We start from the raw sequence: 70,942 nt of genomic DNA, 5'->3' as shown, positions 1-70,942 counted from the left end.
TACTGCTCAAACTACTTTATTATGAAGTACATCTAAAACTGAGACCAGAAATATCAGTGATAATACCTCATTGCACAGGAAAAACTGTGTGCACACATCTACAAGTAGGACAAGCATTATTTTTCTGGTGTCTCTTATTAGAGGTTGCTGCGTTCCCTCATCTCAGCATCTCTAAGCTGGTGAGACAAATGTTATTACTGAACAATGTCCAAAACTATGAAAACAAGTTGTACAAATTGGCATTAACCTTTAGGTTTTCATCAATGCATGCTGCATTTTTATCCATTTTAACAAAATGCAATAGATTACTTGTTTAAATGTGGCTTTGGTACAATAACTCAGCAAATTTAGAACTGGAGATCAGTCTAAAACCACTGAATCTGGAATTAATGCACTCATGTTCAGGCTCTGGTTTTTTTTTTATATGCACGACTATCTCTTTTTTTAAATATATGATCGCAATGGGTCCATTTACTTTTGGGTTTATATTTTTGGGCATGTGAAGTCTTACATTATGTTCTTAATGTTCTCTCCTTTTCCTTCCCTTTTTTCTCTTCCCTCCCTCTTCCTTCTCTGCAGTGCATCCACCGGCATTAGGCCTCTTCCCTCCTGCTTCCCCAGCTCTCCATGCTTTTGCAGAAATAACTGTTACTACTGAAGCCTGTGCTAACATTCTCTTTATTTCCTCCTCCCTCATTCCTCCCCTCCATGTGTGTCTGCAGTGTGGTGGCATTTCTATTTGTGTGATTCCTTTAAAAAGTCACACTTTGTTGCTGCAACATTTGTATCCCAGGGAGTAAACAATTTTTTAGCTGTTGCACAGTTCTGCCCCTATTTTCTTTTATATATTTGTATAATTGAGGCCATGGACAATGTGCAGTCTCTGTGAATCTCAACCAAACGTTTAATGATTTCAGTTCATCTGAGTTGTGTTTCCTGTCCTCTCCCTCCTCCCACCTTGTGATTCGAAACAAACGCATCCCCAGAGGTCAAAGTTGAGAATAGCACAAGATCTTTGGTTGAGGGCGATGCTGAGACCTCAGTGGAAACTGCAAGGTGCAGTGTGAGAAAGAAACATTTGAAGTTACAGGTGTGTTACTCCCGGCCGACGAGAAGTACGTGTCATGATGATGATGATGGCATATATAGACTCACGCTTCTATATATGAATTTAGCTCAGTCACCAAATGACAGAATGTAAGAAACTAGTACCGCACACTGCAACCTCTTTATTTCCCCTCCGTTTCACAGATAAAAAACACCTAAAATGTAAATACTACAAAACTAAAAACCAAATAATCATATTCAAAATAATCTAAGTACTGAAATGAGTGGAAATAAAAAAATGCAAGAAAAAAGCCATGCCCAACACAAAAGAAGAAAAAAACATGCATGCAATGATCAGTGGGAGCAAGCACGCAAAATCAAAAAGTTGCAGTAGCTAACATTACTTAGTATTGTTTTGACAGTGCTTGCAAGTACTGAGATACTGGAAAACACCAGAGCTCTGCTCGTGTATCAACCTATCTAGTCACGGGTACATGAAAAAGAGGATGATGGCCTCCCACGGCTCTTACCTCTGAACCCTGTGACCTGCAAATAGACAAAGAGCAATAAAGTGATACAGGAGGTTTCTAACTCTGGGCTTTTTCATTATTTTCACTCTGTAGCGTCTCTGTGCTATGGAGCCTGCGTGGAGGTGGACTCAGACACAGAGGCCGTGGCCAACGAAGGCTTCAAACTTGGCTGCATTTCCTGCAAGATGAGAAGCGAGGTGCCCGCCGCGGCCTCAGTCGACTGGCAATTCAAGGGTTCAAATGAGACCAACTTCAGCCACGTGAGTAATAATAAAATATATGACAAGGCAAGCTCTGAAAAAAACAGCCCTCAGTTGCAACCTAAAAGAATATGTCATCATTTTAGAAAATACACCCTTCTTGCAGAGAATAAGATGAGACGATCAATACCACTCTCAAGTTTGTTTGGTAAATACAGCAGCCAGATAGCAGCTTAGCTTAGCACAAGGACTGGAAACAGGGGGAAACAGCTAGCCTAGTTAGGGCCTACAAGCACCTCTAAACCTCGCCCATTAGCATTTTATATTTCATTCCATTCAGACAAAAAAACAAAGTATAAATATGACAACCTTTTTTTTTTTTTTTTTTAAACAGGTCGTTATTTGGCAGAATATTTCTTCTCGACATCATGAGGTTGCTAGACAACCATTGTAGTCTCCCCCCCTGTAAAACCACAAATTGTTTTTAGGCAGATTTTGTTACAATTGAACAGAGCCAGGCTAAAAGTATATCCCTGTGTCCAATCGTTATGCTAAGCTAAGCTACCCATCTCCTGTAGCTTCATATGTAACGTACAAACATGACAGTGGTATTATTCTTCTCATCTCACTCTCAACAGTTTTGGGGCCAGAACCGAAAACACTCATCATTCGCATTATTATTATTATTATTATTATTATTATTATTAGTTTTACCAGTAGGCCTACTCAGCAAGATTTTACCCGATTTTACCAACTCGACTCCAACACCATCATCAATTGGCCTACTTAAAACTTGAAGAGGGCCTGACCCGCTGGTGTCAGGCCAACAACCTACTCATGAATGCCAGCAAGACTAAAGAGATGATAGTGGTCTTTGAGAAGAACTATGCCCCCCTTAATATCAACGGGTCCTCAGTTGAAAGGGTGGACAAATAAAAATGATTGATTGATTTTGAAATATGTTCTTAAATCCACTGGTAGCCAGTATGCAAGTATGCTAAAATTGGAGGAGACACGTTAGCTTTAGCATGATCGACTTCCTTTTAAGGCCTTAATAACCAAGCAAGAGAAAAGAACAAGCCTCATTCTCTACACAAAGTAATTACATTACAAATACTTAAAAGACTCCCAAGGATAAGAAAAACGTATATCTTATACAGTCATTCTTTATGGATAAACAGGGCTGAAACTTAATTTCTAAATTACCTTTAATACTAAGATTACAGACAGTAGTGGTGTTAATCAGAAACGAACTCAGCATAGTCAAGACTAAAGAAAATGTTTTAGTTACACTGTTAAATTAATGTCCATCACATGCAATGCAGCCAGTTTTCTCCCTAATGTAATACCTTATCATGTGTCCAGATAAAGCAATATATAAAATCAGCACAAAGCCCCAAATATATCCATCACAACAGCCTGACAACAGGGTTGTATGTCTTCTCTGAAACGGCTGCAATGCATTTATCATGAGAGAGAGGAAGAGCAGAGTCTTGCATTTTTATGGCAGGCTTTTCCCTCCCTGTGTCGACTGGAAGACAGCGCTTTTGCTGAACTAACAGCCCTCACCAGGCAAAGCAAAGAGGCCATTACAGTGTATTCCCATAGCAGGAGAGATCCCATTAGCCTTCAACCGCCATTAAGACTCTGTATCCGCTAATATACGAGGAAGTGCAAAGGTGATGCATCTCGTGTCGATACAGAAAAACAGCAGCAGTGTTGATATGAAGACTAGCTGTCTGTCTGCTCAGGGATGAAAGGGAAACTGAAATGCAAACTTGACACTCTGGGAAGGGTATTAATCAACAAAACTAACCAAAAATTGGTGGAAAGTCCCACTAGATTTATGAAACAGAATACTTGTTCCTGTTCGCGTAAAGTTTGCTAAAAAATAATAAATTATATATTTGGGAAACCCTTGCCTGAAACCCTTGTTCACTTTGCCAAAGTTCTCTATTTTGCTTTGTTTCCTTTTTAAAGACATCTTCTGTAATTCTCTTCCAGTTATACCACTATGAAAATGAAAATGCCACTATCGTTGACCCACGTTTCTATGAGCGCCTGCACTGGAACGGCACCAAGGGCAGCAAGGACCTGCAGGATGGCTCTATCTTCATCCTCAATGTGACCTTCAATGACGCAGGAACCTACAAGTGCATATTCAGCCGCACCCTCAAGTATCCCAACTACGAGTTTTCAACTGACCCCAACATGACTATCGTCATGAAAGTGGTGCCACAAGGTAAGAACAAAGAGGAGGGATGTTGTACTGTCTGTTTGAGCGGGGAAGAGCGAAACTAAATTAGCCAGCTTACTCAAAGAAATGTAATTTAAACTGTTTTGATTCAGTCGCTGTCATTAATAAGCCTACTGTACACTACTAGCTGAGAACCAACAGCAGACAAACAAAGTTGGCAACTAGCTGGTGAACATAGTGGAACATTTAGCAGCTAAAGAGCCAGATATTTCTGGATATGGTAGAGACCAAAACAGAGCTGAAAATCAAGTGAATATCAAACTTACATTTTCCACGTGAAGTCCAAATGAATGATATTGTTGGTCTGTGACTACTGAATAGGTAAAAAGGCTAGCAAGTTCACCAAATCAACTCTATGACGTGATATTATGTCAATTTTGTGTTTATACGTTTTTTGTGCTGCCTCCATGTGGTCAAAACATAATGCAGGTTAATTAAAGCAGGTTAAAATAATAATGTGAGTTATTTAAAGTTATCCTCAGCTATACAGAGCCTCCTTAAGCACTTTCTTTTGGCCAACAACTTTAGTATTTTGTTTCATAGCATCAAGTTCATAAAAAATGCGCTAAAAATCCACTGTATGCTACGTGCCCACCACCAAACAGCAGTCAGGAAACTTGACAACTAGCTGCTGAACATAGTGGAGCATTTAACTGATAAACTTCCAGATATTGCCCTCAAGAGTTAGAGGAGACCAAAAACAGAAGTAATTTGATAATCCATCCTTCCATCTTCGTCCGCTTATCTGGGGTTGGGTCGCGGGGGTAGCAGCTCCAGCAGGGGACCCCAAACTTCCCTTTCCCGAGCCACATTAATCAGCTCCGACTGGGGGATCCCGAGGCGTTCCCAGGCCAGGTTGGAGATATAATCCCTCCACCTAGTCCTGGGTCTTCCCCGGGGCCTCCTCCCAGCTGGATGTGCCTGGAACACCTCCCTAGGGAGGCGCCCAGGGGGCATCCTTACCAGATGCCCGAACCACCTCAACTGGCTCCTTTCGACGCGAAGGAGCAGTGGCTCTACTCCAAGCTCCTCACGGATAACTGAGCTTCTCACCCTAAGGGAGAGATAATATTAATTAATATATAATATTGTCCATTCACTAGGTGGCCACTAGTTTGCTGCATTAACTTAACAGGTGGTAATTGGTTGTTTTTAGAGCTTGTTTTGCTGCCCAGAAATGTTTTAATGCAGGTTGGTGTAGTTACTATTAATTAAACTGGGTGCTTTTAGTGACAAGTGCTTAAATTACCACAGAGGTGTCCCCCAAGGTTCAATGCTCGGTCCTCTGAAGTTTTATTACTTGAGCAGGACAGTAAACCCTTGTGGACGTTAACTGTAGGTAAACTTAATCAGCAGCAGGATTCAGGAAGTGATGAATTATGACACTGTAATTCAGGACAGGAGGTCATGACTTATGACTCATCCTTTTAATGGTACAAACTGAATCTAACCTCCTTTCTATAAGCACACAGATATATCATGACTTACCTTATCTCCCTTTCGGTCTCTGTAGTCACCAGAGGACTGGCATCCATCTTGTCTGAGGTGATGATGTATGTGTCCATCATCGGGCTGCAGGTATGGCTCGTAATTGAGATGATTTACTGCTACAGGAAGATTGCAGCAGCAGGAGAGGAAGCTTTGAGAGAGAGCGCGTGAGTAACACAAAACAGTCAAATACAAACATAGCCAGGCTCTCTTCAGAGCCAGTCCATTCCCAGATCCTGCTGGGCCGTCCAAATGTCCCTACTTCCCACCAACCACTTTCACCTTTGTTTTTCCTTTCTGACACTGTTTGGAAAGCGGAGACAGAATCTGTTTCAATCTGCTATTTTCAAAATAACAAACATTTTCCATCTTCCTTACTGTATAGATATATTTTTATGATTCTGATTCACTGTTCTTAACCACCCGTTTCTCCTTTCCACCACTCTCTTTCTTTCAGGGCGGAGTATTTAGCTGTAGCATCGGAAAGTAAAGATAATTGTGCAGGTGTTCAAGTGGCAGAATAGCATTGGTAAGTCTGGATTTTTCATGTCTGAATTCAGTTTCTTCTTGTGCTTTCCTTTGTTCTTTGTTTATTTTACAAAGATGGAGCTTATACAATGTGTTAATTCCTGTTTTTTTGTTACTACCACTAGGGGAGAACTAGGTTGAAAGTAAAAGAAAATTCAGCATTCCTCTCATAATTGTAATAGGTTTACTTTATAATATATATATATATATAACAACATAATAAATTAATAATTAATGTAATAATAATGTAACATGTCATGTCAATGCATTTTAAACTTTTCGCTTGCTATTTAACACACTGTTTTCATTCCCACCTATGTTGTGTTGTCTTTGACATACTTTAACACATTTTATTTAGATTTTAGATAAAGCTTTGTGTTCTTTCCAGAAAGTGCTTTGTGCTTTGAGAAAGTTGACGATGTGTTACTGCATGTTTCTTTCGTCTTTTACATTATTCATTTTCCTGACAGTTTTATGTTTTTCACTTCAAGTCGAGGAAGAATTCAAGAAAGCTTCCTTGAGGAATCTCACATTGCCACTTTCATGCCCTCTGCTCTTACCGTCACTCACATCCTGCCATCCTTTCCACATGATGGAAAAATCTAACCACACGATGGAGAAAGATCTTCATAGGAAGTTTTTTCAAGTGACTTTCTGCAGAAGGATGGAAAGGACTGAAATGTATCCTGATGTGAGGGTCAGGAGGGATGCATGAGGTCGTGGTCCAACGGGACAGAGGAAGAGGGTTGAACTGTGTATGCACAGATTATTTTGTATAGATATTATAGGCCTACATTGCATATACACTGTCTGCATGCTTATGAGCTATTCAAAATGACCAACATCATGCTTCTGATGTTCAGTCATGTTTTTAAGAGTTTTTAATCAGTTGTGTCATATTTTATTTCACACTGTGTGTAACCGATAATGGTTTTATAAAGCCAACTAAAAGCTGTCAGTGTTTCCTCTGTTGGCTTTACGAAGCTGTTTTAACAGCTTTTAATGATACAACATTTGAAGCAAAATATATATATATATATATATATATATATATATATATATATATATATATATATATATATATATATAGTAAAAAATTACCAAAGTTACCTTTTTGCACTACTGTATTTTACCCAAACCACATCATTCTAAATCATCAAAACTATGGTCCACTAAATCCATGAAGATATACTTTTAATATATGATGTAGGAGGGCATTAGGATCAATAAAAACTATGAAACGTTACTATTGCAATTTCTCCTGGGTTGGGCCCTTTTTTTTTTTTGTTAGATTGACTGAACTATCTGGGGAGTTTTGAGTTATCCGCTTTCAAATAAAGGAACATACAGTCATTAGTCATCATAAATAGGTTAAACTTCTTAGAATATTAGAAAAGCATAGAGCCAGTCATGTTTTCAATGTTTCGGACTAGGAAAGCAACCGAGATGAGCTCCTGTTTTATCTTAACTTCTCAGACAACAGTAATTTTTTTTACGGGGTTTTTTTGATGGTATTTTCCTACATCTTCCAGAGCTCAGAATGACAAATCAACCCTAAAAAATGTTTTGCAACAACAATCTAAAGATATTTCTAGTTCTATATTCTATCTATATTATAGTGGGATTCCCTGTTAATTAAAGCCTTTTCAGCAGTCCACTCTCCTGTTTAAACTGGCTGTGTATTGTTAAAAAACTTTGATGGTGAGGAGCAAAAATAGCACCAGAAGCCAAGTGTGACTTCCTGTGACATACTGTGTGGAAAGCCCTCTGATGTCTGATCAATTTATAGTACTGCCAAAAAAGCAACGTTACCAGTTTATCTGAAGTGATATGAACATGTCACCTTTAGCTTTCCCACTGATGTTTCACACAAATGTCTTGGGTGTTTTTGAAGAAACTTAAGGGCTTGACAAATCGCTGTATATATGTAGCCTATAACTGCCAAGGGCAAACGTACCACAAAACCTGTCCAGTGTGCCTCCCAGGGTGAAGCCAGTGGTAACCAAAAAGAAAAAAGGCATAGCTTCGTTACAAACCTTAAGTGTTTGTAAAAACAGCTGTCCTTGCTTCTCTTTCAGAGACGGTCGGTGAACGCCACATGGCAGCCAAAGACTGCCATTCTGCATGTTTACTGTTCATCTCTTTCTTACCAAAAGTGAGTTTGATACATCTTGAGACACTGAGAAGAAGGGAACACACACAAACTCATGAATTAATACAGTATAACGACATGCTGCATACTGATGGAAGAAGCACAGTACCAACACACAATGTCCAATGAGATACAAGCTAATAAAAAGTAAAAAAGTAAAGAAAAATATAAAACAAGTGATACCTCCTCCATTCAAGCAGTGATACACACTGCTTACTACGGATATAACTGCAGTTTCCTCTTCATGTGTAGGTGTCGAAATGTTGCTTGCCGATACACCCAGGAAAAAATAAAATTCATGAGAAATCGGCCATGTCTCACTTGAATCATTTTGATCTTAAATAAATGGTAAATGTGTTGGTGTCAGGGACTTTCAGCCTGATGCATCTTCAGTTCACACTTTAAGTTCATTTCCATCTATGTTTGTAAAACATGTTGATTGAAGGCAAAAAAATAATGTTTCTATTTAATTTAACACCAGCAATTGTATGTTTATACATAAAGCATATTAATTTTGTTCTGACTGACCAACACCTGTACTTAAATCTTTGCTCAGCTGGGTTAATGGTCATTAAGTATTAACCAGTTTTTTTTTTTAACTTGTACAGGACTTTCGGATGGACGCATTTTACTACATGCGATGAGAAATGTTAATCACAGTCAGGCTCGTAGCCAAGACTTTAGAAATGCCCCAAAAAATCCCTTCTCTCCCCTCAAAAAATTAAGTCCAGACATCAGAGGGGGAAAAAAAATATTTCAGATGCATTTTTCTAAATTTCACTCCACAGCATTATGGTTTAAAATAGTGTTACAAAGCCTTCACTTTTTTTTAAATTTAAAAGTACTCAATACATAGATTTAGTCTAAAAACACCAATGAGCCAATCATTTTTAAGCCAAGTTTTTTCAAGGCAAAACTACTTACCTTGCCTGGCAGCTGCCGAGAATCACGAGATTACATAGTAAGCCATCTGGTTAAGTTATGGTGAAAGTTTAAACTAATAGATATCACCATGACACTTCCCCAGTTGATTACCTACATTAAGACAATTATTTTTGTATCACAGGTTTTCTAAAATGTTATGTTTAAATGAGGCATCATCTAATAAAATATGCGCTGATTTACATACATTTCCAGAACAGAAATCTGAACGTTGACAAAAGCCAGGTTTAAAATTCTTGTTTGATTCTGCTGACATATGTCAAATGTTTTTACAGAGGGGATTTGGGATATCTCTTTTTATCATTCCATAAATCAGAAAATACAGCCATAAATATGTTTTACGGAATAATAATAATGTTGTATTAATCCATTTATATATGAACAAACCCCTCTGTAAAAACCTTCAGAATATAGATATGAAAAAAACTGGAAAGTTTGCTGCATGTAAGTGCTACTGAACTGCAGATTTCTGGCTCAAAGTATGAGAGAGAAAAAAATCATTTTGAGTAAACAGCCTTTAAAGATACCCGCAGGAGAAATATACAGACTCAGACAAAGTATAGTAAATACTGTAAACTCCTAAATGTGTTTCCTTTCCACTAGTCTGAAAGAAGACGTGTTATGGAAGCATAAAAGCCCAAAATCCCTAAATTGACCAGTACATGAAAAAATTGTTTCTGTTTGTGTCAACTGTAGGATGTAAACTCCCCTCAGGTCACTAAAAACTTAAGTCATAATAAAAAAGAAATGACCTCAGTGCCTTCATTGGGAGCTACCATTGAGTGATTACAGGTGTATTTGAGGTACTTTATGCTCTTAGGAGTGGCCGAAGAGCAACAGATGAATAAAATCTGAGAAAAGTAGAAACAACAACAATGGTAGTGTATGTATGTATGTATGTATGTATGTATGTATGTATGTATGTATGTATGTATGTATGTGTCTGTGTGCATGTGTGTTGGGATGCAATGGTTGAGAGAAGTACTAAAGTATACAGAAGCTGTTTTTGAAAAAGCTTGAGTGGGGAATAACTGCTGATTTAACACTTCTGATGATTTAACACATCTTGCCCCCTATCAGGCTCTTATAAAAGCTCTAACTAACTATACAAGCATGGCTGTTTTGACTTTGGAAAGGTATTAACAGAGGGGTCAAAGTTAGGAGCATCTTGTTTTTTAACCTGGTATGTTGTTCAGCATCTTATCTTAATAGTAGGAGCCTCTACCTTCATGGCCACTAGGATACTAAATGAGGACACTGCCTGAACATTGTTTTCTGACATTTCCTAGACTAAACAATGAATCTAGAAATAATCACAGATAAAGTAATACAATTCTGTATTATAAAAAAAAATCAGGGGTGTCTGAAATCTTATTTTTTTTAAATGTTTACCGGACTCAAACTTGACTATAATGCTGATTAAAAAAACTAGAGCTGAAATAATTAATGAATTAAACTATTTTATTATTTGATTACCTGAGTAATACATTCCCCTGGTTCCAGCTTCTCAAATGTGAAGATTTCTTTCTTCTTTTATATAAAACTGAATAAAACTTTTTTTGTTGTTTTTTCGAGTTTGTTGGACAAAACAAGCTATTTAAATGTCAAGTTGGGCTTTGGGATATTGTAAAAGACAGTAACAAATGACAAATAGTTAAATTAATAGCGAACGTTAACAGTTCCACCACAATCCACTGACCCAAATCTTTTAAAAGCTAAAGACACACAGACTCAAAGATGAGCGAGATGTTTAAGATGATGCATGTTTTAGAACTTTTCATTTCTCTCCATGGTGCAGTGTACAATCACATCTTTACAGTACATTATTATCCCTGCTCCTCTTCCGTCTCTCTCATTCTATCCCTGACCCGCTCCCTCCCCCCTCCTGCAATAAATATTACACCATTTTGTTATCTGCGGCTGGCCATGCACAGCGTGGCCCACATGCTTCTATAGCCGCCATTTTCAGTGAAACCGAGGGAGAGAGAGAAAGAGAAAGAGAGAGAGGGTGATGGGGAAGAGCACATAGAGGAAAGAAAGGAAGAGTGGGGTTGAGTGATGAGAAGAAGAAAAAACAGAGGGAATACAGATGGATGAGATGTTTTTACATCTTCAGAGGCCAGAGTCGAGTGGATGGAGAGGAAAGGCTGAAAATAAACGACAAAAAAAAATAAAGATAGAAAATGAATTGAATAAAAAGAGAGTGAGTCAAATTAATCTTACAAACACACAAACAAAAACAAAAAACAATACTGCAAAACTGATTCTTCCCCTGGGCCTACAAAGTTCTGGTTGGTCCTTTTGTTTTGAAGCGTCCGTCCCAGTTGGACAACAAACTAGCCGACTGTTCCGGTATTTCGGTGTCCACCTGATCAAGTCTACGGTAAATCCTGAACTGTTAATGTCTGGCTCTGTGATACAACGAGTGAGCAACCAAACCAAAAAGGAAATGTCCAAGAAACAAACAAAAAAACTCAAGAAATATGAAAATGTAACATCTGAAACATTGAGGACTCCTCGTGAACACGCACGCACACATCTGTCAGTCAAAATCTTTTGCTTGTTTGTTTTTTTTCCACTTGCCTCTACACACATTCACACACAATTCAACATTATTAATATTATATACTACTTTGTTTGAAACATTCAAAAAGTACTAGCATCACTATTGTCATTATTGCTGTGACCAGTAATCATTCTCGTGTAACTCCTCTTGGTCCGCACTGCAACAGCAACTCAGAGCACAAAATACCCACCAAATGACTTCTTCAGAGCAGGACAGGACTTCAGATCAAAAGTCATTGGTAATAATAAATACTGTAACAGTCCAGTCAGACGCAGCTTGCTGTCCTAACAAATGACCCAACACACTGATTTTGAAAAAAGATTTTAAACCCCCCCGAAAGGACTGGGAGGAGTGGGATGGTGTTTGAGATTCATCTTCAGATGAATAACTTACATCTGAAACTAGTGTCAAGTGTCTGGTGTTCCTCATCCCCCTTTCGTGGAGGATTCACGGCCTTTGGGGGGGGCTCAACTCGGACATGGAGGAACAAATCCCTGACGGAAAGAGCGAGAGAGGCCTCCTGCTCCCTCTCCTCTCTCTTTTTCCAGGCGTTTGTTCGTCACATCCACACAGCAGGTGGCGCCCTCCCTTTTTGTTTCAGCAGGCGTTCACTATAGAGGCAAAAGGTATCCAACTGTTCCCAGGAGGAGGAGGAGGAGCTCCCACTTTCCAGAATCACTGATCCCTTTGAAATGTTGCAATGTCAGAAGAGGAACTGAAGTCTGTGATAGTCATAACACGTGGGGTGCTGAAAATTAAGGAGGTCTGATTTAAAGTTATTCTGAAATGCGGCTGGCCATTTTGAAATGTCTCTATGATTCTTGAAGAGTGGATGGTCTGAATGGGCCCACCAGTGGCCCGTTTCCATTCACTACGTACAGGGGACTTGCAGCTGCAGGTAAATTATTGCTGTCGTCATGATAGCTTCCAGTCTGAATGAGTTCACCGACGTCGTTACTGGTTGAGGCGGAAGGCGAATGTCGCCATTTCAAGTCAGTCAGGCGAGGAGAATTGTGGGTAATGCAGTCCCCCTGCATGTCCCCACTCCTGTTTTTTTTTAAATCGATTTGGAAACAAGGGAAAGAGCAAACTGTGTGCCCCTTTTCTAGTCTACCAGTCTACCAGGGTGTGTTCAGAGATGGGAGACAGTCGGGGGTGGGGGGGCGCGGCTCAGGCCTCAGCCGGGGACTCTGAGGGTGTGAGGGTGTCATCGGGGGGATCCTGCTGCACCTCTGGGACCACGATGCCAAGGTGGAGCTTTTCTAAAGACTGCTTCATCTAGGAGATAAACATGGATGGGGTGGTGGGGGAGGGTGAGAGAGGGGTCGGGTGAGAAATACCAGATTACATAATGCAGTGACGACCCAGCACAGTTTGAGCACAAGCTGTTTGTGTGACGCATGAGCTTTTCTTGCCGACTGGTCCCGGCAGAGGTGCACTTAAAGCATTTCACTTCACATGAGTAATATAAAACGCACAAACACGCGCACACACCTGGTCGAGAAGCGTGACAGAGGACTGCAGGATCTGCTGCCACTTGCTGAGCTGAGCCTGGTGAAATTGCCTTTGAAGCTGTAAGACCTGAGCCCACTCTCCAGCTGTCTGGGGCAAAGGACTGAGGAGAAAAGGAGCGAACAAGAAAAGAGCAGAGTTATTAAAATTAGTTACAGTGTCGTCACGTTTTCTTAAACCTGAAAATAACTGATTCCTTGGCCACTAGGGGACAGCTGAAAAACACTTTAAACACTGACATATTACAGACTGACTCTTGTTCAAACTTGTTTGCAAACAGTTGCCCATTTACACATCCAGCAGATAGAGAGCAAAATTAGTATTCATTTTAAATTGTGTTTTCTTGACCTGATGAATGCAAGTCCAATTTTCACTCTCTTTTAGCTGTGTTTTGGTCTCCACCAACTCCTGAGGGAAATATATGGCTCTTCAGCTGCTAAATGCTCCAATATGCTCACCAGTTAGTAGCTAACTGTGTCTGTCTGCTGTTTGGTGCTGAGCAGGTAGTGTACGTTTTTGCTTAAAAACGGCCAAAAACAACGCTGAGGAGAACGGTAAGAGTGAACCAAAACAGTAAACTTGCGGGCCGTGAAAACCAAAGGTATGAGCCGGAAGACGTCAAAATGCTGCGTAGTCGGGGGATAGTTCCTCTTCGCCTTTCACATATCATGTGATCTGTTGTTAATATTGATAAAATAATAAGCCTTTTATCTACTCGTCAGCTTACCTTACAAAAAGGGCAAGAGAGGATTTGTTGCTATGCAATAACTTTAATACTCTGAGGGATATTTCCCACCTCAGAGCCCACAGGAATAACTCAGACCACACGCCAATTAACACCACAACAGAGTGTCTGTATTTGTATGGAAAAGAGTGCGGTGTGTTTACCTGTCAGCAACAGAATAGGAGTGCCATGTCTCCAGTGTATGGGCCGCTCTTTCCAGAGCATACAGCTTGTAGAAGAGCAGCATGTTGAGAGCCACCAGCACCACCAGACTGACGGGGACAGAGAGACAAGACTGTCTAATTTACAGACGACTATGAAAAGGCTCAAAAACAGTGAAAATGCTTCAACAAATCACTTAGAGAACAGTAAGATAGCAACAGTAAGACGGAAATATTTCAGTGTTTGTCACTTCAATCACAACCCAGCACTTATTCACAACACAATGTTATTTCGTTGCAGGAGAAATCCACCCTGTCACAAATGTTAATGTTGCAAACCACTATTTCTATCATTCTGTACATGTTGCATTCCTCAGCGGAATATTTCACTGGTCTTGTATTTTTTGTTTCCTGTTCATAACTGCTCAAATGTATACGTCATTGTGCAATATTTCTAACTTAATACATGAATAAGAACTACTTTCTAGACTTAACAATCACACATTACTGTACAGGGTTTCTGCAAGTTTCCAGAAGTGAAATTAAGGACTTTTTAAGACAATTATGAATGCAATTTAAGACCCATTTCACATCCCAAAAAGTGTGAAGGATATGAAGGAAAATTCCAGAATTAGCCTATTTGCAAAGTAAATTAATTTATTCACATATAACATTCCACTAAATATGACTACACATAACTCTGTGTGTTTGTGTGTGTGTGTTTGTGTGTGCGCGTGCGTGCGTGCGTGCGTGCGTACGTGCGTGCAGCTGTTTGCTGGTGGCTTTTAAGGGCAGCACTAAATGCGCCGTTCTCGAGCCAGATGTCTCTGAACTTGCACTTACCCATATTCAATGAAAGTAACATTAACAGAGACGATTTTAACTTATTACTTCTAGAAGTTGCTATTTTTCTAATGAGAGGAGACGCCACATTAGTCTACACACCACATCTTGACACACTAGCTGGGTGTGCTTCGATATATTCTTTACCAAAAACACATAGCGAAGACTGAAGGTAGCGCAACTAACAATTAACTCCATAATCCAATCAAAGTTTAAAGTCTGTCACCTGTCAAAATTGAATTCAAGATATTTTAACGCCTCAAATTCAGATTATTGGACTCTAAACCTTTTAAGGACCCCAGGAAACCCTGCTGAAACAGATAGCAATGTCTCTCCTGGTAGTAGCTACCATAGATCAGACTGCAATGCAGCCACAAAACGTGTTAAGCGAGGGGTGTGAACCCCTTTCAGGGCTTCCATATGGTGTTGTCAATGACCTCTTACACTTAAGTCTCGCAGTGCCAGACCTATCTTGGTGCTGGAGTAAGTACTTATTTCTTATTCATCACATACACGCAGTACAATGTAGTGAAATCCAATTGCTGCATTTTAACCCATCGTAAGTATTAGGAGCGGTGGACAGCTATACATACAGCGTCCGGGGAGCAACTTCAGGGGTTCTCGTTCTCGGGGTCTCGCTCAGGGACACTTGTAATGTATTCATTTACTCTTTTCTTCCTCATATATCTATTGTAATTACCAGATTACCATCTCTTATGTTCACTGTAGTCACATCTGCAACCAACTGTTCTTTCATTCAGTTTGTTACTGTGTGCTAAGTTTTGGTTTGCTTAATGACCAGCTAGGGTGGGTGGGAGTGGAAGTTCGCGGTCTGTATGTGGAAGAACATGACCTGCCATTGTGAGAACGTATACATTGTGCAATGCCTTTTTGTTGAAAATCAATAAAAAGATTTTGGAAAAGAAAGTAAAATGAAGTTAAAACAGAGGTGTGCTGAGCTTTTGTCCTACTGCGTTCATTTTATATATAATATAAAATATATATAGCTCTTAGAGAACACCGAAGAAGATAAACACAATCATAAGATACACTAAAATGCTGCATTACTTGCTTTCAGTCACCAGAATTTGATTCATTTCTCAAGTAAATATAAAGCAGACCAGAAGTAATAATCAAACCAAACTACAAGTGTGAAGGGGACTTAAAAAGTCCTTTGGATGTTAGCGACAACAAAATTAAAAAATACAAAATTCACTCCAGCAGTCAAATTTGTATGCAAGAATTAAAAAACAAAAATGTGCTTTATGGTTTATTAGTGCACCTTAAGAGTATTTAAAGGGTGGATTTTTCCTGTATCATTTACATAATTCTTATTTTTGCAGCCAGTGGTAAAAAAATCAAAGCCTCTCATACGAACCTGATACAGATCCTATTCACAAGAAGTATTGCAGAAAGGAAGGAGGAAAAAAAGAGAAATAGCAAGAAAGGCATTGTGAGGCTGTTAGTATGCAGAAGATCGATATCCAACGTGTCTGAATGAGGGCGCATTCGGACGTGGATAGAACCAAGACAGCAGAAACCCAAAGTAAAAAAAATATACAATCAAACCAGAGATTTGATCAGGCAACTCCTGATATTCCACATAACTAAGTGCAGTGCCCGTTGAAAATGTGGTGGTTTGGAACGGGCCGATTACCTGGACTCCAGTATTGTCGCTTGCAGCTTTCTCGAGAACCGCTCATCCAAACAACTTCACACTCAAAACTGCGCTTCCTTAAGTCCTGAGTAGGGCTAGGTATCGTTCAAAATTTTTCCGACCGCGACTTCGACACCAGTTCCTAAACAATACTTTTTTCCAATACCAATTTTATAAAACAAAAAGAACTCACAACATTATGGCACAAATCTTTTTATTTATTTTTTAGCTCCTACTACTGTACGTGAGCCCAGTCTCTGTGAGTAACGTAGAGTTTTTCCTGCCTGCCTCTACGACGTGTAACGTTACACAGCCAATCACCAGCATTATTAGATCTTGGTAGAAACATGCTGCATCACTGACGCTGATGAGATTTACTCCTTAGGTATTGAAATTGGGTATTGAATGACGAGGCATTTTTTGACACTTGATACTTCAGAGGCAATTCAGTCGGCACCCTCATTTAGTATATGTTTCTTTGGTAACAGCTAGCTATTTGGGACCAGGTTATTTCTGGGTAGAAAATGGTTCATTCTGAAAGTTACATCACTGATGCTACAAATCAGCATCGCTACAATGTAACACCTCCGGTCTCTCTAGTCTCTCTTTCTTCATCTGTTCTTGAATGTACCGCAGCGAGCGACAGCGAGTGAGCTGTACCCAGCATGTCGTTCGGCGGCGGCAGTTAAAAGGGGTCCCCTCTCAATACACTACACACACGATACAATACACAGTGTCTTAATAACACACTACTAATACATTTGTCCCTTAGATCCAAAGAGCACCCCTCACAACACCGCACTTCCTTAACAATACACCTGCCAATTGTGAAGTCGATCGGAAGAAGGGTTGTCGAGAAAATCGAAGGACAGACAGAGACTCCTTTCATTTTAGTTTGATTACACAAGAGATGCAAGCACATACTGTATTACTAAGGAGGAGAACCACATGCCAGGACACACATGCTTTTATGTGTAAACTGTACTCATTTCATACACTCAGAAAGTCCCTTTCTTTATAGAACATAATCTCCATTTAGAAACGCTCATCTCCGTTCAATGTAACTTATTGTGCGTGCGATGACTAGTTAACAAGACATAAGATTCATATGATCAGTGTAGCAGTAGAAAATAAAACAAGCTGGAAACAACCTTCGAGTTTTTCGAAAGGCTGCTGTTATTCAAGGACTCAATGACACACACACACACGCCCACGCACACACAAACTATTGATTTTATTACCTAGTTAACTATTATGAAAAGATAGGATACATCTTTTTTTTTTTTTTAAAGGAAATTATATTTTGTCGATTTGACACAAAGTAAAAGATTGTACAACTTTATTGTCGTTATTCAACATTCAGACTTGTATTCTAGTAAAATTATTTGATAGACGCACACATGGGCACGCACACACACACACACACGTGCACGCACGCGCTTGAACTTACATGAAGCTGACGATGAGGAGGATGGTGGATATACCGTTAGGTCCTCCACCACGTGAACGTTCTCCCAGCTTTATATACGGAGCACCTAAAAAATAAAATATACAGGAGAGGTTTCTCAGTGATCATTGTGTTTTTAATGTATATTTTATTTCTAACAGTGATAACTACATTTAAAATACTATAAGTATTGCTTCCAAGTAATTTAAATTTCAAAGTTTCATAAGGCAAAACAGCAAAAAAAAAAAAAAAAATCCATTATTAAAAGTGTTATTTATGAATTTGACAAGTTTCCCCTTCTTTCTAAGTCCAAGACTTTGTCTGGAAATTCCTCTCTTATTTCTTTGACATCCGATTATGTTCAAGGATGAAAGACTAATGTTTGATTCACTATGGCAACTCCCACCCTTAAAATCCTGTTCAACTGAGTATCCAGTGATAAGTACACCTATTCTAGGTTGACTCTGATGAAGAAACAGCAGTGTTTTAAAGTGTGCCCTGGAGGAGCAAGGTTTCTGTTTCTGTAATGCAACGCCAAACAGAACCACAAGAGGGTAGTATTGCACAGAAGATTGATTCAGGCTTTTTGTTTTGCTAGAGAGCATGAGCTTCAACTTTGGTGGCAAAGATTGAAAGTCCCAAAACTGACTTCTCAACAACTGTATCCTGGCTGACTTACTGGCGTCTCTCCTGTCCCTCTCCTCTCCGACTCCTCTGTCCCCTCGGTCTCCGCTGCCCATGCCTCCTCCCTCTCTCTCTCGCTCCTTGTCGCCCTGCCGTCGAGAGCAGGTGCGTTTGCGGCGGCGCAGGGCCGGTGGGGTCTTGGCAGCGTCTGCGCCCACTGCTTCGCCTGTGGTAACCACGGAAACCTCCGTCTGCATTAGCGTCTCCAGCTTGCTCACCTCGCTCTCTGCATGTGGGAAAGTAAATTGATGGAGGAATTGAAATACACAGGAAAGTCAGGTGAAGGGACAAATACTGGCTCTCTTTCCAAACTGTCCCAAAATGTCCTAAACATGGCTAATAGCCAATCGGAACACATTTTGAGGAAAGTAGTAAGTATGTCAGTCTCAAAGTGTATCAAGTACAGTACAAAATCCTAAAAACTTGGTTCCATTCTTGGTATTTTATTCTTTGACCAGACATTGCTTTATTAGGTAATATTTTTAGATCATTTTAAGTATGTGTGGGTATTGTGGGCAAAGTTCTTGTATGACTGTGTAAAAACAATAAACATGTTTAAAAGGAACATACTGACTTATTGGGACTTCAGCTTATTCACCGTAACCCCCAGAGTTAGACAAGTCCATACATACCCTTCTCATCTCTGTGCGTGTTGTAACTCTGACGCCCCCAGCGCTAGCTTAGCCTACGTGTTCCTATTTACATGTTGTGAGTTGTATAGTCACAGCAAATACAAATAACAAGGTCATATGAGACACAGCCGTCTTCTAACCGTATACAAACTGGGAACTATTTTCTCTTCTTGGGCGGAGTGATTTGCTAGCAGCACCTGAAGCCCTGTGGTGAGGAGCAGAGAGTTCGCCTGGAGTTCACTCAGAGTTGGAGTAATAGAGTCAACAATTACTAGATAGTAAAAGCATAGTGACCTTGTTATTTGTACACCCTGTGACTATACAAATTACAACATGTAAATAGGAACATCTTGGCGTTATTTTGTCACTTATTCGGAGCAGTAGGCTAGTTGGAACCGGTTACCTCCAGGATCTGTGCTAGGCTAAGCTAGCGCTGGGGGCTTCAGACAGAGTTACAACACGCACGGAGATAAGAAGGGTATGTATGGACTTGTCTAACTCTGGGGGTTACGGTGTGTTCCTTTAAAAAAATCTATTAAGTATGCATATATTTTAACTTCAAAAGTTTAACAACTGGATATACAATTGTTCATTCTGCACAATACAGCTAAAGTCAAGTGAAGTAACAATAAGCAGAACACATGTTGGAGTGAAGGGGGAATTTAAATACAAATCAAGCTATCAAAAATCATTTTGGTATTGATAGTGAAGCTCAGGTAGTGTTCTAACCACCATTCCTAGTTTTTAAATGCCTTGATCTGTCAAAATAGAAAAGGTTTATCAGTCAAATCTAAATACACATAAACCATGGACCACGTGAACAGACTCTCATCATCCATTTATGTTGAAAAGAGAAAGTAGGAGTGACTCTCATAAGCATAATTAATAGGGATCCATGATGCCTGCAAACATATTCAGGCTACAACACACAAAACGGACAATAGGAAGTGATCTTGTGTCTGCAACTTGAAACTGTGCATTTGGCTTTTGTGTCAAGAGTGTGCAGTTTACGCAGTTTCACTTTACTTTTGTTAAGTTATTTACAAAAGGGAAACAAGACTGAATATAGGTCAGTTCAGTGTCCACGCGCTGTGTGTATACAGAGATAAACTGAAAGAGGCCAAGCATGTGACTCACCCATATGTCTGTAGTACTCCTCAATGCCGCTCCAGGTGTTCTTTTCAATCAATGCTTTAACCAGGCTCCACGGCTGCTTCCTGTAGCAGATGTCTGAGGAAACTCTGGGCAGAGGACAAGCAAACAAAACCTGCTTAAAAACACATCTAGACAATCTAATGTGTTTACAAAAAAAAAGACTTTCATGTTTTTCATAAGGACAATTCAACCTGCTCTATTTTGCTCTGGCATTAAATCAGTACTCCAGGACTTTAACCAGCAACCCTCCGGTTCCCAACCCAACTCCCTACGGACTGAGCTACTGCCAACCAAAATTACCCTAAAAACCTTTACACAGAATGGATTGCACTCAGTGGGAAAAGGCTCCAAATAAAGAAAACTACTGAAAGAGCTCCTGAGAAGCAGACATTAGGGGCTTTCCGACCGGAGGGATTTTTGCAGTTCTTAGAACTAAACGTTCCTAGAACACTTTTTTCGTCGTGTTCCAACAGAAGAAATTTGGGGATTTTTAAGTTCCTCTGGCCGCAGTAGCGTACTTTTTTAGCTCCTACTTCAGAGCAGGGTCTTTTCCCTTTTCCTAGGTGTACTTGATTGGTCGAACTTATAAGTCACGCCCACTGCCAACTCGGAACTTGCAGACAGAGCAACAACCAACAACGGGACATTTTTAACAATTTTCACCATCTTATTCATCATTACATTCACTTCTGACGTTTTAGGCGAGAAATTAACTGTTTAGATTTCGAATACAGGCATGTCTTGCGAAAATTGATGCCGAATTGACAATTTGCTTCAAAGTTTTCGGAGTTGAGACCCTCCATGAAGTGAGGTGACAGCCAGCAAGCGCCTGCCCCGGCCTCTAGCTCGTCGCTCGGCCAGTCTTGCTCAGACACCTCGCTGTAAGCTGGAGGTCTCTCAGACCGCTCTCGTAAATAAGAGGCTTTTATTTCGCCGTTGACGGTTCGTTTGTTTAAATATCACATAACACATGTCCATCAAAAGATTAACGGGAACCTGACCTGGATTAACTGTCTTTTTGGGGGTTAAACTCCACAAGCGTGTCCTGCGGCTCGCCGACACACACACACACACACACACACACGATTTTGGGGGAGAGTAGTTCTTAGAACTGCTTAGAAGTGTACTTTTCCTCTAAAAAGTACAAGTACTATCCGGTCGGAAAGCACCTATTGAGTTGTCAAAGCCCTTACTTAAATGAAACATGTCTTGCAGCCTCATAATAGTCTATTGAGGCTATTTTCAGTGAATAAACTTCTGTCTGCCTTTTTCTTTTCTCTATGCGATTGTTAAACGCCGGTGCAAAATACCAAGAAAGACACCCTTGCTCTTTGATCGTGAGATGCTGACATACATTGACCCACTGTACTTGTACTGGAAATATGCTGATGTGCCATGAAGTCAATTAATTAAATACAATACGTTTGGCCAGTAATGTCTGCAGAAGTGAGAAAAGAAAAGGTCAAGCAAAAAGGCTTGGAAATAAAAGCAATATCACCAGTATGTGTTTATTGTTAGGAATGACAAAGGGAAAGAAAGCTCTGATGGGATTAACTCATGAGAGTTTCTGGTCCCCATGCTGAGGGACTTAACCACCACCAACTACAGTTTGCATCATATTTTATGTGTCAACATCTCTCTCTCTCTCTGGTTTGACTTTAGTGTTGCACTGAAGTGCAAAAGGAAGAGAAATGCTCTTCAAGTCATACCCCACTGGTGTTACTAGCTTCTATAACGTGGTGCTGCTCTTTATCTTCATATCGTGTTTAGTAAAAAAAGAATCATTATTATTATTATTAACATCATCATCTGCCTTCTCTTCCCTTTATCTAGCCTGTGAATTATCAACTGTAATATCAAAAATAAAAAGAAACTTTGAGTCAAAGAAAGAAAGTACAACATCTGTGCCAACAGTTGTTTAGTCCAGCACACATAAGAAAAGCATATCTTGAATATAGTCAACACTTCAGTAACAGTCATGAAATAGACAAACTCTCATAGGAAAGCAAAGCATTCAACATGAGAGGAGAGTATGGTTTTCAGATGTGGCTCTTCTGTTTTGACTGTGGTTTTCAAATCCCTTCCACAGTGATTACCCCAATAAGACAACAAAAACAAACCTACCTGAGCCGACTCTTGTGCTTGTTGATGGAGGTGAGGCAGTATCTGTGGACAGTGTAGAAGTAGTCCTGGTAGGGGATGCCTGAGGTGATGACCTCCGAGTCCACCACGAAGCACTCGCCCCGGGCGCTGCTCTTATGCAACGTCTGGAAGCAGGTGGTAAAGTGGAGGTGCATAGTTAATGGTATGCAAACTTTGGTTTCCTCTGATACATAACAAATGCATACTACTGACAGACATGTCTGCTAGCTATGGCTTCTTAGGCTGAATTAACTGCTGTAAAAGGCACCAGTATGCTTCATCAAAATGGCTTGTTGCTCCCCCACACACATCGGAACTGGCAGAGCTGTGTACGACAATTTCTGTAACTTTCTGAAACAATCTGACGATCACGCCCACTTCACACTATGATTAGCCAGCTGTGTAGAGGTGAGAAAGTAAGCAGGGTTTGAACGTCTCTCTAAAACTATTTGTCACTTTTCATGTGAACACCCGATTGAAACACTATGAATGTCTTCCAGGAGAGACTGTCTGAAAATGTGCGCCGTTACTCCCCATGATGACACTATTTCACAGCCTTCAGTCTCTGTGCGTTTCTGTTCTGTAGTCAGTGTAATTACATTTTTACAACAAAAAACATGTTACATTTTTGAGCAAAAAACACAACAATATATACAACAATCGCACAACATTTCACCAGTTTTCGTTCTGTTTAAATGTGGTTGTAGTATAGCATCGCAGCAAGAACTAAGTGCCAGAATCTGAAAACAAAGATAAATCTAAATGCTTTGAAGGGAAAAAAACCTGAAGGACTTATGAAGTTATAGTTTTAATTGTATTGCGGCAATGATTTGGTCTGAGCAGATGTTACATTATGATATAAACAAGCACAGTGTTTCTATATCAGTTATTTACCTTTAGAAAAGCCTGTGTGCCAATGGGCTAAATAATTAAACTATTTAGCTGGTGTTTGTCAAGGACTGACCTGTGTCTCCACCACAGGAGCAGTCTTAGGGCCAAGGGGGTTGTTGAGTGCGATGGTGTAGCTAAGCACACGGCTGGTACTCCCACTGCTGCTGTCGTGCTGCCATTCACCCACCGATAGGTCTAAGAGAGAGAGAGAGAGAAAAGAGACCGAGAACATGAGCAAATCAAGAGAGCACAAGATGTAAAAAGTCCCATGTGATTTTGTGAAAATAAGAAAGGACAAGGCAGCTTTTTGTATAGCGAGGTTATAGAATAGAGTTTGAGTAGAATAAAGAGAGGTTGAGAATTTAATAAATCAAAAGGAGAAAGACCAAGAGAGCCAGAGGGGTTGAAATGAGAGAGAGAGAGAGAGAGAGAGAGAGAGAGAGAGAGAGAGAGAGAGAGAGAGAGATCCACACTCCTTCAAAAAAAAGAAAAAGAAGAAAGAAATGCCCCAATTAGAGCTACACAATGTTCCCAAGCGGGTTCGGCTTCCAACTGGGGTAGCCACTGGCCAAATCAACTCCACGGCCTCACTTCTGTCTTCATTTAAACTACTACAGAACAAAGTACACACAGCGGTTATGCAAAGATGACCTTAAGTATCAGTCTCTCAAATAAAAAGAAATGCTGTAAAGTCACAAAGCAGGGCATGAAAATACAGAGTGGCAAGGAAAATAAGAACCAGTAAGGGAGGGTGGTTAACACAGCGTAAACAGCTAGTGTGGCCCTCTCATTAGTGGCACAATCTAGTGGGCTACAGCATGTCTTTCGGAGATGGGGGGGGGGTACTTCACTACATTTGTATTTATCAGCTGGACGGATTAGTACTACAGCTGCTTCATACGAGCAACAAAACTTTTTAGAAAGGAAACATCATCAAAAACATGTTTCCACCGATTAAAAGATGACAAGTTGAGGTTTTTGCAGGTGTATTTTTTGTGTTCTACTGGATAACTAATAGAGCCAGACAGATATAATGGCGTGCAGATATTAGGCATTTTCCAAACTATCGGTATCGGCATTTATAATGGCCGATAAATTAATATTTAAAAAATAAAATAAAACGGAGGAAACACCCTTCAACCGTGTTATGAGTGTTGGCGTTGCATAGTTTGTCGACCAGAGGGCACTCTACAACGTCCCTGTTGGCAACGCTTTGATTTTTTTTTTTTATTGTTCAAAGGACTTTTAAGTTTCATATCTTAAGTTTGTATTTTATATAGCACTGTCAGCATTAACGAGTTAATCACGATGCGATTAAGGGCCAAGCATAATGCGTTAATTTTTCATGTGGCAACTAACTGCAGACCTGTCAGCATCGTAGAAGACTCGGGTCTTAATACTACGGTTGGCATGTTCTGACCCGTCTTATTCATTGCCGTTGAGGGGGACAGTAGTTTCACGCATACACAGCCTGTACGACACGGAGAAAGCAGCCCAACTGGAACTGCTACAAAGTGCAAACGCTGTCTCATTAACCGGTGATCACTCAACGTCAGTGAGTAATCAAAATTATTTAGGAGTTACTGCACACTATATTGACTCTAGATTCAAATGTGTGACTAGATTCACACATTTTCTTCTGTTTACTGTAAATAAATAATAAACAAATACAAATCTTAAAGTCAACTTCATAAAGTAACTTTCTTTGCATTCATTTCATTCCCAATCAAGATAGACTGGTAAGAATGGCTTTCCATTGTTAATATGTACTTAAAAACTGTTCTGAAATGCAAAATAATAGAATTTTAATCATGTGCTAAAACATGTGATTAATCGCAATTAACTACAGAAATTCAGCGATTAATCGCGATTAAGAAAAAATTAATCGTTTGACAGCCCTAATTTTTATACATTTTATTTATCAGAACTTTAATATATTTTGATGTTCCTCTGCTCTGTTGTGACAATAAAACAACACATTATCATATTATTTTAGTGAGGACTCATAAATAACTACAAATAACTAATGTAAGGGAAATCTGTTTATGTTTTGTAACGCGTTTATGGATATATTTTTTTTAAATATATATTGGCCGACATATCGGAATATTGGATTTTTAAATTACCAAATATTTGTATCGATATCGGCCTTAAAAATCCTTTATCGGCCAGGCTCTAACAACTAACAATGTGGCAACAACACAAACAGATGTTTGCAGTGCACCAAATATCCCAGTACCAACATTAACAGCAAACATCAGGTTCCAGGGACAGTCACAAAGAATGAGTAAGTGTCTTTTATTTTACTGACAGCAGCCTCAGTAGTTCAGTAAACAGCAGAGCAACAACAAACAATGAGCTCCAACTGTCACCGTTTGAACAGGAAAAACTTGCTCTCTTGCACAAATTAAAACAAGTTAATGCAAGTTCTGTGTTCTAGGCAATGTAAGAAGATCACATCATTATCAAAGCTAAACACAGTTCCACAGCATGAGAAAGAGCTCACAGAGATCTTTCAAACACAGGTTAAATGACCCAAAACAAAAAGTACCTTAATATTCCGACCTTAAAAACCAATGAGAGTTGTTTGGCCATAAAGAAAATGGTTTTGACCATTTCATATTTGTGTGTGTTTTACCTACCAGTAAAGTGTCGCTGGGAGAAGAGGTGCTGGATGAAGTGGGTGTCAGCAGAGAACAGCAGGTCATGCAGCTTGTCTACACTCATGCGGACCGCCGCGTTGATGTGCAGCCGCCCACTCAGGTCAGCGCAGAACGACTCCACCTCACCTAAAAGTCGAGAAGAAAACAGAAATGATTAACCTTCTTTAGATTTGATTTTGAATCGATATTTGTGGTTAAACATTTATCCCCGTTTTTGTCCTGAGTTATAAATCCTGTGCTCGTTCTAGAAATGCATTAAAAAAAAAAAAAAAAAACTTTTGCTATTGTATGTAAACATTAAGACTCGTTGCTTGCATGCGTTTGTTTTAAAAGGTACATTTGACACTTTAATAATCACACTTACTCTAGCCGTGATTAGGATTTCATTGCCAAATGAATTCAGGGGAATGGGTGAAGAAGGCCCACTGAGTTTCTGGTTTACACATTAACATCTGCTAATAAATATGCTATCTGTACTTAAACCTCCAGTCAATCATATCACAATCTTGTCATCTTGGAGGCAATTTTAGGTTAATCATATGACAATCTGCCAAAAAAAACCTGCATCACTTCCAAAGGACTTATTTATTTATTTAAGAACAGATTCACCCAGAGCAGTAAATCAATCCAAGTTAATTTTTGAAAAATCCTTCCCTGCAATTACTGTGGAAGGAAGAAGAGGTGGAAGCAATGAAAGAGAAACACATGCATCGTTCACAGAGAACAGGAGGAAGGGGAAATAGAATTATAATTACTGTTAACACCATTTATCAGATCAGATTAAAGCTAACAACCTTAACTGAGCACAGTAAATTAAGAGGGCACTACATGTACAGAGAATAGAGTTTCAAAATAGTATAACAGCATAAAATCCCATGAGTTTAAAAGTCCTTGAAGTAGTTTTTTTAAAGCACCGGTGCCCTGATCTGATAGTACCTTGGCTGCAAGTTCAGAACAAATGAGTGTAGCGTTTTCCCTGATTTGTAGTTCACTCAATTAAAAAGGACATAGTTAAAATTAAATAACACAATGTTTTAAAGAAAAAGAAAGAAAAGTATGTATTCTAATGTAATCTTCATATAATTCACACTTTTTTTTTTAAATCACACTGGGTTCTTGGGGTGGTTTGTTCACCAAAACAACACTCACTCTCTTCTTGCGTGTCAGAGGAGTTGCTGGGATCTGTGGGCAGTTCCTCATCGTTGGTGATGTCCAATGAGGAGAGGTTTCCCAGACTGGTGGTTGGCGGGAGCAGCATGTGATTGGCTGACTCGGACAGGCTGTCCACACCCTCTTCCAGATTCTGATGCAGTCAGGGGGAAGGAAAACGCACACAAGAGAGTTAGCAAGGAGGTTTGTAGGGAAATCACCCCATTGTCATATGATTTGAGAGGAAAGAGGCCTCAGCTGAGCTCGTGTTGACGCGGCAGACATGCCAATGCAGCTGTGCAATTAATGTGAAACCGCAGACAGTCAACACAGCACTCCATTTATTCACTTTAGCTTGGCCTTGATCTGTCCGTAGATCAAGACTGCAGGGAAAACTATCAAAGCTGTTTTTGAGCAGAACTGATTGGACATAGAACCAACCGGAGCAACAACATATCATCCACATCCTTACTTAAATGCATCCTGTATTTCTTGTCTGGTATTTTTGATCTTTGTATTTGTATTTCCCTTTGTATTTATATTTTGTGTTTATCCACTGCATTATTTTTGCCTTCTTTAAGCATTGTAGCTGTGTTTTAAAGGTGCTATACAAACATGCCTTTATTTATCACAAAATTATCACAGACAGGGCCAGATTTGTATCAACGCTTTACTAAGTCCCAAATCTTCTAGAAGGGTCACGTCTGTAGTCCTTTAAGAGCCAGTGAATAGTTGATGAAGGAGAACAACTCCAGCAGATTAAAGTAGTACATCAATGTGTGTGTAAAATGAAACTACTAAGCACTATTAATGCTAGCTTGTACTGGATATGTTGGAAAGTGTACAATTCAAATTTGTTAATCATATACAACATAAATCACAGCTGGCTAGATACCAGTTTTTACTTGCTATCACACTGACATTACACTAACACAGATTCCACCACATCTGTCAGTTGAACATTGATTACACTGCATACAAATATATTGTAGGTTTAGAGTTTGTTTTTGCACAATGAGAAAAAAAAAAAAGCTGATTTTCAGTCAAAAAGTTGCAGAAGACAATAGCTGCTACGTTAGCTAACTTCATGTCACAACAACACACCCGTAAATTGTTACACAAATAATTACACTATATGTGCACCTGCTGCAGTTTATTAGACTGTTGTGACTCCAGCTGGTTAGCTGGCTCTGGCTATATAGTGAACACAGCGGTCACATCTACGTGAGGGACAGACTGAAAAGAAGACTCTGCACATGGATCTGAGCTCTCGGCTTGAGTTTGTTGACGAGGTATTATCTTTGGTTATGAGATGTGAAGCCAAGGGACTCAACGGAGCAGTGTGTGGATTCTACTTAATTCAGTCCATCCTGGCCATGCTGCTAATGCTAGCTAGTCAGATGTCTGCAAACGTCAGGCTGCTGTCTTGAAACACAAATAGCAGGAGCAGATGAATTAGTGAGCAGACTTTTCTGAACTGTCTGTGATAAATCCGATTATTAAAGTGGACATCTCTACTCTAAGCATTTGATACTGACAGTCCACAGCTCTAAACCTGTAGTTTCTGAATATGCATAATGTTGACAGCCTTGCAGCTGGTGCAGGTCTTTTACAGTTCTTGCTCAATTGTCTTGCACGTGAAGTAATAAAAAATAAGACAGAGTAGATCAGACTGATGAGATCAGAGTATGCATTCATTGATGACTAGCTTTTGCAATGTTGCATGTGTGTATGTACAGAAGAACACTCACAAAGGAAGCAGCAGTAGAAGCCGGAGCAGAGGCGTTGGTGGGAGTCGTGGATGGCAGCGAACTGTGGGAGCTGGGCGGGCTGGGTTCGAGGGGGTCAGAGCTGAGTCTGCGTCCAGACGACGAAGGCACCTCTATGGGCAGACAGGAGGCAGAGGAAGGGAGAGAGGAGCCTGCGAGGTTGGTAGCTGAGGGAGCTCTGGCTAGACTGCAGGGCACCAGGGGAGGGGGAGAGCTGCCCGTAGAGGGAACCGACACTGAGCTCAGGTCTAGTAGGTCTGTAACTGACATGGACTCGTCTCCTGGCCTGGGATACACAGGGAGAGGAAGCGAGAGTGCGTGAGACAGAGACACATACAGAGAAAGTCTGTGAGAGAAAGACACAGAAAGAGCCAAGTGCTACTTAGAGCTTGTTAGAAATAGTTGTTAGCAATCTTTAACCAACCAGGCATTTAATGCAATAGTTAAGCTAGCTGACATAAAAAAAACACTAGTTCATAAAACTTGAATAGGTTCTGCTTAAAAAAAAATCTCACAAAAAACTCCTGAGTCTTGAGGATCCGCTTGTTTGATTAAAGAAAGAGCTAACTAACCCCCAATTTCCACCAACTGCGGATTAGGTTTCCATTAAAGTCAACGTGTGTATTTCCACTGACTGCGGAACGGCTGAGGAACAGCTGCGTTCCGACTCCGTCCCAGCTCCAGCGATCCGCAGCCCTCCGGAGCAGATACGCAGAGCTTCTATTTTTGACGATGCCCGAGAGCTCCGCAGCAATTCAGCCCAGGGCAGATTGTGCGGGACAGGAAGTCATATGAAATAAATAAAATACACTGTGCTCACGGCGGATCATATTTCCCTGCACTACACCTTGAAAACATCATAATGGGCGGAGACAGGTCTTGAAGTCAGCACAGAGTTGTTTCCCCTCTATTCCTCTGGATGGAAACAAACTGATGTTGGTTTTGTGGTTCTGTAGAAACTACATCCTGTTTTATCGCTAGGGCTGTAGCGATACACTAATCTCACGAAACGCGATATTCAGCTCGCGATACGATATATATATCACGATATTTAGCCAACGATACGATTCGATATAATTCGATACACTTACATTATTTTCTGAAAGATTTAAAGGGGACAGTGATTTTGAGTGTTCCATTTGCTTGGATTTAATTAATTGAACTGAAAACTAAAAACATCAATTACACAATATATGTCTCTGACTGGACAGAGAGTCTACAGCTTGCAAATGCTGAACAAATTGAATCAAAGATGTGTTGAGAAAATTAGTTCCATTTATTGAAAGCTTACAAGCCTTTGAAAAGTAAATAAAGTGCAGTATTGCAATTAACAATGGAGAGTTAAAAACTGCAGCAAGTGGCCTGTTCTGAACAGTTTCTTTGACAGCTTTTTTAGCTTGACACTGAACATATGAGGTAGCCAGTCTAGCCACCAGGTAAGTAAACATAGTACCATGGCTTCTCCTCAGAACACACCGAAGAAACGGCGACTTGAGCATACGCTCTGCACGTGCGCGAAACGTAATACGTCTCCATAGCAGCAGGCGGCGCTGCTCTGTATTGTTTCCATTAACAGTCTGATTGTTTCCCAGAAAATGAAAACCGGCAGCTGATTGGACAAACGCGTCACGTGGTTCTTTTTCCTCCGGAAATTCACAGCCAGACTGTCATGGCAATATCGATTTATATCGCAGAATCGATAAAATTGCTCAGCCTTATATATCGCGTGATCATACGCGAATTCGCGAGATTTCGTGGGTCCTCGTGACTTCAGCTGTCAGTCATGGACGCAGCCGTTCCGCAAAAAATACGGACCTGGTGGGTATAGAAGGACGGTGGAGCACAGAGCCGACACGCAGCGGAGCCGTTCCGCAGCCGTTCCGCAGTTGGTGAAAATTGCGGGTAAGCCCTCAAGCTTCATGTACGTCGTTGTCGTATGTAGTTGTCTGGTGGTATTTGCACATACATGTAACTTGAGAACCTGATGATGATGATCGTTTTCTCTACTGCTTTTTCTGTTTTAACAAGTAAACACAGTAATATTACACATTTTTCCATCCCTTTTGTTATACTAGTAAGGTATTTATTTACATAAATGATGCTTAAATGTCAGTGATAGTAAACAAAGTTCCCAGCGCTAGCAAAGGAAGAGACATGATGTTGGCTGATGTCACTTCTTGTTGAGTCTAGCTAATATAATAATAATAATAATAATAATAATAATAATAATAATAATAATAATAATAATATTAACAAATAAAATAAGCGTATTCCTGCCCTAGCCAACACAATTGTTTACTTCAAAAATGTTAACTCAACACAGAAAGAAATTACCAATTACACATGACCCTCACACAAACTACTTACTCTTTCAGTCAGTGTGTTAACATGCCTGCACACATACAAATAGAATGCACTGCACCATATATTAGCATGGTTTTACACAGGAAACACTCACAGTAGGCCGTTCATGTGTTCGGTGGTGGGGGAGACATAGTCGTCATCTTCACTAGTGAGGCCCAGTTCAGTGCCGTAACACTGGTGTACGATGTGCCAGAGCTCTTTGGGGGATAGAGACTGTAAAATAACCACAAATATTCTTATTCAGTAGTTAATTAGGATCAAATTAAAATGGCTGATAACCGATGGGAGACAACCCCACAGCCACTTCATTATCAGGATAATTTTTCACAGCAGACATTTTGACTTGTCATAGTAGGAAAAGCACAGCTGAAATTGATAACCTTAACGATGGCTCAATTCCATCAAGTGTCCCAGTAAGCTATGTCAGTGAGTCAGCACGCACCATACCAGGGCCTCTCCTAAGTGGAATGCAGCCATCATTAATGGTTTTGAATACACCTGTGCTTTTCCTACTATGACATGTCAACATGTCTGCTGTGAAAAAGGTCTATACAATGACTAAATTCACAACCTATCAGATTTATCTTTTTTATGACATTAAAATAGTCAATCAACTTATTTTTGGTCTTTTTTGTTGTCAGACTTTGAAAATTGTTGCCTTAAGATAGACCATGTTGAATTTTGCCGATCTCCATTATGACAAATGATGAACTGAATCCATCCTATCAGCAAGTAAGTAGGTTTTAAGTTAACATCTCTGATTCTAATCACACTAAAGCATTTGATAATTGTTCTTGGCATTGATTTCATGTTTTATTTGACAGCCTTTTACAGGTGAAACATTAAGTCATTGTCTCATGTCACTGTCTGTTGCCATGGGCTTTAATACTAAACTGCTGTGTTTCTGCACCAGTGCTGTCCAACTAAATGTCTATATTCAAATGCAGCAAATAACAGTGATTTAAACTGTTCTCCCAAGCCTGTGTTTGAGGCCATCTCTTGCTTGTTGACACTGTGTTCTATTCTAAGATGATAACTACTAGTCGTGTCACACCAGGCAGCAGCATAAACCGGCAGGAGGGTGGGTGAGGAGACTGTACCTTTTCCAACAGTGCGTTCTGCCACAGACGGAAAATCATCATGAAGCTGCGATCCCTTGCTCCAAAAGACGTGAAGAAGTGCTGGACAGGAAGAAAGAAAGAATAAAAATGTCATTTGACTGATGGTTTCCCTCTGTTGGGATGTTTACTTTGTTACACTCAGTGGAGATAAAGTTAACTCAGCTCATTTCATACTGCTTCACTAGCAAAAACGGATAATTTGAAGTAAACAGTATCAACAGCTAACACTTGTCATGCTTTTGTAGCAGCAACTAAACTGTAAAGGATAAAGAATCATGTGTCAATACACTACAGAAATGTGCTTTTGGACTAAAATTAGAAGTCTTCAGTTCTTTGAAAATGGGCCCAAAGTAGTTCATTCTGCTCGAGTCTGACCTTCTCATTGTCAGTGCTGATCTGGATGGCGTTTGGGATGAGCTTGGCAGTCTTCTCCTTGGTCATAGAGGTCACGTCTTTCAGCAGGATAGTGATCTGTACAGGGGAGGAGAAAGATTTATTGTGTGTATGCTTCAGAGTGTATTTCTGTGCACAATACTCTTATCTCAACAAGGGCCTGAGCCTATCTATATTGATCTGCAAACAAGTGCATTTAAAAAGGAATTCTTATCTGACTGCAGGTGTGACATTAACTAGGTTGCGCGTGCAAATGTGTACACAGTGTGTCCATGACTTACAGTGGTTTCCCAGCGGAAGATGTTACTGTAGAAACAGAGCCAATTCTCTGACAGATAAAGGCGGCCCTGAAGCAATATGTCCTTCTGCAGAGCGCAAGAGTAGTCTGAGGAAAGGAACAGGAAAAGAAAAGAGGTCAATTAAAATTAGAGAAACCGGCTTGTATCACAATTCAAGAGGTTATTTTTAAATTAAGGGGGTCTGATGTTGATGTATTTCGTCTTTGTGAGTGTGTGTGGTGCCACAGGGGTGGCTCGCTCCACATTAGCTCAGCACACACAGAGTTTTAACTTTGACGCCTACAGTATGTGTCTCACCCACCCACTATAAGTCGCTCCGTGTCAGGAAGTTTCTTAAAGAGTTTACGAAAATCCTCGTTCCGCTGTTTGTATGTAGGACTGAGAACCTTGAGGACAGGAAAGAGAACATGTTATTTCACTTCACAACTAGCCAGCACATCAGGGCTAGGCTGGAATGTTTGGCTTAATATCTAAAAGATTAACAGTTTTTCCATTGATAAGCATTTTACTTGGTAACTAGTTCCACTCAACTGGAACTTAAACAGACAAACCTCAGCAAAGTCATGTAGCCTGAGTGGAAATGTGGAATGAGTGTTTGTTAATGTGTACTTACATTGTACCAGCTCTGCATTTTCTGTAAAGAAAAGAACAGCATATTTAGTAGTGAACCGTATTAAAATTTCTCTTCAACAATAAAAAGATCAGAGTATAAACTGATATTCATACAGGTATGGAAAATCTATCAGCAAACGTTTGGTAAAGTAACACACTTCAAAATCTGTATGCATGTGATACCGCCAGTCCAGGCCCACAAGCTAAGCCTGTTTCATGTAACCTTGAGGTTTTGCAGTTTTCAGCACTTCTCCATTTAAAAAAAAGGTGCGTGTCAGTGACCATCTGTCATGAACAGTCATTAGTATCATTAGTAACAAGCTGTTCTTTTCACAACAATGAGCCTGAGATAAAAGAGATGTGAAAGCTTGTATGAAACCCTCAGGCACACAGAACTACAGGAACTGGCTTGGTAAACTGACAGAGAGCAAACACACCAACATTTTAAAGTCCACTGACAGAAACACTCAGCACTGTAACAGCTCACACGGCTAAAATGGAAGGTAACGGTTATATATATGTGTGTGTGTGTGTGTGGGGGGGGTGAAGTAGAATGCAATTTCCCCTAAAACTTCAGACTAATTGAAAAATCTGTTAGAATGATGCCTTCATGTGCAACTTTGTTTGTTAACTTGTTATTAAATGTTTTAGATCAAACTGTGCAAAGTCATCATGGAAATGGTTTGAGTCTTTAAGACACACCACAAGATTGCAGAATAAATAGTCGTGGTATATTATCATGTCATTGCGATCCCATGAAAGAGATTTGAGTCTTCTACACAAACACATAAAGCTTACATAGCAATCATACTGTATATTGAACTGGAACACTGGTAGAAAAGTTCTTGCCTTTAGCCTCACCTCTCCATATCTGCATAGCTACAGACCTCTTGCCAGCAGTAGATTTAGAAATTAAGCTTAGCACCCATCTATAACATATCACCTTGATCAGCGGATATTGTGAGTTACCTTGGCATTGCGGCTGAAGTGGCGAGAAGCAAGTGGATAGGCGGATGTGAGGGAGGAGGCAGAGGGTATGGAAGGCAGAGGGCTATCTGAACCTCCTCCTCCTCCTCCACCAACACTGCTCTTCTCTCCTCCTCCCCCCTCGCTCTCACTGGCCCTGCCTCCCCCGAGGACCCTGCGCCGCAGGGAGGGAGAGCTGCCGGGGGTGCTACGTGGAGAGTTACTGGCCGTACTGGAGAAAAACAAATGACACAGAGAGAGATTTAACTCAGAGGACAGAGAGAAGGAAACTCTTTCATATTTAATTTCAAAATTAAAGGCTGCAGGCGTTTCCTATTTGATAATAGCATGCCATCTCAAACTGCCCATTGAAGACCAAAGAAAAAACCATGTACAGCCAGTTTGATCAGCTGAACTTTGACTGGTACAGCAGCCAGACAGTCAGGGTATTTAAAGCCTTTCAGTAATGGGACTTAAGACTGTCCAATCAAGAAGTGTTACTACACAACCCAAGACCCCATATTTTCCCTTAGAATTACACTACCAGGAATATCATGAACTTCAGAGGGTTTGAGCTGTAATTTACAGATCTGACCTTTTTAGGACTAAAACGCACCATTAGACAGGTGCAGAAAAAGGCTGCACAGTTGTCTTGACTTTGAAGTAACAGGATGGTCAGGACTCGATTAGTCAATTGACAGAAATGTGATCAATAACAACTATGACAATCGACTAAAAAGGCCTTAACAATTTCAAGACAACTATTTACTTATGATTGCCATTGGTTTTATTTTACATTTGATATGCTTTACACTTTAAAGATGGAGTCTGCAATTCTAATCCAATACACTTTGTCAAAGTCAGCGAATATCTCTTCCCTCTCCCGCGTCCTCGCCCACGAGGAACAGAGCTATACCAGGATAACAAAATGTAAATAAGATCGGATATATTACTTTGCCAACTTGGTATACATATATGAATTTGTTTGGGTGTTGAATTCAAATAACAATCTTTCTCTAGAAATTCTGACTCCACCTTTAACAACAACATAATGGTTCAGACTCTAGTGTCCTCATCAGGGACATCCTACTGCTGCCAAAACATTTGCATTTAATGTTCAGGCCAGTGACACGTGTAAATGACTATATTTACGCCACAGCACAGTTTCCATGGTTTCACCTCATTCCTCTGTAAGTGAAACAACCGCCACTATCACTATTAGTCATCTTAGAAATTTGCCTCTGTCTTTTAAACACAAACACACATAATGGTTTACCACTGTCCATTCCCTTATCCCGAGCAGACACCTTGAATCAGATGTTACTGCCCAAGTGCTTGCTTTATGTAAGTAAACCCTACACATAAGATAGCCTCCAACTTGATGAGTGCTCTGCTCACTTACTCAACAGTATGCTGCAGTGGCTGCTTCTGGGCTATGATGATGATTTTTGTACCAATTCCCTTCCTGAGTTATGCTGCTAGTGGTGAATCCCCCAGTTTTTTTTCTCTCTCTAGCCCAACTGGAGTCTTAACTAGACTGAGTGGTGATAGGCCGGAGTTGGGCAAAAAAAAAGCTTCTCTAAAAAGTGGTGACGGAGAAGAGGATGCAGTCCAAGTTGGTCAACAGCTTGTACAACTGTTCACACCCCCTCCACAACATGCTGGTTGAGAAAAGGAGAGACTCCTACCACCAAGGTGTCTAACCAAGCAGCACAGGAGATCATTCCTAGTGGTGGCCATCAAACTTTTTAACTCATCCCCCTGTCCTAGGGCCGCTGAAGTCCTTCTGGACTCACTAACTGTAACTGTACTTACAATTGCATTGTCTGTAACTCAACACATCTTTTGTAATAACCTCAATATTGCACACTGTGCTGCTGTCAGTGACAGAAGCTGGAGAGAGAAAGGGGGATTCAAAATGATCACCTCGCACAGTCGGGCAGCAGGTTGCTGTAAAGAGGCTTGTTGTGCGCAACGGTAAGTAAATGCGACTGAGTGTGACCATGATGTGAAACTGTCAGCATGTGTTTACAACCCGTCAACAGCACAAGTGTAAAAGGCTAACCGGCAGCATAATTCGACCCAATTTTCAATACGAACCTCTGGTACTCTCTGGTGCAGTTAACCTTAACGAATAATAAAGAGAAGCGAGCTAAAAAAAGATGAGCTAATGGGACAGCTAGCACACCGGTCCAGCTACCCAAAACAATCCAGTCCAGTTACACTAGCTATATAACTGGGCAAACACGTAAGAAACTGAACAACGCCAAATATGATAATAAATACGAATTATACAATTCGTTAAAATCATGAAGCACTCGATTGTACAAGGGTGGAGGCTGCTATGGTCAGTGAAATGGGGTGGAGGTGTTTGGGGGGGCTTTACCGTTAGTAACGTTAGAATGAATGAGCACCGACAGCATGAACATAAACATACAGCTAGCTATCAGTTTACAGCTAATACCAGAATGTGGCTGCACACCTCTGTTTTCTATGCCTGTCCCTCCCATGTTATTAGTGGGATTTGCAAAGCCGTGAGTCATCTGACCACGACAAACATCCATGGACGGTATATGAGGACCACCGACATATCACTGCATAGCATGTATGCTATTCATTACACTAGAGGAGACTCTTTTGCCACTTACTCGAACATGTCATGAGGCGTTTGCGATCCAACTGATATCCACAAGAACACTCACACGCTGCTGCTCACTATTGTATCAATATGGTGTTTCTGGTGCGTGTGTGTGTGTATGTGTGTATGCCGCTAAAGCAAGCCAGACGCTACAGGGGTGTATGTCCGCTCTTCTGCCTTGTTTTCATCGCTTAGTCTCGGGGTAGAAATGCGCCCATCGTCCACCGTCCAGCGGTCGGATGTTATTTTCTCATTGTTGCCGACCTCCCCTGCATTTTGCAGCCAGGTACCGGACGGACCGCTGCTCTTTATGCCGTTAGCAGGATCCGGTAACGGGCTGCAGTCTCTGCGTCCATCCGTAATCCCCTTTGCAACAAGGGAGAGGGTGGGTGGAGGGAGGTAGGGAAGAGGAGGAGGCGGCTCCATGTGTTGAGTGAGGCCTTGCTTTTTTTTAAAAGTGAGGTGGTGCGGGGAACCGATAAGGAAGATAAGGCATAGTCAAAACTGAGGGGGTTTATCTGAATTCAGAGGGACCAGTACCGCACAGACAACAGGTCACAAATCACATTTACTAACATAGTTATCTTTGCAATGGATGCCTTTTTTAGCATGTGAAATCCTGACTTTTGCAGGCTCTGTAAGCTTCTTTTATTCATAACCAAACAGATGACCAAAACAAGCTTGAGCAATTAAATTCTCAGATTCATATGTGAGGATCTGTAGCATTTCCAACACAGGTACTGCAAGTTTTAAGATACTTAGATTGATCCTCATGAGTAAACAATTAAGTGTAATATATTTGATAATTGGTGTATGCCATTTTTAAGCAGAAGTTCCAAAATCCCAATGGTTCCGACACCTCACATGTAGATAAATGCCTTTCTTATTCCTCTGTGATAGTGATTTAAATCTCTTTTGATTTTGGACTGTTGGTTGGATAAAATAAGCAGTTTGAAACAGGGCAACTGTCATAGGAACGTTTGAGAATTATTCAAGAACATACTGGGCAGATTATACAGCCCTATTTCAGTCTATATGTTCCAGAAATGAAAATGTCTAAAATATAAAAAGGGATGTTATTAGATTGCTTATTACTTGGGATGAAATACCTTCACACTGTCAGATGGAAGTAAAAAAAACACACACACACAAAAAACAGGTTAAACATGACTAGCATTGTAAATACATAGACCATGGCTGCCTGTGGTGAATCCACCTGGCCATAGCCCAGAGCCCATGCAATCCCTTAACCCTCAATCTCTCAGTCCATCCCTCTGGATTAGAGTCCACATCATAATCCAGGCTGGGCTGAGCTAGGCCAACATCTCCACCATTCAGTCTCCCTCTGTGTAATCTGTTTTTCTGAGGTTCGCCAATGGCCTATAATGATGGCGCGGAGCTTCATGGGCTGGGTGGAAATTGAGGAAGGGGCAAGACAGACACTGAATGGAGTTTAGAAAAATAGCCGAATAAATGTTCAGGAGTTGGGTATACACGATGTAAAGGTGCTTCTTGTATGCCTTTTCCTTTCTGCCAACAGAAAATGTCTTATTTCAACAGAGCAAGATAAAGGACAGAACAATATCTTCTGGCTAATCAGGAGATTGTAGCTTCTGGCATAAACACAGTGCAGAATCCAAAGAGTCTAGGGTAAACACAATCCATAATATAAAAGAAACCACTAAATAAAAGATCATTACCAAAAAAAACAGGTTCAAAGTAAATACAATGGAGCTGGCCATGAGATACTGACCAGCAACAGTGAAATAAACTCTAGAAGAAAGTCTGAAATCAGGTCCACAAGTGGATTGATAATCAGACAGAGTGAATGTAAACACACTCAACTGAATTTAGACTAAACTTTATGTAGACTACGTGAACCAGGAAAAGTCAAAGCTGAACCGATACAGTGTGGCAGGAAAATAAAGAGAGGTCACACTTACAATCAATCGCAATCAGTCAGCGGGTCACTGTGTTGGAGATTTACATAGAACATACAAAGATATTGACCGTTTCATCAGTGCCCTTGTACTGCGAGTAGTCACACTAGCAGATTTGTCATTTCTGGCCAAGGTCAAGAAGAAAGATATTTGGGTTGAATTAGATGTTCTCAAATAAAATGCCTCAATTGACTAAGGTGGAAACTGACAGGCACAGAAGATACAACTAAAAACACAGGAAAACCATTTAAGCCACCTCTGACATCTCATTTGTTTAGAAGCTACAGCCACACAAGCTTAGCAACTAAGATCTTTTGGTGTCCTCTCTGAATCCTATCACTGCTATGGGCGCCATCCTTTGAGGCAGCCCACTCACTCGGACATTTCTCCATACATAATGCATGCGTCTAGGACCTGTTTGTGCCTGTATTTGGGCCTATGTGCGTGAATATTCTGTATATAACAACAGAGTGAAAAAATGTAATTGCCCCTTGCGGGATTAATGAAGTATACCGTCCTACTTCTTCTTCTGATACATCTTCTATGGATACTCTTCCTTTAGTAATTTGCTGTGCAACAATCTGTCTAAGGTGCCTTTTATAGCAGGCCTGGTTTTAAGGCATGATATACATATAGGCCCTGTTCAGACAGTACATCTTTCAGACCAATACTGTAACAGTCCGAATAGGTCAACAGGGGTCTTTAGACCTGGCCTTGCAGTGTTTAAAGTAGATCGGAGACTGCTTTATTTAAAAGTTAGAACACAAGTTTCTATAATACTTATAAAATCACTATATGGTAACTATAGAATTATTACAAGACTACCAAGACTATGTAGTACACACTGGCAGGACCTCCTTTTCTCAACCATAATTCCTGCTCTTCTCAATACCAAACGATATTTGAAAATGATCATAGACTGTGAGCTGCTGCAATAAGTTTCTATAAGGAAGACAAATGAAGAACTCGTAATGGCATGCCTTGTCCACACTGACATGATGAGATTCAATGAACTGATCGAGTCAATGATGAGAAGATTTACTTTAGACTGTTCACAACGACTCTTCAATGCATCTCGAGTGGCATTTGTGTCAGCTTTCCACTGTTAAACACGAAAAATAAACATTTGCCATAAGGCCGCATGGCAGCACAGCAGCTCGCCTTTGGGGAAGATGTTACAGTCTTGTCCAAGTTGTTTGAAAAGTGTAAATCAACTGTGTCTGGAGAGCCTGTCATGCTGTACAAATACTTCAGTCAAAGTCCTCAGTGTGGTTTTCTTGCAATCATTTATTTAAATTTGAAGCAGGATTGGATGACCAAAGATTAATTTTAGTGCCAAGTGTGAATAGGGTTATTTATTTCTTTCCGCGTTTATCTGATTTATGGATTACTTGAATATTTGAATATTTTTGAGTTGTGGACAAACAAAGAAATTTGAGGACGTCATCTTGGGCGTTGGAATACACTGATCAACATTTTTCAGAGTTTTATCAACAGTGAAAATAATCGTTAGTTGCAGCCCTAAACTGTGTCAATAAAAGTAGGTGTAAATAAAGAGGACAAGGGCACAGCTGTTCATATGGAGCACAAGAGAGGATCACCCTCTGCAGTGGTCCCCGGAACCTCCCCTGATTGGGCTCGCGTGACATCATCAGACTAAGAGCCTGTTCCCATTGGCTGAAAGTGATGTCATGCTTCAGAGGAAGGATAAATGGCGCATGAACCCCGCCTCCAGCTCCCTGTGACCCAGCTCTGTTCTTCTTCATTGCCACAACAGCCGTCTCACTTTCTTTGTTTACAGTATAAATAACCTTGCCGTTCTCTTATTTTATCAGGTCATCCTTCTTTAAAGCGTATACTATTCTTTTAAAATAACAATCAATTGCAGGGCATACTGTATGAAGTATGTATGTTTTCTTAGTTCAGAATAGCAAGGACATTTATTGTACATCACTGAAACTCAACCACCCAAGCGTGGCCTGCTTTTTTTATATAACGTCATAGTGTACCATGAATCAACTCAACATAGTCAGGATTTTAACGGTGTAATCTGTTCTCAATAGTTTTAGCCATTAGCTAATTAACTCCACCCTGATCCAAAATAGTTGACCTTCTGTAGCATTTGAGAAAAGTCGACTAAGCGTAAATCTGTCAGATGTACGGCTTTTTTATTCCCAACCAACAAGCACAAATGAGAGGCTACTCACTCCAGTCAGTCATTGCTGCCAAATCTGGCCTCAGAAGGCCTGAATGCAAATTGGCTGAGGTTTTACAAAGCCGATTGCGTGGAATACCCATGAGACAGTCAAACATAGTGCTGACGGTGTGGTTGCTCTGCTTAAGCCACTGAACCTTATGAGGTGCTGGTGCTGTAAGATGAGTGAGCCCATCCTCAAAGAGAAAACTGTCAACTGAATGAAGGAAGGAAGGAATGCGGCACACTAGCGCTTTATTTCATTATTTCTTTCATCATAATTTCTTTAATCTTTGGCTGGTTTATTTAGGGATGACTCCAGCACACTAACCTGCAGCTCTCCCAGTCAGTCTCTCTGCTGAGCAGGCTCCTGAGGGACCAACGGGAGCGCCGGCTGGGAGAGGGACTATGAGACCAGGAGCGAGACGGCGGCAGGAGGTGGTCCTGTGATGGGCTGTCCTGACCTTGCTCTTCCCCCTCTCTCTGACTGGCCACAGAGGGAGAGGGTGAGGGGCTGCGATGTCGAATGGTGCCCTTCTCTGCAGTTTCCTCTTTTACAATATGCGGTGTTTTGCACCATTGTCGCTTAGGAGTGCAGCATTGCTCTTCCTCATTACATTTCCTGGTTCGGGTCCTGCTGCGGTGGGATCGACCATGGCGGCTAGAGCGTGAAGGTCTGGGGCTAGGTGAGCGAGACCAGGACTCTGTATCAGAGGATGGTGGCAGGATAGTCAGCGTTGGAACCGGAATGGGCTGAGCCAGAGTGATGCCTTCTAGTCCCACCGGAGAGGACATAGTCATCTTCAAAGCTTTTCAGTCAAATCAAGGGCACCAACAAGGGCTTGTTGCATTTTTAAAGTTAAGATTGACCCATGATGACAGACCAAGATGGTCTAGTCATGCTTGTGTTTGATTTATTTTAGATACAGGATGGGTAAACACAATAAACAGTCCCTCCGGGCAAATCAACTCTGACATAAAGTAACACTATCCTAAAGTAAAACTGATTCAGTAGTCTCCATATTTTCTGTGAGGTGTTGGGTAAGTAAACATTTCCCAAGAGATAAAACCGCTTTTCACAAGTCAACACCGTTATAGATGTGCAAACGATGCAACAGGAAGCTGGGAGGGGGTGTGTCACATAATTTCACAGGCCTTCTTAATTTGTGTTCATTGGGCAATCCATTTCCAGTTGTTCAATCTGGATTTATGTTGGTAAAGAGTGACTTAATGCTCCGTCGTCCCTTTTCTGTGTTAAGCTTATGAGCTTCACCCCTTCCTCCTCAGCACCTCTTGCACTGTCTGGTGTCACTCTCTTTCTTCAGTATTCCCCTGCTCTCTTCCCTTTGGCAGACTTCAAGCCTGCATTTGGAATAATCAGGCTCATCTTTGCATGAGATGAAGTCTCAGACAAAGACAGATCTGTGTCTGGAAGTAGCTACCTGAGGAGTGACAAGAGCAGAAACTTTGCATTCAAAAAGGCAGGCCTACATCTGACTTACTGCAACTTTTCAAAAATGTTTTTACCACAAAAACAAATGACTGCAAGACCAGGGCTATTGCTGTCTGGTCTTTGATACTGTCTGCTTTGCCAGTTCTGGGAATATGAGGTATCATATTCTATGAATTACTGTTCCCATTAGAGGGCCGATCAATAGAATGTATGTGTGTGTATGTGTGTATATATATATAGCACGTGTATTTTTTTGCATAGGTTTGGAGAATTGATAATCACTATAGCTCCATATTTTAAGATTTTCTCCCTTCAAGTAACTCAGAAATAGCCAAAACTGGGTGAACATGGGACCGGCTGACTCACACCAGTCACTGTGCATTTATCAGTGGACAGGAATAAACACCAAGAGAAAAACTGAACCCCTGTGTGTCGCACGGAAAGCCCATACAGTTCAGTCGCTGGGCAAAATAGCAGGTACTCCATCCAAGAACATGAATTTCCAAACCTTGGAGTTACAAAAACACAGCTGGTCCTAAAACAGTCCACAAAGAACAACACACGATCTCACACAGCAACTGTCGGACACTGTAGCAGACACAGACAACACCTTTTTGAAAATACATAGTTCATACAGCTCATAACATTGACTAATTGCCACTATAAGCTATCAAGGTCATAACTACATAAAACACATACTGCAGATGTGTCCTGCAACAGGGAAGGATTGTGTGTGTATGTCACTCCATTGTTTGCCTTCAAAGCAGACACTTCCAAGGCAAGGGCCAAGCACGTCCGACAGTATTTGCTGTGATCTGTTTGAACAAGACCAATCTTGGCATAGATTTGTTTGTCCACAGTAATCCACCATAATCCCCGTGCAGCCTTCACTCTTTGGTCCACACAAGTATGATCGTTTTTGCCATTAAACACAGGCCACGTCAAGATATAATCGCACAACACTACACACGGACCACAGCCATTTCAGACGCGGAACACTACGGCACAAACAAGCAAATACATGTCTGCAGTGTGAAGCAAGTGTTGAAGAACAGCTGCTCTTCTGATATCAAGTCCATTACTCAACATTGTTGTTGCTCTGTTCATTTTGGCTTAAGAAACGCAGCACTTGAATGAACTGCAGTTATGTGAAACGCCGCAAACCACTGATATCTGTTGGCACGACTTTATTGCGTGCAGTTAAACACAGAAGAATAACAGGCTTTCAGAATGAAATCGGGTTTAATATAATTGCACAGAATAAAACGCTGCAGCCTGGGAAGACTAAAGTTGGAACTCCTACCTCCCATTGGATGAGTTTCCTCCGTTTCTGTTATCTTGCTCGGCTTCGAAAACAAGCCGAGCGACTGTGCGGGAAGTAATGTTAAAATCCACTTTTTCACAGGAACACATCAACATTCTTAGCTGCGTAAAGACGCATCTGCCGGCTGCAGCTAACAGTTAGCCTTTAGCCAGCTAACGCTAAACACAGCCAAGTAATAGCGACCTTAGTCCCCCGGCCTCTGAAGGCCGACAGCTCACAAAAGATGACTATCTGGCTAGAAGGCTTTAACTTCCAGCAGATAAAGTACCACGCCGACGTCTTTCATTTTCCCTTTTATACGCCCCGGTACAAAACACTGTTATTAAACTAAATGTAAAGCTAACAACCAAAGTTAGCTTAGCATTAATGGCGTACTAACTTGGTTTTAAAGTAACAGACAATAGTTTTTTGTGTCGAAAAGTGAAAAAGGAACGCCAGTCGCTCGGCCGAGTAGGTGGGGGGTAACGAGAAGTCTCATCTTGAAAAGTATTGTCCCTGCTACGTATTTTTATACGACATAAATCCACGAACACTCCAAATATCGGCATTCTACATATTATAAAAACAAAAACACGTTTATTAATATGTAATCAAATGTACACAACCATCAGCAAATCAAAACGGCCACCCCTCAGACAAACTTTGTGGTACAGTCCGGGAAAATAACTGTCCAGAGGATGTGGCGAGAGAAGAAGGGAAGCGTTTACATCAAACAACCAAAAAACAGCGAACGTTTGCACAATATTACGATTAAGTTAAAACAAATCGACCACGTTGCATGCATGAACTGGGCCTGCAGTTACAGAGAAACAAATGAAGCAGTCCCATACAGTTTCGGTTATTGTATTTTCGTAGGAAAGCCACCACAACAGGTTTTCTCAGTACACGATGAGCAACAAGACCTACAGGTAAATCCACAGATTTCAGAGTTAATTTGAAGGGAGCTGATTATGTGACCAAAATGAACGAACAGAAACATTGCGACCCCTTGTGTCTAAAACGGTTATGTGCAGTCATTATTTGCAGCCTGATAACTCATCATTTACCTCACTAAATTGCAATTAAACTGTATGTGAGGTTTGTGAGTCCTTATTAGGCAGAGTTCCCTTTAAAAAAAAGTAATTGATTATGGAACTTTTTAGCAGCAACAAAAAGGCAGTGTGGCATAGTGTGTATGGCAAATAGGCATATTCATCTCACCCCTCTCCTCCTGCAGCAGCATCGCTTCATATGGTGTCATGAACTATTATAGGATGCAGCATGTAAGAGATTGGATATCTTCTCCTCCAGGACATACACAGTAAACAAGGCCAATGATCAAGTCACCTTGTCTGATGCTGAAACAAATAACATACAATTACATGACTGAAATGCTGTAGATTTGAGGTAATTCTTTTCATTGTTGATTTATTTTTCAGATTAATTGGGGAAATAATTGCAACATTTCCAATTAATTGAGAAAATTATGATTTGTGTTAATGGTAAAACATGTCCATCAAGGTTTCCTAAAGTCCAAAGTAACATCTTCAAATTACTTGTTTTGTCCAACGAACGACCAAAATATATTCAGTTTACTATTGCATAACACAAAGAAATGCAACAAATCCTCACAACTGGGAGTCTGGAACGAGCAATGTTAGGCATTTATGCCTGAAAAAGAACTTAAATAATGAATAGATTATCAAAATAATTGCAGCTTAGATTTGTGTTGATCAGCTAATTGATTAATTGACTAATAGTTTAAGCTCTTGTGGATGTAAAAGAACCTAACAGTTTTAGTGTACTGCACATGGAGTACTACTTCAACTTTATCTCATTTCTAATTCCCACACCCCATCACTTGTACATACTTTGCATGATTCAATCTTATTTCCATAATTTTGAGCCCTCAATGTACCAGACTTTTAAAAAAAGACACATTATGACAGACTTCAACAACTAAACTTTCAAAGCCCTGATAGAAATAAAGTCAAAGAGTTATCATTTCAGTTGTTTTTTTTAAGGAATATACAGTATTAAACAACATATATGCTGAAAATATGCACATCTTTTGTTGTAATGAATTTGCTTTTACCTGCCTGTCAGTTTTGCTTTTCAGCCAGCAGTTGCTTCTGTATCCTTTCAAATCAATGGATGAGCATCACAATGACTTGGCATTTTCAAAATCTTCATAGGTTTTCCAGGCATCCTCCGTCTCCTCAGTCCCTGTAACTCCTGTAATCAACACTTCACCGACTCCACTTCAAAACAGAGAACCAACCGCATCTGTGTTACATATGCTGCCAAGCGGGCAATAAGCGGTTCCAGGATACAGGGAGTTGTGTTGCTGAGCACCTCAGGCTGCTGAATCGGGGGACTGGAAACTCGATCTGTGCTAAAAATAAAAAACATCACCAGCATAGCGAGAAAGAAGCTGTGTCACTCACTGTGTGTATGCGTGTGTAGGGTGACAGAGGTGCAGCCCACCCACCCCATATACACAACACACAGACACACACACACAGGGTTTATCATATGTCAACATTTCCTTGAAATTTCCCCCCTCATGTGTGTGCCAACCCAAGGGCTTTCTTTCACCCTGTGTCAAATTCTCAAGATTGCTCTGGCTGATTTTTATTGTCATTATCATTCTCAGGCTACCACAAGGTTAAAAGAGCCAAGGACCCTTATCAAGTGCTTCACTGTGTCATCTGGTTACATCACATGACAACATCAGTGACCTCTAACGCAGCCAAAGTACACAAACACACACAAGCACATACACACAGCCAAACTGGCAGACACACAGCTTGTATCCTACCCATGTACACTGTGCATCTTTTTAATGTATGTATGGTCTCAACATGTATGTATGGTCTCAGAGTATACATTTACATGTTTAATGTGAACTGGCATGTCACAAGGCATTCCCAAAGAAAAACAACTCATTACATTCATCACGTCAACACGCTGACCGTACCGACCACGTGAATCTGTTTGTCAATGTCATCAGCACGCAAGTTGAGGCCTTCGGTCAATGTCAGCCTAGCCTTGACAGTGGCCTTGTTTTTCGGACCGGCCAACTGGCATTGACTAATTGTCAGACCCTTTAATGGAAGATATCAAACTGATAAGAAGAGAAGCGATACAGTATAGTTAAGAACTAGAGGGAATGGAATTATTGGTTAAACGATTTATTGATATGATAAATGAATGTAGTTTGCCGCAGCACCCTGAGAGGAAAATCAGTAGTTATTGATACCAAATTATATATAAATAGTACATATCATGAAAGATTCACCAAACAAGACTGAAAAAAGAATGTTAATTGTTAGTTTAGCACATTGAGTTAGATTGCGGTGGCTAAAAAACAAGAAGCAGATGAAAAAACAGAAGATAAAATGAAGCGTGCATTTCTATAATTTTGATAGTGACAAGTCAGTAAAGTATAATAGAAAATGAGTCGACGATAGATCATTTCCTTAACTCCATATATGTGGACAAATATGAGGACAAAGTGACTGTGCTTAGCTCACGCATAATGTTCAGTAGGTTTATGTTTCTTGTTTTGCACACATTCATAGAAAATAATACAGCATAAATCATAACATATGTCTTTCACATGGAAAGAGAAAGTGTGTGCTGGAGAGGTCAGAAACCCGTGGGGGGGCTTATAGTGAAACCTCACCAGGTCACTCAAACGTAATTTACAATACAATAAAATAAAAAATAGGACATCAAATAACTACAACTAAAACTCAATATGGCGGAAATTGAATAACAAAAATATTTACAGGCTTAGACTCAATTTGGTGAAAATAAAAATGTACACACTCCCTAGCATCTACTGTATATTTTAAACTAGAAAAGCTTTCAAGTTAAACTCAAACCTTTAGATAGACAGCTGGTTAGAGCATTTTAGTCTCAAACAGGGAGAGATTTGGACCCAACCCACCAGGTGAAGTCAGTTGACTTCGTAAAAAATAGCGTGAAATCCTCAAAAAACCCTCAATAGCATAGCCTTGCTTGACTCACTGAGATGCTAACATACGCTTTTAATAACCTTAATTTCAAAACACTGGAGCAAACGCTTCTCTGCTGAAGTGCCCTTGAGCAAAGAACTGAATCCCTGCCAGCTGCAAGGTTCTGTAGCTGACCATGACCTCTGACCTATGGAGAGGGACAGGAGAACAGAGCATTTATTTACAACTTCAACTTCATTTGTGTCCCCGAAGGGCGATTAGGTGTGCAGCAAGTATAAACCATAGACTGTTAATATTCAATATACAGTCAATGGTATAAACATAAACACATACACGTTCTATACATTTATTTACAGACAAACATAAAAGCAACATATTGCATTTCAAGGTAGCTATCCCTTTAAGCCCTGCATGGTTGTTTGCTCCACTCTGCATGTGTTTGTCCGAAAGAATTTGTTTAACAAAACATGTCAGGGATTATTTTGCATGCCAGACCTGCAGCTTCTTTTTTTTTTAATAAAAAATGAGTATAAAAGCCACTGCATAGAACAGTATGAATACATTGAGGCAAAGATAATCTCAAGGCAAGCAAAGTTAATGACCAACGCCTGCATAATAACTTAAATATTAATTTTTAAAAAGCACCACTAAAAAAAAGAAAATAATTATTTTAGGATGTAGAAACCTTTTCCTAGTTGAGAACTTTCCTTTGTCAATCTACAGTATAAATAAGAAGAAACATGTTTGTAGTCTGACTTTAGACGGTCATGCTGTAGTCATGGATCAGGTCTCAGGTTTCCTGCTGGCTTTCAACACTCACAACGTCTCCTGGATTCACACACTCTAAATATAGCGGACTTTAAGTCAGACTGGATTGCAGGGGAGACTTAAAACTACTGCGAAGAACGCACGGAGACTCAAGGTTTTTAGTAAACATTTTCTGTGTTCGAAAGCTCTCAGTCATTTTTGATTTTTATGAAATGCGAGATTGTTGCACTAAATGGACTGGCACTCTGGATCAAATGTTGAACTGGTCTGTCATGAAGGTTATGGAATCATTCAGGGATCAAGAGGCATTATCTCAGTAATGTAATCTTAATCACCACAGATATTTCTCTGCAGGTTTACGTCAAAGGAAAGTTCAATATTTTGTTCAACAGTTGGCCATAAGTTGCTCCAGCAGAAATGATATGCCACTTGTCTCTTTTAGTCGTCGTCAATCTTTTCGGTAAGTCCAAAATCATTTATGTCCCTGTCTTTATGAGAAACTATTAATGTTGGTGGTTGAAGCTGCACATTTTAAAGTGTTTCTTTCCAGGATCCTCAGAGCTTTGGCATATAATGTAATAAAAAGTTGTAATCACCATAAGAGAGGCCACTAATAACCTAGACTATAAAGTGCATTTTTATAAAAACACCTAAGGTTCTGAACACCCAATGTGTTAGCATGATTTAAGCTTTATTTATTGGACTAATTTAAATCATATGCATTCCAAATAGATATTTCCCCGCCCATGCCTTTCCCAAAGCACTAAATAAGACTAATACACATGTTCTTGAATACAAATTTGTAGATGAAATGAAAATCTCAGACACATTAGTTTCATCATAGGAGACTTACACATCATAGAAGATTTAATCAGAGAAAAGGGGAAGCGGTTATTAGAGACATGAACTATTGTCTTACAGAAAACTTAAAGTTCTCTCTTAAATGCCTAATTATTGTGACTAATAATTTAAAAACTAGTATTTATATATACTATACAATATATTGCAGTTTTTTTATTATGAATGCCTGTTTGTCTTGTTTAGCACTTTGCTTTGTTGTTGAAAGGTGCTACTGATGCTATTCCTAATTTGAACACGTTTCCTGTAAAGTGAGACAAAGTCTAAATGGTAAATGAAAAGTTGTCACTATGATAATACACTTGCATGTTCTTCCTTTCCTATCTCTCTCCCCTCTTGCATCTTTGTTTTTTTTATTTTTAATTTTTTTTATAAAATGTTTCTTTCTACTTCTGTGTCTTCTTCCCCTCCCTCTGCAGTGTCTCAGTGTCACGGCGGCTGTGCGGAGGTGGACTCCCTGACTGAAGCCGTGGCAGGAGAAGGATTCCTGCTGGGCTGCATCTCCTGTAAGAAAAGAGAGGAGGTGTCTGCCCGAGCCACTGTAGACTGGCACTTCAAACCGCTGGGAGAGGAGGAGTTCAGGAATGTGAGTCCTCCAAAAAGTCTTTGATGGAACGGTTAAATCTAGTTCGGGTTTGTGATTGAAAAGGGTCTTTCTTCTACTATGAAGGTGCCTTAAGCAACTGTGCCATAAAGTATTATCAAAGTCATGGAAGAAGAAAGTACATTTTAGTAGGCCTTGTTTTAATCTGAAGTCATTAACTAATACATTTTTGTACTTGTATTTTGTCAGCTCTCCATGAAAACTGCACAGCTGTTACCTGGACATTTTTTGAGGCAGCCATTAAATACATTAGCTTGTACATTTTTTATATATATATATATATATATATATATATATATATATATATATATATATATATATATATATATATATATATACACACACACATACATATACATACACACACACACACTATAACACATTTCTTTTAAATTAGCTTCTACATTTAACTCAAGTAGACCTTAAACAATGTTTTTATTTACATGTGAACAAAATATTGTAGTTCTTCTGTTTTAGAAGAACACTTCTAACACTGTCAGGATCCGGCTGTGACTGACTGCCGGTGTGCCACTCTTGTGGCCATTTTGTGTATTGTGTTGTGATTTGTGCTTGTTGCTGTGTTCTGTGGTTACCTGTCTGTCATGTGTCTTTGTCTCCGCCCATCCCTTTATTTGGTCTGCACTTCCTGTCTTGTTAGTTTCCCTCCAGTTCTGCTCTCACCTGTTCCTAATTGTCTTGTTAGTTTCCCTCCGTTTCTGCTCTCACCTGTTGCTTGTCACCGTCTTGTCCAATCCATTTCTGTTCATTGGTCTGTGTTTTTCTACACCCCTCTGTTCCTTTGTCTCTTGTCGGTTCATCGCCGTTTGTTCCTGTGAGTCCTGTTTGTTTGTAAGTTGTAGAGTCAAAATAAAGTGTGTTAGTTCTGCACATCTGCCTGAAAGAGTCTTGCATTTGGGTCCTGCTGCTGAAACCGTGACACACTGTCTCTTTTGTAACTACTAAGGAATAAATGTATATTAGGGCCTGTCACAAACGGGCTCAACGCATGTGACAAAGAGGGGAGACCAGACAGGTTAAAGTGCCAATTAAATGTTAATTGTTAACGAAACAAGATGAACTACTAACAAAAGAATCATAACATATGTGGAATCAATGGTATCAGTAGTGTAAATGGTGTGTGGGTGAGTGAAAGATGTGTGGATAAAAGACATCTGTAACAAAGGAGATCAAACAAACCCAAACCAGAAGATGTGGGGTCTAGGAGAAGGCAGAGACAGAACAATGAGACATTACTTGTACAAATAGTCTTGGTTGAGGCCTACCCAGGTGTTCACCAATTAACTAACGACCCTTCCCATACTGCCAGCTCAGCCAGGAAAACCAGAGAAGCCAACAGCAGGCAGAAAAGGGAGGGGTTGTAACAGGGCCTACTACAGAAGCCTACTATATAAAAAGAAGTTATAGTATATAGAGTATCCCTTTAGAGCAGGTACTCTAAAAGAGCGTATGTTACATGCTCTTCAGTCCTTCCCTGACTTTCAAGAATATTCATAAAATTCTCATTTGTTTTCATCTCTCAGATTTTCCACTATGACCACCCCAGTGCTAGCATCCTCAATGAAGATTTCAGCGAGCGTCTGGCCTGGCATGGATCAAACAACAGCGATATTCAGATAGGAGCCATTTACATTAATAATGTCACCTTCAATGACACGGGGACATACCGCTGCACAATCTTCCGCACCCTCTTCCTGCCCAAGTATGACGAGCACGTCACCGTGGAGAAAGAGTTCGAGCTTAACGTGGTGGCTGTAGGTAAGGCAGGGGGGAGGGTTGTAAATAGGAAAGTCCTACTACATTCCTACTTTTCTTTCATCTTTGCTTTTTTTGTGAAATATTGGATAATTTTACCTTGTTGGGCCTTGAACAGTTATTTTAATGAAACCATCTAAGTTCAAATGGATTTGTGAAACATGCAACAATGGGCCCAAAGCACAGTAGATACTATTTTTAGTAGAAGTCCTTCTGAACTATCTGCCAGTAAACTTGTGCGATGGAACACTTTGACTCTGCGTGTTCAGGCTTATCTCAACCGTTGAGATGATTTTTGACTTTAGAGCAGCTACACCGTCAAATGTTTGTAAAGGTCTGCACAGAAGACACAGTCTTTGACCTGGTGGACATGCTTCCTTTGTAATGCTATATTGGATTCCTCTTTCCCAGCCAATCGCGAGCTGACAGCAGTGATCTCAGAGATTGTAATGTACGTGCTGATTGTGGTTCTGCAGCTGTGGCTCATTGTGGTTCTGGTCTACTGTTACAAGAAGATTTCGGAGGAGCATGAAGGTCGGGAGGCCCGTAAAGCTCTCAAGGCTCAGGCACAGTGAGTCACTTGTCTTTTATGTGATGACTTACTAAGGTGATTCATTTCAGATTCATCTTTAAGCCTTTAACCAGCACACTGGGGTCAGGGGTCTTAAATAATGCCATACATTATTTACAGTATACTATATGTATATGATTGTTGGACCAAATTATTATTTTTAAATTGTCTTAACCACAATCAATTTGCTTTAGCAGAAAAAAAGGTTTTTTTGTTTTTTTTCCCCCCCCATGCTGTTTCTCACATCTAAATAACACTTTCTTTTTATATTTCCAGGCTGTTAGAATCAAAAGACAACTGTGACGGGGTGCAGATAGAGTAACATTACCGGTGAGTTAGATTTTATCTTTCACCATTATACAGATTTACTGGCTTGCACAACATCTGATTTAGGAAAATGTGGTAATATGACATGTACGAAAGAATGTCTTCCTCTTTAACTGGCTTTTTCCATTTTGTATCCACCAGGTAAAAAGATCTCTGCAAGAGTCGAGCTTCATTACTGTACCGTTGGTTTGCTAACAAAGACACAACTACTGGAAAACAGGTGGATTTTTGAATGCCTTGGTCACTCAGTCGTACACGCAACCTGTATGATCAACTGTAAAGACAAGCGGATGGTGCAGATGGCAGATTTCCCTCGTTATTAAAATATTTACACTTGATAGTTTGGGGATTTGTGAAAAAAAGACTTTTTTTTAAAAAGGTTTTTGAAAATAAATAACCTTCAATGTATGGAATTGAATGACTTAAGTATTAATCATAAAATTAACATTCTTTAAATAATGAATATTTATTTTTAGTCTATACAAAATTTAATTACCAGAGCCAAACATCAAACAGCTATCTCAATGGCTATTGATTCATTTTCTATTGATAAACTGATCAAATGATTGACTTATAGTGTCGATGGGAATTTGCATTGGGCAAACTGCGTCTTACTGGGCTGAAGTGTGTACAGTGTAAATATGCTGGGTGTAATGCAACCCATGGCCTCTGTAGCAACTCATTTTTATTGCATCCCGTTTAACCACACAACAGAAGTTGAAATGCCAAAAAAACAAAATCATGTTTTTACCATAATTTAAAAAAAATTATTTGCTCTTAGTTCTGAATTTTAACCAATGTCTTAATAATACCAAATGAGAATTATTCAATGTCATTAATATGACCTGCTGGGGATCTAAGAAGTGTCTTTGTATCTTGAGATTTTAATGTGCAAGTGAATCATAATATTGATATCACTCAGTGTTAAGCATAAGCAAGATGTCTTTATTTAACAGTGTCAACAGGCAGAAACACCGTTTAGTTCATCTAAATGTATTTGTGCTTTTCTATGGCTGTCCAATTTTGTAAATTAATCTGAAAAAAAAAAGTTTTTTGTAAATCATTTTTGTCCACTGCCCTTGCTGCCTCTGAAACAAATGACTTAATTGGTGTTAACTTTGACAACGATTCACTGTTGAAGAACTGAATATGTTTACTGGATGTTGCCTGTGATGTTTCCTGTGCAAATTCTGTTTGTGTTTTTAAAAATATACTTTTAATGGAGAAAATAAAACATTGATCTCTTGACTTTGCGTGTGCCTGCCAATCCCACTAAAGAAATAAGTATGGAGACACACACACACACACACACACACACACACAGTGAGTTAAAGGACATTTGGAGGTGATTGTGTTGTAACTCAATCTAGTCGGAGCTGGGTGGCAGACGGTCCAAACTACCTCCAGTCTGAAAGCAGCTTTGTTCTCCTGCTGCAGCCCGACACCGGCGCCTCCTTCTCCTCTTACTGCAAATTCAGAACATTGGAGACAATTATTGATTAAAACCAACATACACTCTTTACAAACTGGGTTCAAACACCAGTCTTGAGCCACAAATCGTGATGGAAAGTGTATCTACTGTTAAGTTATTCTTAGTATTTGTTTGTCCCTGATTGCTTGTTGGTAGACTTTTTCACATGCAATCATAAAATAATATATAATAAAGCCAATTTTGACATATTTCTCTGATGATTTACATGGCATCTTACCAGATCAACTTTCCTAAATGAGGTCTGATTTAAAGACATCCTAAATCCAAACATGCTCATCTACACTAAACTGTTCATTTTAGCTGATTGCACCGTACAGGACAGTGGTTGAAGTCATGCTGCGCAACTGCCTCACTATACTGAGCTTTTCACCTTGCCCTGTGACCTCCTCCTTTCATTAAACGTGTTGACAAGATGAACATGCGGCATATCTCTTCTGCGTAAAAGCATGAGCATGGAGGAGGGCACATAATGACCAGCACAAGGGGGGGGTGGAGATGTAGCTTCTATTCAAGGTGTAGTTTGAGACCAGCTGCTTCTAGTTCTACTGGAGATACCTGACTTACTGATGCCAACCACGGCAGGAACTGATTCCAGGTCATTGAAAAGGTAGGTTTTTATTTCTACTGAACAAAGCTTGAATAGTTATGTGCATGTATAATTTGTTGGAATCCATTTCTATACTGTATATTACCTCACCTCAACTCTCCTAACACCAGAACTAACTCTGACAATATGTGTACCCAGTGTTCAAGCTCAAGTTTGTTAGGTAGGAGTCAAAGAATATATTTCCAATGTGTAATGTTAACAAATTACGACATTCTAAAGTGTCACTCAATATTCATTGATTCATTCTGGATAAATGGGTTTTATTTAAAATCAATGTGAGATGTCGTTCATTTTCTCACACTCTGAGATAGTCAGACAGTTGATTATGTTTCTCACTTGGCCCCTCCATCTTTTTTTTCTGTTGTCTTAATATGCACTCATTCTATCAAAGTCTATTTCGAAGGAAAACATGTCAAATCTTTCAGCAACTTGTGAGTGCAGTGATCTGCAACTCAGAAATCATCTTTTTCTTATTTGTCTGTTGCCTCTTTCGGTGCTTAGGCAGGTTAGCAGGAATAATTCAGTTATGGATTAAGCAACCTCATGCAATAGTGAAATACAGTGTAATTTATGCAGAAATAAAGTACGGTGATCTTTACTTTGACATGAATCTTTTTCTTACATCTCCTCTTCCTCCTCAGTTGCAGTTTGCTGAGTGTCCAGCAGAGGTCAGCAATGTCACACATCAACACAACCGAGCTGCAGTCGCTCCTGCTCTCCTTCCTGCAGCACTGCCTCAACAGCACCAGTATACTGTCTCCACAGATACCTCAGAACTACACTACCCAGCCGGCTGCGCAGACTGGAGCCCGGGCCCACGCTCAGTCTCAGGGCATGATGTATATCATCCTGGTGGTTGGCATGTTCAGCTTCTTCACATTCGGCATCATGCTCAGCTACATTCGCTCCAAGAAGCTGGAGAGCTCTCATGATCCGTACCATCAGTACATTGCCCACGACTGGACCAAGGTGATTACTCCGCCCAGGGCCGTGGCTCAGGCTCTGCACAGGGAAGCTGCAAGTAACGGAGCGAGCAGCAAAGAGCCCATCGTCATCTGCAACCCTGCAACGCTGGACCAGCTGCCAGACTAGAATGAGACATTCACCTATTTAAACATTTCCCACATTCTAAAATGTAAAGCTCTGTAATGCAAGATTTTTTACTTACCTTCACTTTTAATGTCACACAGCAAACAAAACTCACAGTGTTGGGTTTGTATTTTCAGATCAGTAATTTCACAGAAACACTTTGTACAGGGGTGTCGGACTGGGGGGGGAAAGGGGACTGAGTACCCAGGGCCCTCATGTGAGAAGGGCCCAAAAAGATGCTAGAATGAATAGCTGTGAATGCGGGGAGGGGCCCATAGAAAATTCCTTTCTACAGGGCCCCTGACTTTGTATCATAAAATTGCCTCATGTTGTAAGCTTCTTTATCAACACGTGCTGTTTCTCACACTTTACAGTCACGCAACCATGATTGCTCAACACTGCTCTTCCACTAACAACCTGATGACAATCCTGCATATCTGGACAATAACAGTAGTAACACAGAGTTAAATGCACGGCACCATTGTCCCTGACTTTGATTCAGAGTGTTTAAAAAAAAAAGCGGGTGAACAAGTCTGTCTGAAATAATTGCCCCTTGGACTGTAATGGTTGGTTTGAGTGCAAACTAATTAAACACTTATCATCAAATCAATTTTCTGTTCTCTTAGATTCAGAGTTCTAGTGTTTTAATCTGAGCCAATGCTTCATCCAATACATCAGGCCTTGTTTGGTATTTTTAGGCATAGTTACAGCGTTGGCTCTTTTTTTCTCTTCCTTCCTCCTCTCTCTCTCCTTTTCTCTCTCTCTCTGCTGGTCCAGTCTGTGTTGGCAGGCTCCCTTCACAGCACGGTCAATCTCTCGTGACAAACTGAAGTGAACCATTTGCATGTTGAGCATCGGTACGATGAGGTTGTAACTGTCCACTGTCTTGTTAAGTTTCACCAACTCCTCCTCTACAGATGCACACAGTTGCTCCCATTGGCTGTTCTCTTTGGGGGTCATGGGGTCGCCAAGCCTGGCCCTCCCCTCCAATAACCTGTTTCGGATCTGTGCAGTGGTCTCTCGGATGTCTCGTTGGGTGACGACCCAGGGTGGCTGGTAACCATTGTCTATGAGGATGCGGTTAAGGTTGTGGGTCATAGGATCAGCGTACGGATTGTGCTCAAACTTGTTAAGGGGCTTTCCAGCACCACTCAGGTTCCTGAAGTCTCCTCGGGCCATGGACTCCTGGATCAGGTCCTCCACAAGCCGTTCCACAGCGTGGGTGATCTTGATCTTTCGGCTGCGCTGACGTACGTCCCGTTCCACCAGCATCCCTTCTGCAGCGGCTGCCCTCTCGTGCTCCCTCTGCCGGTAGTTCAAAACCTGCTCGGATGCCCGGTCGATACGAATCTGCCGGTACTGACGCTCACGCTGGCTGGGCGTGCCCGAACCCACACCCTCGAAACTGAGGTAGTGTCTGTGCGGAAATGCTGTACCTCTGGACTTATCCTCATCTTCCGCTTCCTTCCCTTCATCAGGTTGCTTGGACTTGCTCTGATGTGCCAGCACAGCACGATAGGCCTCCTCAACCCGAGCAAACAACACTGCATCTGCAGTCGGAGCCCCAGAGTCCGGGTGGTAGAGCTTGGCGAGGCGCAAGTAGGCCTCTTTCACCTGACCAGGACTGTTGTGTCCCTCGTCAGGCAGTTGCAGAAGCCTGTAGCTCTCTTGCAGGCTGCGGCTGATCTGGGACTTGGAGCTGAGCGCTCTGGGCAACAGGGACTGTCGAGACAAGAGCAGAAACCGGCCATGGTAGAAGTCACCGCGGGAAACCAGGAGGTGGAAAGTACAACTCATTTCTGGTACACTCCTGTGGATTAGAAAAGAAAACATTATTGAAAAAGTTTTTAAAAAAGCCAACAAGTTATTAAATGATCTTTGAAAGAAAGGTTACCTTGTCTGTCAGGTAGGAGATGTATTACAGAAATAACAAAGTAAATCTTTTTGTCAGGAATCAATGATGTATTTGAATAGGCTACAAGTAGTACAAATAAGCTTAAAAAAAGACTACATCATGTTGGCAATGAAGCAAGGAAATGAATAGGGCTACGTTGGTTACAGCTCTGAATATCTATTGTTCAGGGAGTTTAAGAATGTGAGATGTGGTGGACGCTTTTGGGTTGCAGCTGATTACACTAAAATGACTAAATCATCCCTTGTGTGTTTTGCAGTAGGCCTGTTTCACTCCCATTGACTTGAGAATTTTACAGCCTTTTGATTTTATGGAATCTGGGTTAATTGGGTTTGCTTGTGGATTCAGACATTGTATCCTTTTTTATGTTTGCTTTGGTTTTATGTTAACTGTGTCTTGATAGCATCTGTCTGCAAACCAAATTGGCAGCAATAAAGTTATTGATTTAGAGTACCTCAATGTTTTTCACTTTTCCCTTGATAATGACGAATTTCCTTATTTTTACCACATTAATAATGCTGGCAGTACATTGTAACAAAGCGAAGCTAAGCTCACTAGATAATAACTTACAGTCACAAATCACAATACATGCCTTTTTTCAGGTGTATATTCATTTGACGTGCCAGGGGCGAGAATGCACGTTGGTCATTCACATCGATAACTGTTAGCTAAGCTAGCTATGTAAACTTGAGGTTAAGTTGTAGGCTAATCAAGAAGATTCACTGCTAGCTGGTACCCTACCATTACGACTTAAGAGGTTGGCAAAATAATTCAGAACAAGACATTTTACTTCAACACACTGAACATTGAAAACTGAATGAAACCAGCCTGTGTATTACATTTGTGAATGCAAGTTAACGTTACATGACCTACAACTTTAAACCCTACAGAAAATCAGGTCACCTGTGTGCGTTTGGCTTGTTGTTGTTACATACTGGAGCTTCTTCTTCTGCTACTTCTTATCGCATTTCTCTGCAGTTGTGTTGTATTACCGCCCTCTGTCGTCCGTCTGGCAATACCGTAGATATACCGCTTCCATGCATGATGAAACCTCTTCCATGAGTCTGGAATGAGCGTTCTTCCACAAATAGAACGCAACCACAGAGGAGGGCGAAAGGGAAGAACTATTCGAGGGTGGAGCTAAAGCCCGTCTACGTCTTATTAGAAATTCTTTGGTGGAGCATACTTCGACTCGAGTCCTTCACCTAAACTATAAATGGTTTTCCGCTATCCCAAAATTTGGACGGACTTCACTTATGACAGCTGAAGCTACAAGCTGTTTTAAAGCGGTTTGTAAAACGGCATTTTTTTCTCAACATTACTTTCACTTTCATAGTTTCAACCTTCTATCAAGCTATATTAATGTGTACACGGTTAACTAGCTAATACAGTAACTACTGTGTTAATGCCTTTCTTACGTCAGTAGTAAGCCTATGTGTGCAGCAGGTGTTTCTAAAGTTCTTTGACAAGCCAAAATGAAACGGCAAAGACGACTTTACGATAGAGATAGCGTTGCTGTTTGTATCACACACACACACACACACACACACACACACACACACACACACACACACACACACACACACACACAAACATGAAGCCAATATTGTACTTTTTACACTTGATAGTTACTTGACATTACCTCGTAAATTCTGATTATTATCACAAAATATGAATGAACTAATGATTTTGATGTCAATGAAGTTGCACACGTAGTAGAAGTAGTAGAAGGCCTACCTAACTCTTCTTTTTTTACCATAAAAGAAAGCATATGCACTTTGCACTAACTGTATATTGACTCTTTACTATATTCAGCATTTTGACAGACTGTCTGTTCATGTTTACTGTGTTATTACTGATCCACATCACTGATTACATATTGCACTAACTGTATATTGACTTAACTGCATTCATATAGACTATCTACTTATATAGGCCTATAACTTATCATTGGATCCACAACACTATCTTGACCACAATTTTATATTGCACTAACTGTACTCTGACTCTTTACTACTTCTCAGCAATGTCATAGATTGTCTATTTCATGTATATTGTTATAGATATGTTATCACCATACCACTTTCGCATATCCATCGACTTACTTACACCTCACTCACGGATTGAACTGCCTACTTAATCTGTACCTTTGTAGCCTATTGTATTCTGTTTTCTTGTACTATGTTGAATGTGAAATTATATATTGTCTTGTATGCTTATGCTTTTCTTGGTCAGGTCGCCGTTGTAAATGAGAACCTGTTCTCAACGGCCTACCTGGTTAAATAAAGGTTAAATAAATAAAAAATAAATAAATATGTTTGCTGTGTGTATGGAAAAACCCGTAGTAGCCTATGCATAAACACTAGTCAAAGAGACACTAAATCTATCATTAATCATATACAATTTTCCCTTAATTTTGTTTCAGCTGCGAGACCCTCGGTTGGAGCAACTGGTGTAAATACCATGGCAGACGGTGGGTGCACATAGTTTGATGTGTTCTTCTGAGTAAATGCGTTGTTATTTGCTTGTGATCAGTCACTTATCAGATTGTGTGGAAACCTAGAATCTGACTTTGAAACCTGACTATGTATTTAGAAAAGACCTAACTTGTTCTAATCTAAATAGAGTACAGACTCAAGAGAGAAACAGATAAGTGTTGGTTGCATTGTCTGGTTAAATAAATAGAGGTGCACCTTGTGAAAAAGGGTTTAAAGTCTCTTTGCTAAATATTGTGCAGCAGGCAGAATACATTTTGCAGAATCTTAAGTCCTTTTATTAGAAAATCCAAGTCATGAATTGTCTGTTTTTTGTATTTGATAAATGTCAGTCATCTACACTTTGAATAGCCTATAGAAAGCGGCAAGTTGTTTAGCATCTTGTGACAAAACCTCTTTTCAAAATAAATGTATCGAGTTGGCTTCATGTTATCTTCAAATCCAGTCAGTCATTGTAATAATGTTCTCCCTCTTTCCTCAGAAAAGCACTTTGTGGATAAACATAGAATCAAGCTGATCGAGAAAGTGAGCAACATTCCAGCCATTTTGGATGAGCTCCTTAGTGAAAATGTCATCCAAGAAGACAGTTATGATAAAATCAGAGCTCTGCCTACCTCTCAGGGGAAGATGAGGGAGCTCTTTAGTGGGCCTTTGGAAGCCAGTGGAGTTCAAGGAAAAGAGATGTTCTACAAAATCCTGAATAAACATGAGTCATATCTAATCAATGACCTCAAGACAACGGAAGTGCCAGTGAGTAAATCCTTATAGAAAGCTGTCTAATGGAAGTGTGTATATCGTGGGTTGTGCCTCTCATATAATCACTGTTTTTGAGACTGAGTTGGTGAATACAATTGATAATCACATTTTAGGTGAATATGATATAAAGTTTATAATATTTTGTCAAACTTTTGGGAGATGTTTCTATAATCTTCAAAGGAATCCTCTGCTGAAAAATGATATTTACTTGTCTCCTGTAGACTGTAGGCCGAAAATGTAGCTCTGAAGTTTGTTCCTTGGTGCAGGACAGCAGCTGTAGTGATAAGTTACAATAGATTTAAACCAAGAGTCAAAACAAAAAAAACATAATTAAAAACTTCTCAAACCACTACCGCTCTACTTGTGGAGAAGTATTTTTCATAAAGATGTTGCTGTGCCAATAAATCATTAAATATGCTTCTTCTGATGGAGCTGTAAGGAAGCACTAGTGCCACATGAAAATAGTGTGTTTAACTATGATATAAACAAATTGACTGTTTTTAAGAAACTAATAGATCTATAGATTAATGACAGAGAAATTAAAGGGAGACAAATTTGACAAGGCATGCTATCCAACAATGGCTTGTCTTGTATTGCTGCAACAACAAAACTACTGAGTGATCATATTAGGTTATGTATCTACTAGGGCTGTCAAACGATTAATTTTTTTAATCGCGATTAATCGCATGTTTTATCACATGATTAAAATTCTATTATTTTGCATTTCAGAACTGTTTTTAAGTACATATTAACAATCGAAAGCAATTTTTACCAGTTTATCTTGATTGGGAATCAAATGAATGCAAAGAAAGTTACTTTATGAACTTGATTTTAAGATTTGTAATTATTTATTTACTGTAAACAAAAGAAAAATGTGTGAATCTGTCATTATTGCACAATTCCTCCACGTACCTAACTAAAAAACTAAAAATCCCTATCCTTACTAGAGTCAATATAGTGTTTAGTAACTCCTAAATAATGTTGATTACTCACTGACGTCCAGTGATCACCGGTTAATGAGACTTTGCAGCAGTTCCAGTTGGGCTGCTTTCTCCGTGTCGTACAGGCTGTGTATCCGTGAAAACTACTGTCCTCCTCGACGGCAACGAGACAGGTTAGAACATGCCAACCGTAGTACGTTTAAGACCCGAGTCCTCTACGATGCTGGCAGGTCTGCAGTTAGTTGCCACCCATTTCGCAAGAGCTGTAGTAATTTTTGGGGATTTGGTTTCATCCACAGGTCGGCAAGTAGCACTCTCCAAAATAGTGCATTGCCTGAGTGGGTAGCATGCTATACGCTGACAGCCCTAGTTTCTTCATTACATTAATCTAATTTTATATTATTTTAAAATGTTCATGCATAACATGTTTAGATTTGTATTGCCTGTCCAAATCTCAGCCCTTGTGTTGACATGACGATGTGACAGTGTGAAGGCAGACTAATAAACGTGATTTCCTGGCACAGAACTAAATTCTTTCAAGCCCTACTTTAAAGCTGAGGACTGCTGGAGAGATGAACACCACCCAAATGATCTTGCTTCGATGGGTGTTTTAATGATGGTGGTGAAGAGCGCTGTCTAACATTTCAGCCCAAAATCTCCCATTCATAGGTGTCCTACTGAGTTGAAATTGGGTGAATGTGAAAGCCATAGTCTATGAGTCACATCATTTTAAACCATCCATTGACCCAGGCCCTGTATTGAAGAATTCAGGTTTTTCCTTAACAGAACAAATAATTGTTTATAATATAATATTTATAATTTTTTTTTTACAATATTCAGTCACAGTATGTAAGTTAATTTTGGTGATACAAACAAGAAGAGCCACATGTCAATAACTCTGGAAAAATGAAATACATCAGTTTCCAATCATGGTAGTAGATCACACAAACATACATCCTATCCTGCATATACTATATCATACTGTATGTCCTTTTAATCTTCCAGGTTGAAACAATGACGGCTAAGAAGATGCTTTTTGAAACATTGAATGATTTGAGTTCAGAGGAGCTTCACACATTCAAGTCACTCTTTGAATCGGAGAAAGGTTTCCCACTCTCACCAAGGAGTCTACTGGAAATGGCAAACACACAGGACACAGTGGAGCTGATGGTGGAGACGTACAGCCATGAGTGTGTGGAGTTGACCAAAAAGGTTTTAAAGAAGATGAACAGGACTGATCTGGTGCAGAGATTATCAGACATCAGCTCAGGGACCAAAGGTAAGGCAAAGAACAGACATATGTGAAATTATGTATTGTATTATGTAAAATTAAGAATGTATATCAGCCGGGCTAAAAAATGTTTGATCAGCTCTTGTGCATATTGCAATAACAAAACTGTTATTAATTAATTAGTATTATGTTACTGTTATAGGGGGTTTACGTGTCACTTTGGGATTACATCTTTTGTAATATAAATGTTGAGAGAATAAATTACTAATAGGTGTTTTTCTATTTCTTTTCTCCTCAGAGAAACAGCAGCCTTCACTGATCCAGAGAGTGAGTAATGTCACATCACTCTGACTTTACACACTTTTATTTAGTAGATGAAGACAGAAAATCATCTTCATCTTGAGATTATTGTTGATGATACAAATCAAATATATTATTATATTTGATACAAATCAAATATAATACTATAGTTTGTTCTCTTGATTTGTTTTCTAACTTTGACAGCGAGAGAAATTCACAATATTTTAAAAACAGAAAAAAAAATAATGATAACAACAACAATAATAATAAGAATAAGAATAATTGGTGTGTTTCTTTTTATATTAGATATCGAATATGTGCTATATATACAGTATATAGAAAATGTGCAACTGGTTAAACAGTATCTCTGTTGTAAAATTAAGAGGCTCAACGCAGTTTTTGTAGTATAGTCTCTGAAAGAGATACACCCAGGAAGTAAAATTATAGTCACAATCCTGTTTATAAAAATAAAATACTTAAGATTAAAGTGAATCACCTTGATGTTACTCAAGAAATGCACACAAATAGACATAAGGTACATAAGATCAATTGGACAAATATTATTAATTACATCATCACCTTGTGCACTTTTGCCCGATTAACATTTCCTCTGAATTTACCAGGTGGAAACGATGGTGTCTGTTATAGAGCTGCTTTTGGAAACACTGAAAGGGTTGAGAGACGGAGAGCTCCTGAAGTTCAAAATGCATTTCTCAGTCCCCCCATTGATGCTGACAGACAGGCAGGTCATAGTGTTTTCAGTGGTGCTGATCTACGGCCAACAGTCTGTGGAGAAGACCAAGGAGGTTTTAAAGAATATAGAGAGGACTGATCTGGTGCAGAAGTTGTCAGACAGCAGCTCAGCACCCAAAAGTAAGACAATAAAGTCAAAGCCAAAACATCTCACATACATTTATCTTGTTCTCTTTACATGATCAATATTGATTCATAATTACTTAAAATGTAGAGAAAAAAAGACACATAATACATCATTTGGTGTACAAAATATATTTAATGTAATTCTTTGTTGACATCTTTGTATTGTGTGTTTGTTTTTTTAAAAACAGTAATGCCTAATGCCGTTTACTTGTTTTTATTTCTTTTATTTCTCCTCAGAAAAACATTCTGTGGATGAACACCTGTCTGCACTGATCCACAAAGTGAGCAAAGTCATATCTGTCTGACCATGCAGAGGGCAGCTTTTATTCAATAAGATTCAGGTTTAAAATCATATCAAACAAACCAAAACTGAGATGCCACCTTCATTTGTACAGTGATAGTTACAGCCTGGAAATAATTGAACATTTTCTCTATGAACATATACTTGTAATTTTCCAGGTGGCAACAATGAGTGCTGTTAAAGAGCTGCTTTTGGAAACACTCAGTGGTTTGAGTTCCGAGGAGCTAAAGAAATTCAAGTGGTTGCTGCAGTTAACGATCTTCCAGAGGAGCGTTCCAAAGACAGACACATGGAGACAACTGCAGTGCACTGACACGGCAGACGGACTGGTGGTTATGATGCTGGAGAACTACGGTCAACAGTCTGTGGAGGTGACCAGGGAGGTTTTAATGGAGATGAAGAGGACTGATCTGGTGCAGAAGTTGTCAGAGACCAGCTCAGGAACCAAAGGTAAGATATAGAAGACAACTGTCACATTAATACATAATAAATATTAATACATAATGAATATATGGTTAGAAAATCAGCAGCTTATTGCATAAAGCAATGCAACAACACCATGTAGGGGGGCCATGACAGCAAACATACCAAAGGGTTGAATCAACACTTCTCAAACAGTCTCAACAAAACGTAACAATGTAAGCTTCAGAGAGGTAGTTGTCCCTCGTCTTAAAAAGAAAGGAATTTGTCTCCTACTTTGTAAAATTAAATTTTTGAGGTGGCTAATTAAACAAATTCCATTTACTTGTGCATAATAAAAAATAAAATAAAACCTATATATTAACTTAGACAAAGATTACTTCAGAGGTAAATGTTTTGGAAGTTAAAGTAAAGCTGTTAATGAATCTGCTGACTTTGGTCCTTTTTTGTAAATGTGTTTTTAAAAGTCTCTAAACATCTTTTCTTTAAAATAGTTGTTTTTATTGGGCCACATGTTCTTGTTTGTTTTTTGATCCACTGAATTTGTGCATGTTGAGCTCATTAATATCAGTCTTGTATTGTATAGGCCAGATAGGAATTTGGCTAATGTTGTCTACATAATTTCACATGAATCTGTTGAAATGTCTTTTGTAAAGCTTTGATTTGATGTATACTACGCTCCACTAAGGAGTCAGATAGACAATGTATGAGGTAGATTATTACAGTGTTTTCTCACTGATTCCCTCTGTGATCTCTGTAACCATGGCTTCCTCCTGTCTTCAGTCCACGCAGCTGAAATTGAGTTTGTAAAAACTACTGAAAAACTGGTAAACTGGAAACTGGCCAGTGGCAGGGTGTCTGAATGTCTGACTTTGAGGAATATTTAGTTGTATGTTGTTCTGAAATAACCAATAATGAATGCATTTTATGAATAATACATGTTATTCTCAGGATTCAGTATTATATTCAGGACAATTCTATTATTACAATTACAGTTGTCATTTAATGTGTTACAGCTGCAGGATCATCAGCTGAGGCATCGGGTGTGAGTACCACAGAGAAAGGTATGTGCCCTATAACAAAATATAAATGTTAAAATACTAATAATATATAACAATAAACATTAAATATTATTCCTTGAACCAAGAATAATGTTTCCTCAAAGCCCTGTAGTTATTTAAATTTACCTTTAACATGGTTTAATAGCAAGTAAGACAGTTATATTATAATTGTTATAGTCTGACAGTGTCAGATTATTAAGCCTGATGGTAAATCAGTCATTTATATTTCCTTTCTCCTCAGAGAAACTCCCTGTAGATGCCTGTTTGCCTGCCCTGATGGTGAGAATGTCACACCTGTGACTAAAGCTGAAACAAACAAAAACAATCAGCTGATCAACAGAAAATAAATCCTGTTTTAATAATTGATTAATGGTTAAAGCACTATCTTCTAGCACAAATGCCAAATACTGTTAGGATCTTCTGCTTTTCTCTGTTTTTGTATCATTGTAAACTGAATATATTTGGGTTTTGGGCTGTTAGTCAGACAAACCAAGACATTAGAAGATGTCACATGGACTTAAGGAAGTTGGGATGGGTATTTTTAACCATTTGCTGACATTTTATAGACCAAATGATTAATTGAAAAAGTATCATCAAATTAAATCCTAATAGGTGTAGATGTATAAATGAAGATATGTATATTTGTACAAGCAGTTTGTAAAAACTGTTAGTATGTGATCCATTGGACATTAGTCAAGTCAAGTCAAGTTTATTTATATAGCACGTTTAAAACCAAGACCAAAGTGCTGTACTAAATTAAAGTACAATCAAAGCAAAAGGAGTCATAAAATAACACAAATAAAATAAAATAGCAATAAAAGCAAGAAAATACAGTACAACATGTAAGAATGAAAGAATTTTAAAATAATTTAATAAAAATAAATAATTATTAAATAGCTGAAAAACCTCTAAGAGCAACCAAAGGCCATTGAATACAAATATGTCTTGAGATGTGTTTTAAAACTATCAATGGAGGGGGAACATCTGAGACAAAGTGGAAGATTATTCCAAAGTTTTGGAGCTGCCACAGAAAAGGCACAATCTCCTCTCCCCACTAACCTCGATCGAGGAACAGTTAAAAACAATTGATTCGAGGATCTAAGAGGCCTGGAATTTGAGTAGGGGCTGAGGAGTTCTGAAATATACTGGGGAGCCTGACCATGAATGGCTTTAAAAACAAATAAAAGAATCTTAAAATCAATCCTGTATTTAGTTAATTATGTAATAATGTTATCCACCACTGATGCTATGGTAGAATTATTGCTGCACTGCTCCACTACTGAAGTTGAGATGAGAAAATGTCTATGAAAATGAAATGCTGAAGGAAGTAGAGTAAAAACTTTCTTTGAGCCACTGTTACAGAAACAAGAATATGTTATGTTAGATCAGGTGGTAGTAATCAGTTTACAGGGATTTAAGAGTTAAATAATGAGTGGCCGGGTTAGATCAGTTGGTAGAGCAGGCGCACATTATTTAGAGGTGTATGCCTCAACGCAGAAGGTCTAGGGTTTGAGTCCGACCTGTGATGATTTCCTGCATGTCATCCCCCTCTCTCTCCCCTTTCATATCTAGCTGTTCTGTCCATTAAAGGCTGAAATGCCCCAAAAAAAATGTTTTAAAAAGAATGAAGGGAATCATCTTTTGCTTTGATGTTGCTAAAGAAATTAAAGTATGTAAAGAAAATGAGGTAAACATAATCAATAAAACATATATTAATGTATAATTGTCTTCAGGGATCATAGAGAAAAAAACATAACTTGTATCCTTTGAATTTTTCAGGTGGCAGAAATGGCAGTTTTGTTTCAGATTTTGAAAACACTCAAGGAGATCAGGCCTGATCTGGTGCAGAGGTCATCAGAAACCAAGGAGGAGGTTGGAAGGAAGAGGTTATAATAATAATAATAATAATAATAATAATAATATTAATAATAATAACTTTATTTGTCTAGCATCTTTAAAAACAATAGTTTACAATGTGCTTTGACAGTGGAAATAAAAGCAAATACAAATCAATACACATATTTATTTACACATCAAATCAATACACATATTTATTTACACATCAAATCAATACACATACAATTACACAACATTGTAATAGTAATGAGTAACTATTACAATGAGTAATGTAATAGTAAATAGATGAGGTAGCTCTAAAGGACAGAGAAAATCACGATTCAATAAACATAATGAAATCAACAGGTGATAGGAAAAAAAAGATGATAAAAAGACAACATCACATAAAAGCAAGTCTATAAAAAGTGTGTTTTAAGAAGTGATTTAAAGAAAGTCATTGATCAAGTTAGCTTTATCTTCTCGGACAGGTCTATTGAAAGCCAAGTCGCCATGATGGAGGGGCCAGGTTTACCATCGTCAGTCATCAGCTCAGGACTCAAAAGTAAGAGAAAGAAGACAAAAACTATCACAAATCACAATCCTGTTTCTCATAAATGTCTAATAAATAGAATTCCTAGTGAAACTGAGTTCAAACGTTGATGAGGGGGCATGCAGCGATGCAAGAACACCACATTCATTACCGTACTTTAACTGCAGAAATCATTGAGTTACCTTTTTCATCTGTCTTTGAGCCTCTTTGATTTTCATATTGTCACTACTGAGTAGATTTTAGTCTGGTTTTGCAGCAGTGAATTCTTTGTCTTTTATTTAAAAGCAAGGAGGAGCAAAATATGAGGCGTGGGTTGGAAGGGGAGATAATATGTATTAAGATGTCCAACCTCTCTCTCTGTGATTGATTTTTATCTCAGACTTTTTTGAATGATATTTTCTTATTTTAATCCTTGATATAATGTGTTATTCAAAAGTAACTAATTCTGATCAAGTTTAGTCTGATTTTGAATCAGTTATAAATTATTTTCTGTTTTCCTTTCTCCTCAGAGACACATCAGTCTAAACCGCTCCACGACGTGAGTAATTTTGCATCAGACACACTTTAAACATCAATTTATTTCTTTGCGTTCAACAGAGTACAGCCTCTTTTCTGTTATTGGTCTAGTTCCTGCTCATAGACAAAACAAAAACCTAACATTCATTTACCGCGCATAATCAAACAACTGTTTGCTTCTGAAGCATCAGCAATACCGGAGTGCAGTTACCTCTTCATTATAAAACCTTGTCTAATTGAGAGTGAACTACTGCCCCAAGTAGCGGGAGGTTCAAAACATACCCAAACAAAAAACATAAACCAAAATGGCTCTTACAAAATCTTTTAAACCAGAAACATCAAATCAGCTGTAGAGGTGATGAGAACATGTGATCAGGTGGCTCATTCCTGCTTTCACAGAATCAGAAAGAGTTAGAGACAGTCAAAAAGCACAATTACTGAAAACCAGTTCAAAGTATTAAATTAAATGACTCGTGGTGCTGTGATGTTGCTACGGAAATGAAAACACAAATATATACACAAAATATATTAGTTTTCATTATCATCTTAAAATCAGATTTTACGAAATGTATTTTGCCTAATATGATTAATATTTGTTGTTCCAAAACTATGACTTAAATGCTTACATCGATGCAAAAATTAATGTTTCATAACTACAGAGGATATACTACATTAATGCTCTCTGATTACTTATGTTTTCTGAACTTACTTTTGTTTGTTTTGTTTGTTTTTTAAGTCTAAGAATGGATGCTTTGATATTTTAGTGAACGATTTTTTCATGTATTCACCGTCCGTGAATGGCTTTCCACGCCTCACTATTACCTGAGCTGCCACAAAACTAGCAGCAGTGGAGTTTGGAGATTTGATCCAATTCTTAAAAGTACATTTGATCTGCTCTGTTTTCTACAGCAGTTCCGAAATCTCTCTCTTTCTCTTATGCTTTTCTTGGCCAGGTCATCGTTGCAAATGAGAACCTGTTCTCAACGGCCTACCTGGTTAAATAAAGGTTAAATAATTTTATTTATTTTTTAATCCCTAGCTGGATACTTTTCAGCAAATGCAGTGTGCTTATTCTGGAAATGTCTTTTAATATTACTTTTTTTGTTGTTTGCTAAATTTCTCGCCACAGATCAAACAATAATGGTAAGCCAGCAGCATTGGCGGTGAAAGCAAATTAATTTGTCCCGCACTTTAAATTCTCAATTTTCCTCCGAGACTTTTCTATATTTGTTATATAGTCCGCTATTCTT

At 39.6% G+C, this 70,942-nt stretch overlaps 6 protein-coding genes across 9 annotated transcripts in view; 4 read left to right on the top strand and 2 right to left on the bottom strand.

Annotated features, from left to right (window-relative positions):
- The window catches only part of scn1ba (sodium channel, voltage-gated, type I, beta a), a 14,500-nt gene extending 7,446 nt beyond the window's left edge, over nt 1–7,054 (top strand). The window contains exons 2-6 of one of the 2 annotated variants that reach the window (XM_078251806.1): nt 1,671–1,837; nt 3,782–4,019; nt 5,548–5,689; nt 5,980–6,051; nt 6,542–7,054. In XM_078251806.1, coding sequence (XP_078107932.1) covers nt 1,671–1,837; nt 3,782–4,019; nt 5,548–5,689; nt 5,980–6,046 — 614 coding nt within the window. In that variant the 3' untranslated portion in view covers nt 6,047–6,051; nt 6,542–7,054. Of the gene's footprint in view, nt 1–1,670; nt 1,838–3,781; nt 4,020–5,547; nt 5,690–5,979; nt 6,052–6,520 lie in introns of both variants that reach the window. The other variant, XM_078251807.1, reaches the window with a different exon arrangement.
- Nucleotides 7,055–10,905: 3,851 nt separating this feature from the next.
- gramd1a (GRAM domain containing 1A) lies at nt 10,906–45,214 on the bottom strand. 2 transcript variants are annotated; one of them, XM_078252315.1, is made up of 20 exons: nt 44,423–44,509; nt 41,998–43,108; nt 34,898–35,126; nt 33,930–33,950; nt 33,618–33,702; nt 33,299–33,402; nt 33,000–33,095; nt 32,604–32,684; nt 31,598–31,716; nt 29,122–29,425; nt 27,371–27,524; nt 26,201–26,347; nt 23,632–23,753; nt 22,650–22,792; nt 20,508–20,611; nt 18,734–18,964; nt 18,058–18,142; nt 14,111–14,218; nt 13,205–13,325; nt 10,906–12,988 (listed from the first exon to the last, which is right to left on the bottom strand). In XM_078252315.1, exons 2-20 carry the CDS (start codon nt 42,465–42,467, stop codon nt 12,881–12,883), a joined length of 2,832 nt encoding a protein of 943 aa, XP_078108441.1. In that variant the 5' UTR covers nt 42,468–43,108; nt 44,423–44,509; the 3' UTR covers nt 10,906–12,880. The 2 variants fall into 2 exon arrangements, with proteins under 2 accessions (XP_078108441.1, XP_078108442.1); XM_078252316.1 differs by lacking the exon at nt 41,998–43,108 and having other exon boundaries at nt 44,423–45,214.
- A 4,376-nt stretch (nt 45,215–49,590) lies between these two features.
- On the top strand, nt 49,591–53,301 carry LOC144519292 (sodium channel regulatory subunit beta-1). Its single transcript, XM_078252312.1, has 5 exons — nt 49,591–49,633; nt 50,451–50,617; nt 52,177–52,411; nt 52,820–52,979; nt 53,256–53,301. The coding sequence occupies exons 1-5, from the start codon at nt 49,591–49,593 to the stop codon at nt 53,299–53,301; spliced, it is 651 nt and encodes a 216-aa protein (XP_078108438.1).
- Nucleotides 53,302–56,014: 2,713 nt separating this feature from the next.
- LOC144519293 (potassium voltage-gated channel subfamily E member 1-like) lies at nt 56,015–56,560 on the top strand. Its single transcript, XM_078252314.1, has one exon. It carries the CDS (start codon nt 56,081–56,083, stop codon nt 56,495–56,497), a length of 417 nt encoding a protein of 138 aa, XP_078108440.1. The 5' UTR covers nt 56,015–56,080; the 3' UTR covers nt 56,498–56,560.
- Nucleotides 56,561–56,680: 120 nt separating this feature from the next.
- dnajc28 (DnaJ (Hsp40) homolog, subfamily C, member 28) lies at nt 56,681–59,431 on the bottom strand. The gene is made up of 2 exons (XM_078252310.1): nt 59,310–59,431; nt 56,681–58,304 (listed from the first exon to the last, which is right to left on the bottom strand). The coding sequence occupies exon 2, from the start codon at nt 58,289–58,291 to the stop codon at nt 57,131–57,133; it is 1,161 nt and encodes a 386-aa protein (XP_078108436.1). The 5' UTR covers nt 58,292–58,304; nt 59,310–59,431; the 3' UTR covers nt 56,681–57,130.
- Nucleotides 59,432–59,523: 92 nt separating this feature from the next.
- Nucleotides 59,524–70,942, top strand: part of LOC144519287 (uncharacterized) — a 20,141-nt gene continuing 8,722 nt past the window's right edge. The window contains exons 1-13 of one of the 2 annotated variants that reach the window (XM_078252307.1): nt 59,524–59,695; nt 60,832–60,879; nt 61,383–61,651; nt 63,604–63,877; nt 64,128–64,156; nt 64,753–65,002; nt 65,246–65,289; nt 65,468–65,759; nt 66,746–66,793; nt 67,032–67,069; nt 68,570–68,676; nt 69,115–69,188; nt 69,686–69,714. In XM_078252307.1, coding sequence (XP_078108433.1) covers nt 60,870–60,879; nt 61,383–61,651; nt 63,604–63,877; nt 64,128–64,156; nt 64,753–65,002; nt 65,246–65,289; nt 65,468–65,759; nt 66,746–66,793; nt 67,032–67,069; nt 68,570–68,676; nt 69,115–69,188; nt 69,686–69,714 — 1,464 coding nt within the window. In that variant the 5' untranslated portion in view covers nt 59,524–59,695; nt 60,832–60,869. The remainder of the gene's footprint in view (nt 59,696–60,831; nt 60,880–61,382; nt 61,652–63,603; nt 63,878–64,127; nt 64,157–64,752; nt 65,003–65,245; nt 65,290–65,467; nt 65,760–66,745; nt 66,794–67,031; nt 67,070–68,569; nt 68,677–69,114; nt 69,189–69,685; nt 69,715–70,942) is intronic. The other variant, XM_078252306.1, reaches the window with a different exon arrangement.

The sequence above is a fragment of the Sander vitreus genome, chromosome 6 (assembly GCF_031162955.1).
Source record: "Sander vitreus isolate 19-12246 chromosome 6, sanVit1, whole genome shotgun sequence".
NCBI lineage: Eukaryota > Metazoa > Chordata > Actinopteri > Perciformes > Percidae > Sander > Sander vitreus.
The sequence above is the reverse complement of the archived record's forward strand: the minus strand, read 5'-3'. Positions and strand labels throughout refer to the sequence as shown.

Coding starts and splice junctions, on each gene's coding strand:
- gramd1a (XM_078252315.1), bottom strand. CDS start 42,467: ATGACTATGTCCTCTCCGGTGGGACTAGAAGGCATCACTCTGGCTCAG. Junction 35,127..41,997: donor ACTGACTGGGAGAGCTGCAG/GTTAGTGTGCTG, acceptor GTTTTTCTCCAG/TACGGCCAGTAACTCTCCAC. Junction 31,717..32,603: donor AGAACGCACTGTTGGAAAAG/GTACAGTCTCCT, acceptor GTTATTTTACAG/TCTCTATCCCCCAAAGAGCT.
- LOC144519292 (XM_078252312.1), top strand. CDS start 49,591: ATGATATGCCACTTGTCTCTTTTAGTCGTCGTCAATCTTTTCG. Junction 49,634..50,450: donor AGTCGTCGTCAATCTTTTCG/GTAAGTCCAAAA, acceptor CTCCCTCTGCAG/TGTCTCAGTGTCACGGCGGC. Junction 52,980..53,255: donor GCTCTCAAGGCTCAGGCACA/GTGAGTCACTTG, acceptor TTATATTTCCAG/GCTGTTAGAATCAAAAGACA.
- LOC144519293 (XM_078252314.1), top strand. CDS start 56,081: ATGTCACACATCAACACAACCGAGCTGCAGTCGCTCCTGCTCTCCTTC.
- dnajc28 (XM_078252310.1), bottom strand. CDS start 58,291: ATGAGTTGTACTTTCCACCTCCTGGTTTCCCGCGGTGACTTCTACCAT.